The 71,045-nt window shown below is 33.0% G+C and overlaps 8 protein-coding genes across 18 annotated transcripts in view; 2 read left to right on the top strand and 6 right to left on the bottom strand.

The window, feature by feature from the left end:
• LOC118038255 (putative disease resistance protein At4g10780) overlaps positions 1 to 22,943 on the bottom strand; it is a 23,784-nt gene extending 841 nt beyond the window's left edge. The window contains exons 1-10 of one of the 11 annotated variants that reach the window (XM_073406981.1): positions 22,745 to 22,943; positions 21,723 to 22,043; positions 19,615 to 19,824; positions 19,450 to 19,535; positions 19,255 to 19,329; positions 19,076 to 19,162; positions 18,813 to 18,929; positions 18,526 to 18,646; positions 18,284 to 18,341; positions 14,913 to 18,205 (exon numbers count right to left, since the gene is read on the bottom strand). In XM_073406981.1, coding sequence (XP_073263082.1) covers positions 15,033 to 18,205; positions 18,284 to 18,341; positions 18,526 to 18,646; positions 18,813 to 18,929; positions 19,076 to 19,162; positions 19,255 to 19,329; positions 19,450 to 19,535; positions 19,615 to 19,824; positions 21,723 to 22,043 — 4,248 coding nt within the window. In that variant the 5' untranslated portion in view covers positions 22,745 to 22,943 and the 3' untranslated portion in view covers positions 14,913 to 15,032. Of the gene's footprint in view, positions 1 to 1,167; positions 4,612 to 4,774; positions 4,896 to 5,045; positions 5,157 to 5,293; positions 5,411 to 5,516; positions 5,541 to 5,612; positions 5,693 to 5,817; positions 5,894 to 6,003; positions 6,102 to 6,655; positions 6,918 to 14,912; positions 18,342 to 18,525; positions 18,647 to 18,812; positions 18,930 to 19,075; positions 19,163 to 19,254; positions 19,330 to 19,449; positions 19,536 to 19,614; positions 19,825 to 21,722; positions 22,083 to 22,744 lie in introns of those variants that run through there. The other 10 variants (XM_073406982.1, XR_012168914.1, XM_073406984.1 and 7 more) reach the window with 10 other exon arrangements.
• Positions 8,450 to 9,030, bottom strand: LOC118038265 (large ribosomal subunit protein eL34). The gene has a single exon (XM_035044578.2). It carries the CDS (start codon positions 8,978 to 8,980, stop codon positions 8,621 to 8,623), a length of 360 nt encoding a protein of 119 aa, XP_034900469.1. The 5' UTR covers positions 8,981 to 9,030; the 3' UTR covers positions 8,450 to 8,620.
• Positions 22,944 to 29,103: 6,160 nt separating the features above from the next.
• Positions 29,104 to 32,784, bottom strand: LOC118038259 (putative disease resistance protein At4g10780). The gene is made up of 2 exons (XM_073406815.1): positions 32,524 to 32,784; positions 29,104 to 32,183 (listed from the first exon to the last, which is right to left on the bottom strand). The coding sequence occupies exon 2, from the start codon at positions 32,175 to 32,177 to the stop codon at positions 30,099 to 30,101; it is 2,079 nt and encodes a 692-aa protein (XP_073262916.1). The 5' UTR covers positions 32,178 to 32,183; positions 32,524 to 32,784; the 3' UTR covers positions 29,104 to 30,098.
• A 1,737-nt stretch (positions 32,785 to 34,521) lies between these two features.
• On the top strand, positions 34,522 to 35,601 carry LOC140955027 (uncharacterized). Its single transcript, XM_073406552.1, has 3 exons — positions 34,522 to 34,689; positions 34,816 to 35,111; positions 35,343 to 35,601. Exons 1-3 carry the CDS (start codon positions 34,522 to 34,524, stop codon positions 35,599 to 35,601), a joined length of 723 nt encoding a protein of 240 aa, XP_073262653.1.
• A 5,431-nt stretch (positions 35,602 to 41,032) lies between these two features.
• On the top strand, positions 41,033 to 42,368 carry LOC118038267 (probable carboxylesterase 18). The gene has a single exon (XM_035044579.2). It carries the CDS (start codon positions 41,217 to 41,219, stop codon positions 42,213 to 42,215), a length of 999 nt encoding a protein of 332 aa, XP_034900470.1. The 5' UTR covers positions 41,033 to 41,216; the 3' UTR covers positions 42,216 to 42,368.
• Positions 42,369 to 44,375: 2,007 nt separating this feature from the next.
• LOC118038253 (protein EIN4) lies at positions 44,376 to 48,998 on the bottom strand. Its single transcript, XM_035044562.2, has 2 exons — positions 46,153 to 48,998; positions 44,376 to 45,200 (listed from the first exon to the last, which is right to left on the bottom strand). The coding sequence occupies exons 1-2, from the start codon at positions 47,899 to 47,901 to the stop codon at positions 44,658 to 44,660; spliced, it is 2,292 nt and encodes a 763-aa protein (XP_034900453.1). The 5' UTR covers positions 47,902 to 48,998; the 3' UTR covers positions 44,376 to 44,657.
• Positions 48,999 to 51,409: 2,411 nt separating this feature from the next.
• Positions 51,410 to 59,565, bottom strand: LOC118038261 (AT-hook motif nuclear-localized protein 14). The gene is made up of 6 exons (XM_035044573.2): positions 58,986 to 59,565; positions 55,722 to 55,774; positions 53,589 to 53,720; positions 52,389 to 52,541; positions 51,895 to 52,186; positions 51,410 to 51,814 (listed from the first exon to the last, which is right to left on the bottom strand). The coding sequence occupies exons 1-6, from the start codon at positions 59,398 to 59,400 to the stop codon at positions 51,762 to 51,764; spliced, it is 1,098 nt and encodes a 365-aa protein (XP_034900464.1). The 5' UTR covers positions 59,401 to 59,565; the 3' UTR covers positions 51,410 to 51,761.
• Positions 59,566 to 62,132: 2,567 nt separating this feature from the next.
• Positions 62,133 to 64,062, bottom strand: LOC118038263 (uncharacterized). Its single transcript, XM_035044574.2, has 5 exons — positions 63,924 to 64,062; positions 63,703 to 63,775; positions 63,560 to 63,608; positions 63,258 to 63,381; positions 62,133 to 62,437 (listed from the first exon to the last, which is right to left on the bottom strand). Exons 1-5 carry the CDS (start codon positions 63,939 to 63,941, stop codon positions 62,357 to 62,359), a joined length of 345 nt encoding a protein of 114 aa, XP_034900465.1. The 5' UTR covers positions 63,942 to 64,062; the 3' UTR covers positions 62,133 to 62,356.
• Positions 64,063 to 71,045: the final 6,983 nt, after the last annotated feature.

Here is a 71,045-nt window from a genome sequence, read left to right as displayed (position 1 = left end):
TTTCATGATTAAAAAAGTGTGTATTCGAGGTTAATATCATTGATTCATTGGAGGTTGAGGTCCAAGTAGCATCGCAGGTACTTGATGTGCAAAACTGATTTGGTTTGAGGAGGGGAAAGTCACGACAGTCATAAAAATTAAAAAAGAAAAAAGTAATTTTCTTGTAATTTTTCCTTATATATCTAGATTAACTTAGGTTGGGTTTGAGCTGACTTGAATTTAGATTTAAGCTAAAAGTTTGAGTCTTACAATTTTCATAATTCATATCGAATGTCGCACCCTCGCGGCGGAGCGTGGCGTCGCGGCGACCCTCGATTGATTTCTATTTTTTTTGTGTAAAGGAGTCGTCACCTAATATTTTGGTCACTAGGAACCCTAACTGGTCTTTCAGAGATTCTAAGGCAAGAGACTGGTTGAGTAAAGGAAAGGTATTAGCACTCCTAGTACGCCCTACCTAGGGTAAGCTACTTGGTTTTTGGTTTGCTTTTATAATTATTATGGTGTTAGTGTTTTCTAATCCCATCAGTTTTTCTAGGTTTGATTCAAACTAAATTTATTAGGATAGAAATCCAAGGAGATTTCATGTGTTTCGAAAGCTTATTTTACCAACTTAATCTAGTTGGTCAAAAAGGTTCTTCATTTGACAATGTTGAGCATCCAAATCTGACTAAGAATCTACTCTAAGAACAATGATCCCTGGGACCTAATAAAGGTGTACGTCAATTTTTCAACATGTAATGAGTGACAGAATATACCTAGAATTGTCAGATATCGTACGAAACCGAGTCAAAATTAGAGCCTAAGTTGGAACAAAAAATTACGACAGCAGCAGAATCATTTTTTAGTGCAAATTCTAAGGGATTTATTCAACCTTAAAGACCAGATAAAAAAAAAAAAATGAATTTAGCATTATGAAGACTCCTGATCAACCTAAAAAAACCTGATGATTTTGGTAACAAAGGGAAATGATAAAAAGAGCAGAAAACAACTCAAACAAGGTTTCGAAAAAAAATATTTCTTTATATGCTTTTATCAATCTTCTGGCGACTCCTACACTCTATTCAAAAGAGGCAAACACCGTCTCCAGCACGTGGGGTCAAAAATTGAATAACAACATCAAAAAATAATTATGTTTGCCCATGATTTTTTACAAAAAAAATATATATATATTGAAAGAATGATATATTATTGAATAAGAGCAAATTTAAGGTTACAATCAATTAGTATTCTTACAACAAAAGGATTAACAATACAGGAATGATGGCAAACTAAACATTATAAAGGGACGAAGGACATCCTTTACGTTAGGATGCTCCCACCATTTTCAAGCAACGGAAGACAAATTAAAATCCTCTTCAACTTCTCACAACGGCTTACACTAATATCTTTAAGAGAATTGCAAATCAATTTTACACTGCAAATGCTTTTCAGTTCTGGTAAATCACACAATTTCAGAATTATTAACTTTGGGAGTGTTAATTCCGTGATGGAATTGGAGGTGCTGCTTTCTTCTTCTGGTGCTCCTATTATCTCCTCCATTTTCTCACAATCACTAACATCAATCACTTCCAGGTTTACGAGGTTTAATAGCAACACAAGTGGGAACAGCTTCTTCATACTATTACATCCACCACAATAAAACTCTTTAAGACCAGAAAACATACCATTATATGATGGCAATGGTGGTGGAGCAGAGCATAACCAAGAAGATGAAACCAAGCTCTCCATGCTATAGCAATCCCAAATGCTAATTTCTTCCAGTTCAGCTGCATTCTCTAATGACAAAACATCACATAAACTTTTTGCATCGATGCATTTACAAACCAGTCCTTGAATGCCATTTAATAACTTTTCCTGAAAATCTCTATCTCTGTTGATACTCAAATTACTCAACCCAACTGTTTTACTTGGAAATTGAACAATGTATTCCCAAAAATCTTCATCCACCATTCCTACAAAAATTGTACATGTGCTTAATGATTGGGTCACATCCCGAGATCTGAGATACTCCACGAAGTCAGGGAGACCTTCGAAATGGCATTCCAAACATTCCAAATTTCTCAAGGATCCCACTTCATTTCCTTTAACTGTTATCGGAGCATATATTAAATCAATCGAAAATTCATGGAGTACAAAGACTTGCAGGTGAGAGAGTTTTGGTAATATTCCACTAGGAAACTCCTTTTCACCACATCCACTCATTCTAAGATACCTCAGGTTGGTTAAGCATTCCATTCCTTGCGGCATCTTTTCAAGTGGAGTGCAAAAGAGATCCAACCTCTTTAGTTCCCTGAGCTTCTTTAATGATGGAACATGTCTTAAGTTGTAACACTCAGTGAGCAATAATGCAGTGAGACTCACCAAATTAGAGACAGAATCTGGCAAATTTTGAATACTTGTGCGAGACAGATCAAGGACCATGAGCCCATGCAATTGCTTGAAAAATGAATCAGCAACAAATCCCAACCCTTTATTATCACATAGAAATAGAGTGGACAGATTTGGACATATTGGTGAATGGCTGGAAGGAATTCCTTTGATCTCGTTTCGCATTAGTGAGACTCTTGTTAGATTCTCTGTCCACTCCTCTGCATCTGGCAACTCTTTTAATTGCGCACCTGCTTTAACCATGCCTTGAGAGTTCTCTAGCAGTATTTGGATGGCCATGTCCCTAATCAAGTCATGCATCTTGACACCTCTACTATAACCATCCTCCATTTTAGCACTTTCCAATAGGCAGACATATTCAAGTCTATTAAGCATCGTGTGGCCCTCGTCAAATGCATCTCCCCTACTCCTCATTCCTTTAACTATTCCCTCATCGATCAAATAACCTATCAACTGCATCCTTTCAATCACATGATCTTCAGGAAATAATGCACAGTACAAGAGACATTGTTGTAGTGCTAAATCACTTAGCCGAGCATAACTAATCCTCAATACCTGGAATACCTTCTCATCCATGTCCTTGTATCCTGATTCTCTCAATTTCTTCAATGTATTCCTCCACTCATGTAGATCATCCACTCCCCTCAAGCTTCTTGCTAGTATAATAATTCCCAATGGCAAACCAGCACATTCCCTTGCAACAGCTTTTGCAATTCCTTCCACTTCTGGTGAAAGTGCTATGTCACGTCCAAGTTTCTCCATGAACAAAGTCCAAGCTTCTCCCGCATAAAGTGGCTTCACTTTGATTTTGTGGTGGTAAGTCATCCGATTACAAATTGTTTCTGATCGAGTTGCCAAAATCAGCTTGCATCCTTTCAATGAGACAGGAATTTCCACTTCGTCAAGCTCAAAATTGTTCCACAAATCATCTAAAATGAGAATCCATTTTTGTTTCTTCCTTAGTTCTTCTGACAATTTGGCAGCTCTGTGTCGATCATCATCTTCACTTGAAAGGTCTAAATGAAGACGTTTAGCAATAAGATTCTGCAATTTATTAATGTTGCAATCTTGAGACACGGTCACCCACCAAACATGATCACAAATGTCTGGTCTTTGTCGAAGCTCATTATAGATATGTAGTATTATTGTTGTTTTACCAACTCCCCCCATCCCGTAAATGCCAATGATTGAGACTTCATCATCCATTAACCAAGACCATATGACCTTCGTATTCTCTTCAAATGCTTGACCAACTTGCTTTGTAGAGCTAGTAGGTAATGGAACTCCTCTAGTCTTGTTGTATTTCAGACTTTCAGAAGATCTAGCTCCTGCACCAGCCTGCACTACTGATCTTCCACTATTCTCCACATCATCATCCTCCACTGATTCTGTCCTCACTCTAACCATGTCCAGCGCATCATGCCTATTTACATCATCGTTTACTGATGGAGCACAAGGTTGATCATCACATCTTCCAATGTCAAGACAAAATTGCGATGAATCTCCTTGAGGCTCCAGAAGCTGCACTTGCTCTGTTCTAAGTACATTCTCAATCTGCTGAAAAGATCCTTCACCAGTGTTTTCCATGCCATTTTCTGCTTGTAGATGCGACTGAATTCTATTTTCTCCTGGACCTTGTTCCATGCCCTGAACTCCCACTTGTATCCTTCCAGCACCCCATGCCAAATTGCCATGTACTGCATTGCTTTGTTCCAACACTCGATCCACTGGTTCTGTCCTCAGTCTGCTCTGGAGTGCCCCTTCGGAAACTCTATCTTCTTGTGCTCTCATTCCAGTCATGCGTACTTCGTTGTTTCCTGCTATTGCATGTGAAGAAATCCTTTCTTCCCCTACCCCGGGTTCTACAACCTGAAGTTCTCTTTGTACCCTTCCAATACCTCCTACCATGTTAATCTCAATGTTTTGTTCTTGTGGACAAGTTGAAATTCCACAATCATTAACATTGACTGAACTTGCTATGATTTTTTGTCTTTTGTTGCCACCACACATAGCTTGAAAGGCTGCTTCTTGAACTTCTTTAGTCACCCCACGACAAATGGCAACACCGTGCCCTCTCTCTCCTGATAGATGCCATTTGATCCTTGAAATGGAAGTTTTAATGGCATATGTATGTGGACAAAACATACACTTCATGCTACCACCATCATCAGCCCCATCTTCAACATAATTCCAAAACGGATCATTTGATCCAACCATTTCGACCTATAGAAGAAGAAAAAAGTCAAATATAGAATAAAAATCGGTCAAAATATGGAATAAAAATTAATGGATCAAGTTACCCTTATTTTGCTATTAAAATTGATAGTTATTTTATTGCACAATCATAGAGGAAAAAAGATGACGATAATTCAGTTAGACTTCTTACTTGTTGAGTATTTAAACCCCTAATTTGACTTTGTAGGGAAGTGTCAATGCCAGGATTTGAGGCATTTGGCCTAGCAGTCTGATTTTGCAATCCTCGGACTTGGAGGTTATCCATCAGTGCCCTATATAAAAATGAAGTGATCATGTTATAAAACCTTTCGATATTTGGTAGTCTCTCTTAAGCAGTAAAAATCAATGGTGTATCTAATTATCAAAAAGGTATTAATACTGTGTTAAAACACGACAGCATATTGCCAAGGTTTGATCAATACCTAGTAGAGTTGCCATAATTTTGAGGCACGAAGTTCTCTTGTTGCATATTGTCTATATTAGGAATTATAGCAGCTTGATCGACTTGTCCTTGATTAGAAAGAAATTGAAATCTGAATCCAAAATCATTCACAACCAATATGAAGCATTACAAACTTATGATTATCATGCTGGGTTCATGTTTTTACTTTCCTAATTGAAAAACTAATTGTTTTTTTACAGAAAATACTAAATATAAAAGATTGGATACCGGGGAGGAAGAAAAGAAGGTCCAGGTTGATTGAAGCCACCATGTTGTGAAGTGGTTGCGTTCGGTGTCATATAGCCATGTCCCGGATGAGGTTGATGAATATTGGAGTTATGATGCCTGAAAAATATTCAAATAGTTAAACTTAGAACTGTTATGCTCACTTGGTTGATTTTCTAGTTCCATTATGATCACACAAAAAAAAAGAGAGAGATAGAGAGCTCACAATAAATTAGGATTAGGCAGAAACCTATATTCAAACATAATGAATTCATTTAGTGTGAACAAGAAGAAAAGTTAAATAATGATGAATATAATGTACCTTGATGGAGTTTGAGGCCGATTTGGTTCATTTTGGTTGATCCATGACGATGATGTTCCATCTAAATCCCCCATTGTTGTCTGTTTGTTTAACAATAAACAATTTGAAGATGCTCGAGATAAGAACATAAAAACTTTTTGTATAATACAAACACTTGCTAATTCAATGGACATTGCAGCAAATTGGAGTAAGAATTAGTACTCACCATGGTCACATTGTTCTGTCCACCTTGATCATTGCATAATATGGAGCTTTGGTTGTCTGGAAACTCCGGTGGCAGCCTGCTTCCATGGACAGTGACATTATTCGTTTTTGTCAATAATAGGATAAACTGAAGTAACTAAATTGCAAGCAATCATCTTCTGATAAAATATGCTTAAGAATGACGTACGAGTGAAGCTCAAGCTCGGACAGTAGTGAATGAAGATCGAGCTCATCCGATATCATGTTGATATCCTCTTCTATAGAAGATGGTGGGAACCCTTCCATCTGACCAGAAAAGATTAGAAAAGAGAAAAGGAACTGAGGTTTAAAAAGAACAGAAAGCACAGATCAGAAAGGAATATATATATATATATATATATATGACTTTCTTGTTTGTTAAAGAAATTCGGATGAAAAATATGAAATATAAATTCTTTTTATGACACGAGATCCTAAAATTGTTGAAGAGCTGATTGTTTTGATGGGGTGAACAAACCTCTTTCAACAGGATAATAACAGGATATTGTTTTGTTCAAAAAGATTCAGGTAATTACTGATAAGTTAATTCATTGAATCATTGTAAGAAACAAAAGTTGAAAAATATTTAATAAAAATCAATTGCAGTCCCATTAATTGGAAAAGAAAAGGGTGAATCTAAAATAAGGAGTTAAAAACAGCAAAGAATCTTGAAAAGACGAAAACAATGAATTCAACGTTTAGGGTTAATTTAATCAGTATGAGCACCACAGGGCATGGATTATAAAATCTGAGAAAAAGATCTATCTATTTATCATGGATTACTTTAAAGATTCAGACAAGATGAATGACAAATAATTTACCTGGATTCAAGAAGTTCTTCAAGTGCTAGCTGGTTTGCTTGAGCAGTGATCAGCCAAAAGAAAAGGAAGAGAAATCACAGATCACAGAAGAATATATGGTTTAGAAAAATAATAAAGTTCGCATTGATCATGAGATGTGGAAAGGAAAATAGGGAATTCTATAATGAGATGAGATGTGGAAGAGAATGTTACAGCAGCAAGGTCGCCTCAATAATAATAATTAATTAACGTATTGTTTGATAGGAAGGAAGGAAGTTGCCAGGAAGCAACCCAAACATTACATTATAAGATAAAGACAGTTAACGTGTGGACCCGGCCCATGTATACACTTGAAATATAGTTTTTAAACTCGATCCGGGATTGATCTGATCAAGAGATTGAGTCCCAAATTTTATGGATCAATCTTAAAAAATATATTTAAAATTTTAATATTTTATATGATTTTAAAAAAAAAACAATGATGTAAATATAGATTATATATATTATATATAATAAAATTTTAAAAAAATATATATATATTTTTAATCAAATTCTTATATTTTACTCGTATTATTAATTTATAAATATAAAGGTGCCATGATCAACATCAACCTTTCCTAACAGTAATCCATTTCAGAAGTTTGGTGGCAAAAAAAGATGAAGGGCAAGATAGAAAATTCACCAATGCATAGCCAACATGTATATAAACAATCCTTTCAAAATCAAAGCCCTAATTTATCAAGCAGCGATACTTTAAGGAAAGTGGAAGCTTTTGCTTTGGCGGCGCATGGCAACTCCTCAACAACAACAAGAAAGCTCTGAAAATGACTTAGACCTCATCTAGATCCTTCTACCAGACAACAAAAATGGATTCTTTAAACTACTACGTGACACAGCAACATAGGAAGTAGTACTTAACAACCACAACTCTGGCCAGTAGCTCCAACTCTCTTCACTCTCCTTGACAACCACAACACCAGCCCTTTATCACCGATTCTTGATACAATATCCAATGGATCTTGTCCGGGTTTGGTCTTATCCGGGTTTGCTCGGGTCGTTCGGGTTATGGATCGACCTACCGGGTCGACCGGATTTTACCGGGCCAACTTCCAAACAGGTTTTTATCTTCATCCGAACCGGTCCAAGACCCGGGTTCCCAGTTGACCCATCGGGCCAGTCCGGATTTTAAAACTGTACTTCAAAAAAGCTGCCAAGAAAATGTAAACACATGAAATTTTCAAAAAAAATTGGTATATTTATGCATGCTGTAAATTTTTTTTAAAATAAATTTTTATTTAGAAATATATTAAAATAATATTTTTATTATTTTTATTTTTATATATAATATCAAAAATAATTAAAAAAAAATAAAAAACACAGTGCATATGATAGTGAGGCTCCAAATCTAATTACGTAGCAATTACTAATTGGGATAATTTTCCATTTTTTTTCGAGTTTTTCAGTGACTTTTTGTCAGTTAGAAATATAAAAAATTTTGTGGTGATTGTAGGCCAACTTTGGGGTATCGAGCATAGTTTTGAAACTCGACCCGGTCATTGACCCAGTCAAGTGATCGGGTCACAGGTCAGATGGGTTGACCCGGATCAAACCGGGTCAACTCAAAAAAAAAAAAAAAGGAAAAAACCATACAGTTTCTCTAACCAATAAGCTTAATACCATCATTTTCCTGCAGTTTCTTTGTTGTCATCATCAATTGCCATTGCCGTTCACTGATGGAGAAAAAATTATAGCAACTGTGATCAAATATATTCAAAGAGAGGTGGAAAGGGCATTTTTATTTGTTTTGCAAGGAAATTGGCAATCTATCCAAATATAGGCAAGGAAATCAAATTGACAAAAGGTGAAATAACACATCCAAGTCATCAGAGAATCAAAAACACTAACAAACAACTCCACATTTGACTGTCATTAATCATAACAAAATTTTGCTCAAACACATCCTCTAACTCAAAAGACTTCACTTCATCATTTTGAGGCCTGTTTTTGCTTGGCCTTCTGAATCTTCAAAACCTTCTTCACAATCTTTTGCTTCTCCACCAAGAAAGCCCGGATAATTCTCTCCCTAACAGCACTTCCAGACAAGACTCCACCATAGGCACGGTTCACAGTCTTGTGATTCCTTGACAGTCTAGACCTCTTGTATTCAGCAGGTCTCAAGTGAGGGATCCCTTGAATCCTCTTGCCAGTAACTGGGCACTTAGGTCCGCTAGCCCTCTTCTTGGTGGTTTGGTAAACCAATTTCCCACCAGGGGTTTTGACCACACGGTATTGGTTAGATTTTGTGGCGTAGCTGTGACGCTTCCAGTAAGTCAGACGCTGCACCATTTTCAGATCACCAGCTCTTAAGTCTCTGGGTGGTGTATGGTGGGCAGACAAAGGAGGGCATTTTCATTTGTTGCTTATGTGCTCATGGCAAGGAGCCTATGGTGAATCACGTGCAGCTGTACATGCTTGGTTGGCAGAGCTTATGGGGTGGACCAGAAGTTGGGACCCTCTTGCTGAAACAGGCTCTCGTGATTGTGATGGAGGATAAAACCTGAGAAGCAGAAGCCCTTGATTAGTTGGGTTTCAAAGAGTAACATTAATTAGGTTAGTGATTTTGCTCCGCTCTTCTTCACTCTTCAGTGTTTTAGCATTTTAAAAAAATAAACTCTTCAGTGTTTTAGCATTTTAAAAAAATAAAAACAACGTAGTTTAATGACAGTTAAAATAATAAAAAAATTGATCGGGTCTCACTTGGGTTTGACCGGGTGAACCGGATCCCTAGTCGACCGAGTTTTTCTAGGCCAATTCTTGAGCGGGTTTTTGTCTTTACCCAGAGCGGTTCCAGGCCCAGGTTAGTCGGGTTCCGAGTCGACCCGCCGGGCCGGTACAGTTTTAAAACATTGGTATCAAGCCTCCACAGAGACAAATTAAAAAAATAGAAAAAAATTACTATTTTAAGTGCGTCCAGGCTGGTTCAAAGTGAATTTCACGACTCCTGGGCCTTGACTTTTCTGTGAGAGCTTCAACTCTTAACATTGAAATGTTTTTTCTTAAACTGTGAGAGGCTCGTAATAAGCATAATGAGGGAATTTTTACTAAACTATTAAATCTTAACATAAAAGAGAATTTTTACTATATATCCACGAATGATACAAAAATCTATACTTTTTTTTAAAATGAATTCCTGAACCTAGTCTACCGAACGCAATCAAGCATTGGCTTCAAACTAAAAAGAGGGAGCTTCAGTGCAGTAGGAAACTTCAACATCTACCGGTTCTTGCACCGCGTTACATTAAATTTTAAAAATTTTAAAAATAAAAATTATTTTTTTTTAATTTTTTTATATTGTTTTAATGTGCTGATATCAAAAATAATTTTTTTAAAATAAAAATATTATTTTAAAACATTTATAAACAAAAAAATACTTTAAATCACAATCACTATTATAATCTTAAACATACCCTTCTGATTTGCTATCCAATCTGCATACCAATTCTCCATTAATACAAAGATATATTTTTTTGGTTGTACGGAAATTATCAACCAATAACTTTCTATTTTTTTTCAAGTTTTTCGGTGATTTTTTTAATTTTATATTCATGAACTAAAAAGTAAATAAAATAAAAATTTTAGATAAAAATTAAAAATCAAAATCAAAATGCAAAATGTGAAAACTTTATGGATCAAAATTTTAAAAAACACACCTAGGCTACTTTCTGGTTTCAATATCATATTTGATCTTGGAAGTTTCAATTATTTTTAATGAATTAAATTGAACAAAATTTTGCCAAATCAAAAGGTAGCAGCGTGAAGCCTAGGAAATTCTACTACTTCTCGAGATAATAGTGACTTTGATGACAATTTTGTAGCTAGGCCATGAAATGTACATGTGCTAGTGATTCGTGTTAGTCCAAATCCGTGCCAAGACATTTCCAGTCTACGAGAATATCATCAGTGGCGATTTGTGTTATCCTAGTGGGTAAAGCTCCTAAATTAATACATCATTCTATGACAATCCTCAATTTAGTCCTTTCATGTAAGATTGTTACAAACTTTTAAAACATGTCCAGTTCTCTTTTTATATATATATATAAAAAAAAACAGCTTTTAAATAGAAATCATCGACGGATTTGAATACGGGGCAAAACTAAGAATGTTTTATGCATTAAAGACGTCACTAAAGAAAACAATAAGGACCCAATCGAGAATTGGTTATAAGTTGGGGGCTTGTACGAAGCTAGCCCTTATCCCAAACCAATGAAGCAAGTGGTAGCCCTCATCCAAACCAATTTGCTAAAGTGGTGGGTGCCTATGTAGTGCTACGCTGTATTTTGATTTTTTGTTTTTTTTAATATAACAAAGATATCCTAATAATAATAGCTTTTAAAAGCAATAATAAAAATTTGAAATTTAGGTTATTAATTTGAATGGATTCAATAAACTCGATTAATTTATTAATAATATTATATATATAAACAAATGATAAAAAAACAACAATGATTAATAATAAAAAAATTAAATACTTGTTAATATTATAAAAAGATACCTTCTCACTATTTTTAAAAAAAATCTTAACGATTTTATTTTATTACATCATAAAAATTCAATAAAAATAAGATAATCTCATGAAAAAAAAAAATAATATATAACGTTCAATTACCAGCACAACAAAAGTTGGAAAATAAACTGCAAAAAAAAACATTTATTTTAAAAAATAATAAAAAACACGACTTGAATTAGAATGTCAAATCACGACCAGGATAAGCTAGCATATAAAAAATCGAATAAAACAATGAAGGTCAACTCTCAAGTAAACTAAATGATAAAAGGTAAAACTGAAAAAAAATAATCCAAATAAAATAACAATTAAAATAATTAAATGAGAGAAAATAATGAAGGATTAAATCAGAAAATAAAATAAATAAAAAACAATCAAAAGAATAAGGATTAAATTGAATAAAACATTAAATAAAATAAAAAAAATGAGAGATATAATTGAAAAATCAAGAAAATAAAAAACAAAACTATAAAATAACAATAAAAAAATTAAAAAATTAAAAATAAATTGGATGGTACCATAATTAATGAAAAAAAGAGAGAGGATAAAAACCCTGGTTCATATTTGAAGCTCACAAGTCATTAAGGTAGGCTGGTGTCCGTCCCTTTACATCAATGGGACCATAATTAATGGGTAAGTGTAAAGTTGTCATCTCTTATGCAAGTGGCTAAGAGATCGAACTGACTCTGTCTAGCCAAAAAGGTCGTTCTTTAATCTATCCATTTCATCAAGTGGCGAAGAAATGCTTCTTAAATTAAATAAAATGGAGAAGAAAACTCAGGTAATAAATTAATGTTTAATTCACTTTCAAGCTGACAATAAAAAATGAAAGCATTTCTATTCAATAATATTAATTTATTGCTAGTTAATGATATAAGATGATTTGTACTAATGACTAAATCTATTATTTTATTAGTTTACTTTAATAATAAATCAATATAGTATTTTTTTTTTTTGGGATTTTCTGGAGAAACTCAATAAGATGAAAATATAATATTAATCAAACTTTAAATTATAATTATTTATTTATCGAGTTAAAAAAATATATGACAATACAATAGTCTTAAAAAGATAATGAAATAAAAAAAATGAAAAATGTTATTTATATAATTGTATGCACATTATATAAAAAAAAGAAGTATTTCATATTAATAAACGCTCTTTCTTTCTATGAATTCATGTTAGGCTAACCATGTGGCTAATTTGTAGCCCTGCAAGATACTTTTCCAACGCGTCAAGAATCACAGCAATCCGATACGTGAGTGGAAAGTTGCGATTAAAATACTAAAGTGTGTGCAGCCTGGTTCAAAGTGAAATTTCACGACTGCTGAGCCTTGACTTGTCTGTTTAATTTTTATTATTTTTATTCACATTTTAGCATTTTATTCCAATGATAGAATAGAATGCACTTTCATAGACTCATCAAAACCACAGGAATGCAATCAAGCTTTAGCTTCAAACAACCAGAGGGAGATTCAGTGCAGTGGAAAACTTCAACATCTACTATGAAGCTTGATTTGCTATCCAATCTTCACATCAGTTTTCCATTGATACAAAGATACTGTATGTGTTTTTGTTGCCAGAAAGTTGTTCGATCAATAACTTTTTATCCTTTTCCAAGTTTTTGTTGTGTGATTGTTTTTTCCTTTCATCTCAAACTCATGAACTAAAAGTTAAACAAAATAAAATTTTAAATCAAAATAAAAAATAAAAAAATATAAGTACTTTTCAGTTCCGGTAAATCAAACAATTTCAGAATTTTCCAAGATAAACAGATTTTTAAATGCACTCAAACATAATTTTAAATATAAAAACAAATTATGTTTTTTTTATTGCGGCATAACAATGTTGGCAGTACCGTTGTTGTTTGGACTTTGAGCAGCAGTAGATATCTCCAGCGTACTGTTACCTGCCGGCTAGAAAATGTATGTTTATAAAAGTTGTGTTTGGTAACAGATTTTTAAATGCAATCAAACATAATTCTGAGTACAAAAACAAATTACATTTTGATTGCGAGCATAACAATCTTGGCAGTAAGTACCATGATTCTTTCCAATTGAGTTAATTTTAAGATTTTTTTTGGCACCCACGTACATGCTTTAGGAGTTCTTTTTATTAAATCAATATTAAAGTAAACAAATTTAAATCAATACAGATAAATAAATGAACTAAATATAATCAAACAATTAATCCATTTAACAGAAAAAACATTACTGAATCCATAAACTACATTAATCTCTTTTCTTTTCTTGTTTTTTTTTTTTTCTCTCTGGTGGAATTCCCACACGTCTTCTTTATGGGCAGCCCCACTTTTAAACCCTCTTTTTCATCACGTCCCCATGGTCCCCGTGTCCCACACGTTTTCATCAAAAACCTAAATTTTAGGACTTCTTTGGCAGCCATCTAACAATATATAAAAATAGTATTTTTTATTTTTAAAAAATTATTTTTAACATCAATACATTAAAATAATTTAAAAATATAAAAAAATTATTTAAAAAAAATCAAAATTTTTAAAAACATAAGCATTCCCAAACAAGGTAACGCGTCAAGAATCACATCAATATAACATGTGAGTGGAAAGTTGTGATTAAAAAACATTATTACTTTTAGAGTGATTTTGACAGCGTAGCAGGAAATGTCATTATTGTTATTTTTAAAATAGTTTTTTTATTTATAAATATATTAAAATGAAAGTTGTTAATTTCGTTTCGTTTTATTTGTAATGACTTCATACCAATTCAAAAAAAAAAAAACAAAATAATTTTCATCTCATTTCAAATCTCGATCCCTTCTAAATTTTTTGGCTAAATTCCGTTCAGAATGTTCCGGTTTCATTCTACATGTTCTGTTCCGGTCTTAAAAAGCCATTGAATCAAAGTATAAAAAGCTCTTTTTCATTACTATTTTCATTAACTATGATATTAATTTTTTAAAATTTGATTTATCACTAATATATATGGTTTATATTCATGTTGTTTTTTTTTCAAGTTTATACTTTGTAGGAATTTAAGCAAAAAAATAAATGTTTTAGATCTCATTAGCTTTAATAACATTGATCTCGCTTTATATTTAAAATATTAGTGTTAAAATATTTTAATTTTATAATATTTGATATTTTATTGAAGCTGAATTGTTTTAAGTTAAAAAATTATTTAATCTTAACTATTTAAAAATATTTTAAATTTTTAAAATTATATTTCATCACGTCTCTATGATCCCCGTTGTGTCAAAAAACAAATTGCCTAAATTTTAGGCTTTAGCAGTTCCTTTTTTGAAATCCTCATCAGTGAAATTTCACGACTCCAGCTGGGCCTTGACTTGTCTGTTTAATTTCTATTATTTTTATTCCATTTTAGCATTTCATACTCATCAAAACCACTGGAACGCAATCAAGATTTAGCTTCAAACAACCAGAGGGAGATTTTCTAGGGATAAAATTTTAAAAATCACGCCTATACTACTTTCTAATTTTAGTATTAATTTAGTATTTAAAAAAATGTGTTTAGAAACCAAAACTGCCACATTCATACTCTCTCTTAGACATTTTAAAAATGGTGTAGAAGAATACTTTCAGTGATGATTTATAATAGTGAATAGATTTATTATTTTATTAGGTTACTTTAATGATAAATCAATATAGTATTTTTTTTATTTTTTTGGATTTTCATCTTGGGGAAACTCAATAGGATGAAAATAAAATATTAATCAAACTTAAAATTATAATTCTTTATCTATCGAATTAAAAAAATATATGACAATTCAGTGGCCTTTAATGAAATAAAAAAAATGAAAAATGTTATTTATGTAATTGTAAGCACACTACACACTATATTATATTACTTCACAAAAGGAACGAAGGACATCCTTTGCATTAGGATGCTCCCACTGCACTACTGTCTCCCACCATTCTTCTGGAAATGCCACGATTTTTTTAAGAGAAGGGGGAGGAGATGGCTGGCCATTTTCAAGCAAGGGAAGACAAATTGGTATCCTCTTCAGCTTCTCACAAAACGTTACACTAATATCTTCAAGAGAATTGCAAATCAGTTTTCTACTGCAAATGCTTTTCAGTTCTGGTAAACTAAATAATTTTAGAATTCTTAACTTTGGGAGAATGACTTCCGTGATGGAATTGGAGGTGCTGCTTTCTTCATCTGTTGTTCCTATTATCTCCTCCATTTTCTCACAGAAACTCACTTCAATCATTTCTAGGTTTACGAGGTTTGGCAGCAACACAAACGGGAACAACTTCTTCATACTATTACAGCCAAAACAAACAAACACTTTAAGACCAGAAAACGTACCGTTACATGATGGCAATCGTGGTGGAGCAGAGCAGAACCAAGAAGATGAAACCAAGCTCTCCATGTTATCGCATACCCGAATGAGGATGCGCTCCAGTTCAGTTGCATTCTCTAATGACAAAACATCACATAAACTTCTTGCATCGATGCGTTGACAAATCAGTCCTTGAATGCCATTTAAGAACTTGACCTGAAAATCTCTATCTCCGTTGATACTCAAATTACCCAACCCAACTGTTTTACTTGGAAAATATTCAATGTATCTACCCACCTCTCCTACTGAAATTGTATATGTGCTTAATGATTGGATCCCATCCCGAGATCTGAGATACTCCACGAAGTCAGAAAAACCTTCGAAATGGCATTCCAAAGTTTCCAACTTTCTCAAGGATCCTACTTCCTTTCCTTTAACTGCTATAGGAGCATATCTTCGATCAATTAACCTTTCCTCTAGTACAAAGACTTGCAGGTGAGAGAGTTTTGGTAATATCCCACAAGGAAACTCCTTTTCACCACATGCATTCATTCTAAGATACCTCAGGTTGGTTAGGCATTCCATTCCTTGCGGTATCTTTTCAAGTGCAGTATGAGAGAGACTCAACCTCTTCAGTTCCTGGAGCTTCTCTAATGATGGAACACGTCTTAATTTCTTACAATCATTGAGCAATAATGCTGTGAGACTCACCAAATCAGAGACAGAGTCTGGCAAATTTCCAATATCTGTCCAAGACAGATCGAGGACCTTAAGCCCATGCAATTGCTTGAAAAATGAATCCGCAATAAATCCCAACCAACGATTTTCACATAGCAATAGAGTTGATAGATAGGGACACCTAGGTGAATGGCTGGAAGGAATTTCTTCGATCATGTTTCTCATTAGTGAAACTCTCGTCAGATTCTCCGTCCACTCCTCTGCATCTGGCAACTCTTTTAATTGCGCACCTGCTTTAACCATGTATTGAGGGCTCTCTAGCAGTATATGGATGGCCATGTCCCTAATCAAGTCATGCATCTTGACAAATCTACTACCACCATACATGAATTTATCACCTTCCAATAGGCAGACATTTTCAAGTCTATTAAGCATCGTGTGGCCCTCATCAAATGCATCTCCCCTGCTCCTCTTTCCTTTAATTATTCCCTCGTCGATCAAATAATCTATCAACCCCTCCCTTTCAATATAAACATCTTCAGGAAATAATGCACAGTACAAGAGACATTGTTGTAGTGCTAAATCACCTAACCGATCATAACTAAACCTCAATAACTTGAATACCTTCTCATCCATGTCCCTAAATTCTGATTCTCTCAATCTCTTCAATGTATTCCTCCACTCATGTAGATCATCCACTCCGCTCAAGCTTCTTGCCACTGTAATAATTCCTAGTGGCAAACCAGCACATTCCCTTGCAACAGCTTCCGCAATTCCTTCCACTTCTGGTGAAAGTGCTACATCACGTCCAAGTTTCTCCATGAACAAAGTCCAAGCTTCTTCCTTAGAAAGTGGCTTCACTTTGATTTTGTGCTGGCAAGCCATCCTATGACAAACCGTTTTTGATCGAGTTGTCAAAATCAGCTTGCATCCTTCCAATTTTTCAGGAATTCCCACTTCGTGTAGCTCAAAATTATTCCACAAATCATCTAAAATAAGAACCCATTTTTGTTTCTTCGTTAGTTTTTTTGACAATTTAGTAGCTCTATGCAAATCATCATCTTTGCTTGAAAGGTTTAGATGAAGACGTTTAGCAATAAAATTCTGCAATCTATTAATGCTGAAATCTTGAGACACAGTCACCCACCAAACATGATCACAAATATCTGGTCTTCGTAGAAGCTCATTATGGATATGTTGCAGTATTGTGGATTTACCAACTCCCCCCATCCCATAAATGCCAATGGTTGAGACTTCCCCATCCGTTAACAAAGACCATATCACCTTTGTATTCTCTTCGAATGCTCGACCCACTGGCTTTGTTGAGCTAGTAGGTAATGGAACTCCTCTAGTCTTGTTGTATTTCAGACTTTCAGAAGATCTAGCTCCTGCGCCAGCCTCCTCCATTGGTTCTGTCCTCACTCTAACCATGTCCAGCGCATCATGCCTATTTACATCATTGTTTACTGATGGAGCACAAGGTTGATCATAAAATCTTCCAATGTCAAGACAAAATTGGGATGAATCTCCTCGAGGCTCCAGAAGCTGAACTTGCTCTGTTCTTGGTATAGTCTCAAATGCATCATGCTGAAAAGATCCTTCATCAGTGTTTTCCATGTCATTTTCTGCTTGTAAATGCGACTGAATTCTCTCTTCTCCGGGACCTTGTTCCACGCCTTGAACTCCCAGTTGTACTGCTTTGCTCTGTTCCAACACTCGATCCACTGGTTCTGTCCTCGTTCTGCTCTCGAGTGCCCCTTCGGAAACTCTATCTTCTTGTGCTCTCATTCCGGTCATGCTTACTACGTCGTTTCCTGCTATTGCATGAGAAGAAATCCTCTCTTCCCCTACCCCGAGTTCTACAACCTGAACTTCTCTTTGTACCCTTCCAATACCTCCTACCATTGTTGAAATTCCACAATCATTAACACTGATTGAACTTGCTGTGATTTTATGTCTTTTGTTGCCACCACGCATAGCTAGAAAGGCTGCTTCTTGAACTTCTTTAGGCACCCCAAGACAAATGGCAACATTATGCCCTTCCTCTCCTGATAAATGCCATTTGATCCTTGAAATGGAGGTTTTATTGGCAAATGTACGTCGACAAAACTTACACTTCATCCTACCCTCATCACTTTCTTCAACATGATTCCAAAACGGATCATTTGATCCAACCTTTTCGACCTATAGAAAAAAGAAGTCAAAGTATAGAACAAAAATCAGTCAAAATATGGAATAAAAATTGACGGATCAAGTTACAGAACAGAAGTTTCCGGATTGAGAAACTATTTTGCTATCAAAATTGATAGTTAGTTTATAGCACAATCATAGGGGAAAAAGACTACGATAATTCAGTTAGACTTCTTACTTGTTGAGTATTTAAACCCCTATTTTGACTTTGGAAGGAAGTGTCAGGGCCAGGATTAGAGGCATTTGGCATAGCAGTTTGATTTTGCAATCCTCCGACTTGGAAGTTATCCATCTGTGACCTATATATAAATGAAATGATCATATTATAAAAATTTTCGATAATTGGTAGTCTCTCTTAAGCACTAAAAATCAATGGTGTATCTAATTATCGAAAAGGTATTAATACTATGCAGAAAAACTAATTGTTTTTTTTACAGAAAATACTAAAAATGAAAAATTGGATACCGGGGAGCAGGAGAAGAAGGTCCAGGTTGATTGAAGCCACCATGTTGAGAAGTGGTTGCGTTCGGTGTCATATAGCCATGTCCCGGCTGAGGTTGATGAATAAAGGAGTTCTGATGCCTGAATAATATTCAAATAGTTAAACATAGAACTGTTATTCTCACAAAAAAGAGAGATAGAGAGCTCAAAAAGACTTGAAAGATCCACGTCAATTTTGGTCAAGTTCATTGTTTTCATGATTAAAAAAGTATATTCGAGGTTAATACCTTTGATTCATTGGAGGTTGAGGTCCAGGTAGCATCGCAGTCACTTGATTGCTCATTGGTAACTGATAATCAGTCCATTGTTGGTCCCTAAATGAGCAACATTTGTTGGTGATTTCTTTATACATATGCATAATTCTTTGCTATTAATCCACTAAGCATTTGATATCATTTTAGCTTACCTCAAAGGCATTGATGGTCCAGGTACCATGGGATTGGCACATTGAGGATCAAATAAATTAGGATTAGGCTGATACCTATATTCAAACATAATGAATTCACTGATAAGTACAACAACAAGAGGAAGAAGAAGAAGTTAAATAATGATTGAAAAACTTTTTTTTTTCAGAAAATACTAAATATGAAAAATTGGATACCAGGGAGCAGGAGAAGAAGGTCCAGATTGATTGAATTCACCATGTTGTGATGTGGTTGCGTTCGGTGTCATATAGCGATGTCCCGTCTGAGGTTGATGAATAAAGGAATAATGATGCCTAATTCAATGGACATTGTAGCAAATTGGAGTAAGCATGAGTACTCACCATGGTTTCAGGAAATGAAGTTGGAAACTGAGTTGTTTGTTGAATACTATCGTTGATCACAATATTCTGTCCACCTTGATCATTGCATAATATGGAGCCTTGGTTGACTGGAACCTCCGGTGCCGGCCTGCTTCCATGGAATAATAGGAGAAGTGGTGATTGAAGATCGAAAAGATCATCATCCATAGAAGATGGTGGGACATCTTCCATCTGACCAAAAGTACAAGATGATTAGTACATGCTGAGGTGAAAAAAGAACAGAAAGGACGTGAAACTCAATTCCCATTAATTGGAAAAGAAAAGGGTGAATCTAAAATAAGGAGTTAAAAACACTACTTTACCTACCCAATTATAAAGCTTAGAAGAAGATGCCTAGAAAATGTAAACACATGAATATGAGAAACAATAATATACTTTTCTTTTAAAAAAAAAAAAGGAAAGGAAAGGAAAAAAAAATAGAAAAAGCAAAACACTATTGATTACTATTGTAATCCATAATGAAATGAGTATGAGTAAAATAATGATTCTCTTATACTTTTTAGGTTTTTTTTTAATTAATAAACAAAAAAAATATTCCACCAAACCTAAAAACTAGTATAATTTGGATTACGTACTATTGTAATTTACAATGAAATAGGTGTGGATATATAGTGATTCTCCCAAGTCTCTTAGCTTTTCTTTTAATGAAAATTAATAACCGTTACTTTCTTGTGGATGCTCTATCGTTGCTAAATTAAAACATCTTCTTATTTTTTTATCTACATCTATGTGAAACTTTTTTAAAATAAAAATATTTAAAAAGATAATGTTAAAATAAAACATTGTTATTTTAGATTTTTTTTTTAACAAATACCATCATAATATGATGTGGTTTTCTTTTTTACTCAGGTTATTCAGTTAATATGTGAGTCAACCAGTAAACTAAACTTTGGAATATGGTTTTTTAACCATTCGTAAGCTTCCTATTTATTCATAGTAATCAAAATATTTTTTTATTTTTAATATTAATATATTAAAAAATATTAATTTAATTTTTTTTTTAAAATAACCAGATTTTTTAATAAACATATCTCTTGAGTACAAAACCAAATTATATTTTAGATTGCGGGCATAAGCATAACAATCTTGACAGTACCGTTGTTGTTTGGACTTTGAGAATGATAAAACAAAAGAGTTAGAATAAATTTAAAATAAAAAATTAATTTTTTAAAAATACTTTTAAAATACAAAAACAAACTAATAATAAAATAGACTTTCATACACTTATTAAAATCACAGGAACGCAACAATCAGGCATTAGCTTCAAGCAACCCGAGGATATTTAGAACATAGCTTGATTTGTTGTCCAATCTGCACACCAGTTGGATAGCAATTTCTTTTCATAACATTTACCTTTGTAAAAACTTTCTACTTATTTTTAGTTTTAATATCAGATTCAGTCTTTAATATTTATCTTCAAAATTTTAATATAAAATTTGACGGTCAAAATTTCACTTATTTTTAATCAATTAAATTGAACAAAATCTTGTGTTAAGTCAAACATCAACTCTACATTGAATTGTTTTTTTCTTCTTAGACCACAAGAGCTTCATAACAAGTTTATTGAAATAAATTATCAAATGAAATTAAAAACAAAAATGCTTTATAAAAAAAAAAAAAAAAAAAAACAGAGAGACATCTACCTTGTTTTCTCTATTGGTACATGGTAAGAGTCTGAGCATATTTATTTATTTTTATTTTAATAATAGTCCTGTTATTTCTACCGTCAAGAAATCAAGAACGATTCTAAAGTCTATATTTAGATAATTTCGGTTGATTGAAGCCACCATGTTGTGAAGTGGTTGCGTTCGGTGTCATATAGCCATGTTCCGGCTGAGGTTGATGAATAAAGGAATTATGATGCCTTGATGGAGTTTGAGGCCAATTTTATATAAAACTTAATGATAAAAAAATATCATAAAAAATGTCTAAATCTCCCAATTGCTGTCTGTTTGTTTAACAGTAAACAATTTGAAGATGCTCGAGATCGATACACTAAACATAAAACTTTTTGCATAATACAAACACTTGCTAATTCAATGGACATTGTAGCAAATTGGAGCACTCACCATTGTTTCAGGAAAGGACGTTGGCAACGGAGTTGTTTGTTGAATACTATTGTTGATCACATTGTTCTGTCCACCTTGATCATTGCATGATATGGAGCTGTGGTTGACTGGAACCTCCGGTGGCGGCCTGCTTCCATGGACAGTGACGACATTATATTGTTCTTTGGCAATAATAGGATAAACCGAAGAATAACTAAATTGCAAGCAATCATCTTCTGATAAAATATGCTTAAAAATGACGTACGAGAGAAACTCAAGCTCAGACAGTAGTGATTCAAAGTTGTCAACCTCCTCCATAAAAGATGGTTGGAACCCTTCCATCTGACCAGAAAAGATCAGAAAAGACAAAAAAACTGAGGTCTAAAAAGAACAGAAAGCACAGATCAGAAAAGAATATATATATATATGTGAATGACTTTCTTGTTTGTTAAAGAAATTCGGATGAAAAATATGAAATATAAATGTTGTTGTTAATGATTTAATCCTTTGTCTTTTAAGATAAATTATCATACTCAAATTCTTTTTATGATAGATAGAAAGATGCAGGATAACTGTTGAAGGTAGAAGAGCTGATTGTTTTGACGGGGTGAACAAAAACCTCTTTCAACTCCTATTTATTCATAATTTGGGGAGCAAAACAAATGCAGGATTCATTGTTTACTGTTAAACGAACCTCTTTCAACTCCTATTTGTTCTTTTTTAATTATTCTTATTTTGTTTATTGAAAGGTAATTACCGATCAAGTTAATTCATTGAATCATTGTAAGAAACAAAAGTTGAAAAATATTGAATAAAAATGAATGGCAGTCCCATTAATTGGAAAAGAAAAGGGTGAATCTAAAATAAAGAGTTAAGAACAGCAAAGAATCTTGGAAAGACGAAAACAATGAATTCAACGTTTAGGGTTAATTTAATCAGTATGAACACCACAGGGCATGGATTACAAAATCTGAGAAAAAGATCTATCTATTTATCATGGATTACTTTAAAGATTCAGACAAGATGAATGACAAATAATTTACCTGGATTCAAGATGTTCTTCAAGTGCTAGCTGGTTTGCTTGAGCAGTGATCAGCCAAAAGAAAAGGAAGAGAAATCACAGATTAGAAAAGAATATATGGCTTAGAAAAATAATAAAGTTGCAGCTTACATAAATCTAGTTCGCACTGATCATGAGATGTGGAAAGGAAAATAGGGAAGAGAACGTTACAGCCGCTAGCTCTTTTACATAATATTATTTATTAGTAAGGTCGCCTCAATAATAATAATTAATTAACGTATTGTTTGATAGGAAGGAAGTTGCCAGGAAGCAACCCAGACATTACATTATAAGATAAATATCATTTTTATCTTTTTTTATTAATCTGGCCAGATGTGCACTAGATTGGTTTGATTGAATCAATTAAATTTCACTGAATGAATGTTTTATTTTTTTCCGAGTCAAATAAAATAAAATTGTAGATCAAAACTAAAACTAAAAATCAAAATGCAAAATGCAAAAACTTTAGGGATAAAATTTTTAAAAAACACACCTAGGCTACTTTCTGGTTTCAATATCATATTTGATCTTGGAAGTTTCAATTATTTTTAAAGAATTAAATTGAACGAAATTTTGCCAAATCAAAAGGTAGCAGCGTGAAGCCTAGGAAATTCTGCTACTTCTCGAGATAATAGTGACTTTGATGACAATATTTTTTAGCTAGGCCATGAAAATTATACGTAGACTTAGCTTTTTGATGATTAAGTCTCCCCGTTGTGTGTTTCACGAAGGCTTTGGATGAGATTATAGAGAGAAAAATATCGAGCATTCCTTGGAAATTTCAGTGGTTATTGAATTAATGGGACCATTGAACTGGTGTTGATGAAGAATAAGCCAAAAGTCCAAGATTAATCTAGTGGCCAAGAGAGAAATTTATGTGATTTTGTTTTGCTTTTTCTTTAGCCAAAATCCAGGAATATTAAATGGCCAAGAGAGAAATTTTTGTAATTTTTGTTGCTTGTGTAAACAAGTCGTGTTTTCATAGGCATTCTTTTTTGTTTTTGTTATCTAAAAGTGTTTTTGAAAAAAATTAATTTTTTTTTATTTTTTTCTTTGTTTTAAATAAAAAATATTTAATATTTTTAGATCATTTTAAAGTGCTGATATCAAAAATAATTTTTAAAAAATAAAATTTATATTATTTTGATATAATTCTAAATAAAAAATACTTTAAAAAATAACTATTACTACACTTCCAAACATGCATGTACATATGCCATGGGATTCATCATTGGCAATCTGTGTTTTCCTAGTGGGTAAAGCTCTTAAATTAATACATCATTCTATGACAATCCTCAATTAGTCCTTTCATGTAAGATTGTTACAAACTTTTAAAAGATGTCCAGTTCTATCTTTTTATTTTTTCTTTTTTTTTTAAGAAAAAAAACAGCTTTTAAATAGAAATCATCGACGGATTTGAATACGGGGCAAAGCTAAGAATGCTTTATGCATTAAAGACGTCACTAAAGAAAACAATAAGGACGCAATCGAGAATTGGTTATAAGTTGGGGGCCTGTACGAAGCTAGCCCTTATCAAAACCAATGAAGCAAGTTGTATAATCCAATTTGCTAAAGTGGTGGGTGCCTATGTAGTGCTACGCTGTATTTTGAATTTTTTTTTTTAATATAAAAAAGTTTGTTTTTGAATATATATTCTATCCTTACTAAATTATTAGGAAGTAACATTATAACATTTTTAAGTCTGCTTAATTTATTTGGTTTAAGATAATATTTTAATATAGTATTAGATATTTAATAACTTACGAGTTACTTATTTATTAATTATTTTTATTAAAATAATATTATTTCATTTTTTTCTATTAACATTGCTAGATATGAAGTAGTTTGTTTTGATTAGATGAATAAAATTTCACTGAATCAATATCTTATTTGATTCAATTACAAATCCAATCTAAATTAAGTTTAAAATTTTGAGTTTTTTAAAATAAATCATCAAACTAGACAGTAACAACTAATATATATATATATTATTCGACCAAATATGTGGCGAGCTTCCTAGTATTAATTAAAAATCTTAGATTATCAAATAATTAAACGTTTATTCAAACCAATAAACTTTTTGTGTCTATTTTAAATTTTGGTTTTAAAAAAGAAAAATCGAAATGACATATCAAACAATATGTGTGGAAGGTTATGATTAAAATACTTTAAGTTTATCCAAACTGCTGCTTAAAATAATTCATGTTAACCAACCGGTAATTCTATACTAACTTGTAATTTTATACCAACCAACCGGTAATTCCATACTAACTAGTAATTCATACCAACCAATCGGTAATTCTATACCAACCAGTAATTATATACCAACCAACCGGTAATTCCATACTAATCGGTAATTCATACTAATCAACTGATAATTCCATACCAACCACCCGACATCCCCATTATAATACCAACAATTTCTTCTACTTCTTCCATATCAACATATCATAAACAACTCATAACTAATAATGAAACTTTGAATTAAAAAAAAAAAAGGGATGAATCACTTATCATCTACTCATGATGGGCCAACTCCTCCTGCTTGATGCCCTGCTCCCGAAACAACTCCTGAATAAATCAAATTGTACTACATTATTAATCCATTATTATTTCTCCTACGTGCCTAAATTTGAAGCACGTGATATTTTTTTTATTTAATTGGGGTTTACATCAAAATTTTCTTTCATTTATCACTTCATTTTCAACATATAGTTTTAATCAATTTTCTTCTTTTAATTCACTTAAAGAATTCTCCCATGAACTATTCCACCATTTATTTATTCATTCTTTTCATATTCTCATGATGTTTCTTCACTTGTTCATATCTAGAATACTTCAAATAAGATAAATAACATCATTTCTCAAACATAAAACAATCAAAACCTCATCCTTATATTTCCTCATCCTTAATTACAAGTTCTTTTCTTCAAAATTATTCAATTTCTTTCTTAATTGCTACTTACATTCACTATTTCTATACTATTCTACCTCAATTCCATCATGTTTACTACTTTTCTCAAAACCCCCAAATTCTCATAAGAACCCTAATTCAACAAAAATCAAGAATATAAGAAATTAAATTTAATTTAATTGTCATTGTTTGATAACTTACTCAAATAAACCCAAAAACACTTCATTCAAGTAAGAATCTAAATTTTTCATGCTTACCAATCTAAGTTCTCCCAACTTTTCTTCTCCTCCTAGTGTGGCTAGCCCTCCTCACCTTTCTTATATCTTTCTTCACTTGATTCTTCCTTAATTTAATGCTCTAAGTCTTTCAATCTTATAAGTTTCAAAGCTCTCTCTCACTTTTTCTTGTTTTTCTCTTGATTTCTCACGTTCTTCTCTTATTATTTTTTTTCACATTTGTTACTGCCCAGTCGGCAGTTCATAACATAAAAGGGCTGCCTTGTTTTATTTGTAATGGAAAATTACCATTTTACCCTTAATGAATCTCTTTGCTTCCATTTGACGGTTCTTATTCTTTGCTAGCACTATCGAGCTCCGTTCATCCTAAAAATTTAATCAGATTTATTCAATATATTTTAAGATTCCTCATAAAATTTCAACTCAATCTGATGGCCAGATTTAAAATTATGCTCAATAACGTAATACTAGTCAAATTGTGATTTTTCATTAAATTTTCTGAATTTCTCTAAAAATTATGAAATTTTAACCCAAGTTAAAACATTATATTAGAAGGCTCCACGCAAAGTTTCATGTAAAACAACAAGAAAAATTCGTAATTCTCGATTTGGTTATCAGAAAATTCTGAAAATTTGCGTGGAGCCTTCTAATATAATGTTTTAACTTGGGTTAAATTTTCTGAATTTTTCTAAAAATTCTGAAATTTTAACCCAAGTTAAAACATTATATTATAAGGCTCCACGCAAAGTTTCAGAATTTTCTGATAACCCAATCGAGAATTACGAATTTTTCTTGTTGTTTTACATGAAACTAGTCAATCTATAATTTTTCACCTAGAGGTATTACAAGTTACAAGCAATAGTAGCAGAGAATATAAAGAGCATTATTGTAGCAGAAAAATGTGATATAATTACCAGAAAAGCTCATCCTAACTTCCCTGGCTAGTGCTTACGATGGCAGTTTCAGGTTTAGAAACCAAAACTCATCCAACAAAAATGTATGTTCAGTTCATGCTCTCTCAGAGGCATTTAATACAGAATCTTAGCCTTCCTCATATGATCTTCTCAATGCTGTGGTGGAAGAATACTTCTGACATGTTTACGATGTTTGTTGTGATTTGAATTGACCAGAATTCAAGAATGTTCGAAGAGATGAATTCATTGGCTATGAAATACCTTACTTTTATTGATTTAATTTTCTATTTCCTGTATTCTGCTATGGAGATGAATTAATCTTCATTGTGAAAATGTTCCTAAATTCTTACATTTTTATTAACAATAAGAGATGAAGAGGAGGTGAAGGTATAATGCAACCAACAAATGATACAGAATAAGCTCAGACCAAGAGAACAATCGATGCAATTGTCCCTTCCACTTTTTGTCTCTCTTCCTTGAACTCATAACTTAAGCATCCATCCCTTTTACTCAGACAAAACCACCGGTCACTAGTAAAAAACTTCATTTTGATATATATATTTTTTAAAATTGATAGAAAAAACCACTTTATATTGTTCATAAAGACGGAAAAAACTTAAAAATACAAATTAAAAAATCTTGAGGAATTCATTAACCAATCCTTTTAGTTTTTTTTATGTTGTCTATAAAGTCAGAAAAAACTTAAAAAATACAGATTAAAAAATCCTGAAGAATATAGAAAAATAGGATGAATTTTTGTACGAGGAAAATAGATAGAGGTATGGAATTTTATTCTAAATATATATCCTTATAAAAATTTCAAAATTCCAAGTCATGTAATTCGATTATCATTCTTTTTTTAAATTGTCTTCTCTCTTTTGTTTTTCTTGTATATATATTTTAAAAGAATAATTTATTGCTAGTTAATGATATAAGATGATTTGTACTAATGAATAGATCTATTATTTTATTACGTTACTTCAATGATAAATCAATATAGTGTTTTTTTTTTGTATTTTTTTGGATTTTTATCTTGGAGAAACTCAATAGGATGAAAATATAATATTAATCAAACTTCAAATTATAATTATTTATCTATCGAGTTAAAAAAAAAAATATGACAATTCAATAGTCTTAAAAAGATAATGAAATAAATAAATGAATGAAAAATATTATTTATGTAATTGTAAGACCACAATATAAAAAAGAAATATTTCATATTAATAAACGCTCTTTCTATGAATTCATGTTAGGCTTCGATTTTTCTTTGAAATATGGAATTGGCAATACAATTTCAAACCGACCCAAATCCAACCATTGAGCATCTTTAATCCAAAAGCATCATGCAAGTAATTTTAATATTAATTAATAAAAATATCCTTGTTGATTTAAAGGACTATTTTCATCATTCATAAAAAAAAATTAAAAAGAAAAAAATTCAAAGTTTTTGAAAAACGTGTGCTTTAACAATGTTTTTAAATATTAAATATGTGATTAATTAAGAGCAGGTGATTGCTTTTGTTTTTAGTTGTTTTTTTAAAAGATAAATAGATTTTTTTAATGTTTTTTTATAATTTAAATATATTGATATTAAAAATAAAATAAATAAATTTTAAAAAATAAAAAACAATTATTGAACATGAAGCGAATCTGATTACGTAACAATTACTAATAGGAAAAAAAAAATTAGAAGACAAATTAAATGTTTTCAATCGTTGCCGTTACCAATCTGTTGCTGATTAGAGGCACACGGAGTCAAAGACTCCATCCTTACTTTTAATGAACAAAACCTAGTGCTAGTTTTGGCGGCTAGTGTTTTTCTGTGCTGGATTAATTTTTTAAAAATATTAAACCAGTAAATTAATATACTTTAGTTATTATAAGAAACCTGTAAATTACATTAATTTTATAAGAAACCATAATAAAAATAAATAAATTACAAAGTTGAATTTTAAATCAGCCCACTAATGAAATAAACAAAAATAAAAGAAAAAAAAAACAAAAACACATTGAATTACTTATTATAATTTACAATGAAATAGGTGTGAATAAATAGTAGTTCTCCCAAGTCTCTTAGCTATTCTTTTAATGAAAATTAATAACTGTATAATATCTTCCTTGTGGATGCTCTATCGTTGCTAAATTAAAACATTTTTTTTTTATCTACAACTATGTGAATCTTTTTTAAAATAAAAATATTTAAAAAGATAATATTTAAAAAAACATTGTTATTTTAGTTTTCTTTTTAAAATAAATACCATAGTTTTAGTTTTTATAAATAAATAATATGAGGTTTGGCTGCTTTCTTCATTTGTTGTTCCTATTATCTCCTCCATTTTGTCACATTCACTAACACAAATCCTTTCCAGGTTTACGAGGTTTGGCAGCAGCACAAGTGGGAACAGCTTCTTCATACTCTTACATCCACCACAATAAAACTCTTTAAGACCAGAAAACATACCATTATATGATGGCAATGGTGGCGGAGGAGAGTAGAACCAAGAAGATGAAACCAAGCTCTCCATGCTATTGCAATGCCATATGCTGATGTGCTCCAGTTCAGTTGCATTCTCTAATGACAAAACATCACATAAACTTCTTGCATCGATGGAATCACAAACCAGTCCTTGAATGCCATTTGAGAACTTGACCTGAAAATCTCTCTCTCTATTGAAACTCATATGACTCAATCCAACTGTTTTACTTGGACAATTACTAATGCCTTCCCAAAACTCACTTCTATGCACAAATCCTACTGAAATTTTGTATGTGCTTAATGATTGAATCGTATCCCGAGATCTGAGAAACTCCACAAAGTCAGAGAGACCTTCGAATCGGCATTCCAAAGTTTCCAAATTTCTCAAGGATACGACTTCCTTTACTTTAACTGTTGTCAGAGCATCACCTCGCGTCATAGACTGTTTAAGTACAAAGACTTGCAGGTGAGAGAGTTTTGGTAATATCCCACAAGGAAACTCCTTTTCACCACATCCATTCATTCTAAGATACCTCAGGTTGGTTAGGCATTCCATTCCTTGCGGCATCTTTTCAAGCGGAGTCCAAAAGAGATCCAACCTCTTCAGTGCCCTGAGCTTTTTCAATGATGGAACTTGTTTTAATTCATCACAATAACTGAGCAATAATGCAGTGAGAGTCACCAAATCAGAGATAGAGTCTGGCAAATTTTCAATACCTGTCCCAGACAGATCAAGGACCTTGAGCCCATGAAATTGCTTGAAAAATGAATCCGAAACAAATCCCAACCCGTCATTATCACGTAGAAATAGAGTTGATAGATAGGGACACCTTGGTGAATAGTGAGACTCTTGTGAGATTCTCTGTCCACTCCTCTACATCTGGCAACTCTTTTAATTGCGCACCTGCTTTAACCATGACTTGAGAGTTATCTTGTAGTATATGGATGGCCATGTCCCTAATCAAGTCATGCATCTTGACACCATACTTCATTTTAGCATTTTCCAATAGGCAGACATTTACAAGTCTATTAAGCATCGTGTGGCCCTCGTCAAATGCATCTCCCCTGCTCCTATTTCCTTTAATTATTCCCTCATCGATCAAATAACCCATCAACTCCTCCCTTTCAATCTCATCATCTTCAGGAAATAATGCACAGTACAAGAGACATTGCTTTAGTGCTAAATCACCTAACCGATCATAACTAAACCTTAATAACTTGAATACCTTCTCATCCATGTCCCTAAATTCTGATTCTCTCAATTTCTTCAATGTATTTCTCCACTCATGTAGGTTATCCACTCCCCTCAAGCTTCCTGCCACTGTAATAATTCCCAATGGCAAACCAGCACAGTCCTTTGCAACAGCTTTCGCAATTCGTTCCACTTCTGGTGAAAGTGCTATGTCACGTCCAAGATTCTCCATGAACAAAGTCCAAGCTTCTCCCTCGGAAAGTGGCTTCACTTTGATTTTGGGGTGGCAAGCCATCCGATGACAAACTATTTTTGATCGAGTTGTCATAATCAGCTTGCATCCTTTCAACTTCTCAGGAATTCCCACTTCCTCAAGCTCAAAATTATTCCACAAATCATCTAAAATGAGAATCCATTTTCGTTTCTTCCTTAGTTTTTCTGACAATTTAGCAGCTCTATGCAGATCATCATCTTCGCTTGAAAGGTCTAGATGAAGACGTTTAGCAATAAGATTCTGCAATCTATTAATGCTGAAATCTTGAGATACAATCACCCACCAAACATGATCACAAATATCTCGTCTTTGTAGAAGCTCATTATGAACATGTTTTAGTATTGTTGTTTTACCAACTCCTCCCATTCCATAAATGCCAACGGTTGAGACTTCATCATCCATTAACAAAGACCATATCACCTTTGTATTCTCTTCAAATGCTTGACCCACTGGCTTTGTAGAGCTAGTAGGTAATGGAACTCCTCTAGTCTCACTTGTGTTGTATTTAAGGCTTATAGAAGATCTAGCTCCTGCGCCAGCCTGCACTAATCTTCCACTATTCTCCATATCCTCCTCCACTGGTTCTGTCCTCACTCTAACCATGTTCTGCACATCATTCATAATGACATCATTGTTTATTGATGGAGCAAATAGGTGGTCGTAATATCTTCCATGATCAAGACACAATGGATCCGTTGGTTGGGATGAATCTCCTCGAGGCTCATTAGCTTGATTAATTGATGGCCTCTCACAAGAGCCACCTCTCTCCAGATGCTGCACTTGTTCTGTTCTCGGTACAGTTTCAAATGCATCATGCAGACGCTCCACATCCTCGTCTTCCTGCATTAAATAGGTAGAGATTTCATTCAGCTTCGCCTTTGAAAGGGCAGAGTGTATCTGAACCCAAGTACCATCAGCAAATTGATCCACTAAATCTGTTCTTTGCGTTGCTTCTCCTCTATTCTCATGAGCATCAACTCTGAGTCTCCAAGGAGAGACACTTCTGTCAACATGCTGAAAAGATCCTTCACCAGTGTATTCCATACCATTTGCCGCTTCTAAACGCGAATGAATTCTCTCACGCCCAACACCTTGTGCCAAATTAACAAGTACTGCATTGTCTTGTTCTTGTGGACAGGTGGAAATGGCATAATCATTAACATTGCTTGAACTTGCTATGCCTCTATGTCTTTTGTAGCCACCACGCATAGCTAGAAAGGCTGCTTCTTGAACTTCGTTAGGCACCTGACCACAAATGCCAACACCATGCCCTCTCTCTCCCGAAAAATGCCATTTGATCCTCGAAATGGAAGTACCATTGGCAAATAAATGCCCACAAAACTTACACTTCATGCTTCCATCATTCATATCTTCAACTTCCTTCCAAAACGGATCATCTGATCTAACCATTTTGACCTACAGATAAAAAGGGTCAAAATATTGAATAAAAATTAATGGAAGTACATTAATTGGAAAAGGAAGGTTGAAACTAAAATAATAAGTTACAAACAGCGAAGAAACTAATAAGAAAAAACAATGAATTCAAGGTTAACTTGGGGTCCATTTAGTATGAACTGCACAAGGCATGGATTGTTACAACTGAGAAAGATCAAATTATTTATTTTTGGAAACTGTTGATGATCCTATCTCCAAAGTTTCTCATTATAATTTCTACAACTTGTGTTTTCCTTGAAAGATTCAAACCAGAGTTACATGTGAAAAACAAAATGAAGAAGATGGATTATAAATAATTTACCTGGATTCAATTGTGCTTCAAGTGCTGGTTTGCTTAAGCAGTATTCAGCAAAAAAAGACAAGAACAGAGAAGAATATACGGTTTAAAAATAAGAAGGAAGTTGCAAGATGTCGAGCTCCAGATGATTCGATTCAATCAGAAAAGGAAGCACTGATCATCAGAAAGGTTTAAGAAATTTGATGTGGGAAATTGGGAAATCAATGGTATAATGAGATGAGATTTGGAAGAGAATGTTACAGTAGCAAGGACTATTGTAATTGTTTGACAAGAAGGAAGTTGGTAGGAAGGAAGCCACAAAATTTCACCTACCAGAGATTATATTATAAGATATGGCAAGTTACTGTACACCTCAAATTTTCTTTTCTTTTGTCTAGCGCTGCATATAATTGAAAACTTCAACAAAAGAATCAGAAGCTAATTGCTGTCTGAGTTAACTGTGGACCCACCCCATTGTTGATACTTTGGAAAAAGCTGGCCTGAAAATGTAAGAGCCTGAAGCTTAGCTTCAAGAGCTGTAGCAAATTATTGACCGTCATTAGCTGATCCACTCCAACTTCCATTCCCTAAAAATTTAACGAAGAACAACATTAGCACAAAAAAAAAAAAATCTTGCTTAGGGGTACTGAAACTACCGTTTTATATATAACTAAAGAAATTTTACTTATGATTACCTACTTAGTTCACACCTTGAGCTTGAGAGATCAGGCAGAAACACAAGTTTGATCGCTCCCATAAAGGTTCAAAAACTGTTTTTCCTAGTTAGCATTTCCATGAGCAGTAAGCGTCCTATCCGTTTTGGATTTACAACTAGTTTCGTTGCCCACGCTTAGTTTCGAGGTGTCAGCAACGTTCTTCTGAGCATAAATTCTTCTTTAAAACAAAAGGCGTATATGGTATTGTATGGCATAATCCTGCAAAGTGTGAGTGCTTATTTGCCTCTATGACATGGATATGGCTTAGAAATTATAGAGAATCTCTGAGTTCCAGTTTTGTATATATCTTGGCATGCTTCTCATTAGTGAAAAAGCTAAATGCAATTTATTGCACGCTGCTAGTTGGGATATACAGAACTCAGTTCAACCCAGCAAGTCGCTGCATCAGAGTTAAAACTCCATAGCAGTCAGCACAATCTATGATGATAAAATTGAAAACAAAACAATCAACGACTAAAATTAAAAAAATGCATCTAAGGCTTAGAAAAAACTGAGATAAAACACTATTTTTCTCTCTTCATACATGGTAGAAGCCTGAGCATATTTATTTATTTTTAATTTTAATTTTAATAATAGTTGTGTTCTTTCTACCCCAAGAAATCAAGAACGCTAATTTCATTAAACAAGATTCTAAAGCCCATATTTAGATAAATTAGAAGAAAGGACTCCAACCCTAGCGCAAAAGACCTATAAACTAGCCTAACAAATCATACCCAGAGAAGCAATATGTTTATTGACATAAATAATTCTAAATTTAATAAGTCTATTTAATAAATAAATAAAAATGAGCTAGCTTGTTTCTAGCTTTTTCTTCTCTATTGACATAAATAATTCTAAATTTAATAAGTCTATTTAATAAAAAAAAATTGAGCTAGCTTGTTTCTGGCTTTTGCTTCTCTGGATATGATTTGTTAGGCTAGTTTATGTTGAAGTTTTAGAATTCCCAGTTAGTTATTTGTTATGTTAATAATGTCCTAGTTTATAGGACAATTTGTTGTTATTTGATTCAGTTTTATATTCACTTACACGTTCTTAGGAGTGGGATATGTGGAGTTGGTTTTTCTGTTATATTTCTTTTTCCTGTAACAGGCTATAAAGCCATTGCTTATGCAATCAATAATATTATCTTTTTCAGTCATCAAAACCTGTAACTTTATTCTGAGATCTAACATTTGATATCAGAGCTTCATCATAGAGGCCTAATTGAGTTATTTTAAGAAACTGCAGTTTCTTGAGGAAGAAGCAAGAGTAAGAGCTTAGCAACAGCAAGAAGTATCAGAAACTCATGGCAACAGAGAACAACAGCAGCTTTGTTCAGCCAGCAATACCAAGATTCGATGGTCATTATGACCATTGGGCCATGCTTATGGAAAACTTTCTTAGATCAAAGGAATACTGGGAATTGATAGAGAATGGGATTCCTGCAACAGTGGATGGGATAGAGCTAACAGAGGCACAATGAAAGAGTACTGATGACCAGAAATTGAAAGATTTGAAAGTCAAGAACTATCTATTCCAAGCTATAGATAGGACTATTATTGAGACCATACTCAATAAGGAAACTGCAAAGGCTATCTAGGATTCAATGCGACTGAAGTATCAAGGCTCTACCAAGGTTAAACGTGCTCAGCTACAAGCTTTGAGGAGAGAGTTTGAAATCCTTGGCATGAAGGAAGGTGAAAAAATTGATGAGTATTTTACCAGGACATTGACTATTGCAAACAAGATGAAGGCGCATGGAGAAAGGATGGAGCAAACCATAATCATTGAAAAAATCTTAAGATCAATGACTCTCAAGTTCAATTATGTCGTCTGTTCCATAGAAGAGTCCAATGACCTCTCTATCATGACCATAGATGAGCTTCAAAGTAGCTTGTTAGTTCATGAACAGAGGATGCAAGGCTAAAAGGAAGAAGAACATGCTTTAAACATCACCAATTCAGAAAGGAGTGGAGGAAGATACAAACACAAAGTTGAAGGGAGAAGAAGATCTCGTGGAGATTTCAGAGGCAGAGGCCTGGGCAGGGGTAGGCAATCCTTCAACAAAGCCTTGGTTCAGTGTTATAATTGCCAGAAACTAGGACATTTCCAATATGAATGTCCTAGTGGGGAGAAAGGTGCAAATTACGCTGAATTAGATGAAGAAGAAGAGATGCTTCTTATGGCATATGTGGAGGAAAACCAATCAACGAGAGAGAATGTATGGTTTCTTGACTCAGGCTGCAGCAACCACATGTGTGGAATCAAGGATTGGTTTTTTGATCTTGATGAAACGTTCAGACAATCGGTGAATCTTGGAGATAATTCAAGAATGTTGGCTATGGGAAAAGGACATGCCAAGCTTCATATAAATGGATTAACTTAGGTGATAACCGAAGTCTATTTTATACCTGAGTTAAGAAATAATCTCTTAAGCATTGGTCAGCTTCAAGAAAAGAACTTATCTATTCTCATCCAGCATGGCATGTGTAATATTTATCATCCTAGAAGAGGCTTAATTATACAAACACAGATGTCAGCCAACAGAATGTTTGTCGTACTTGCTTCTATAATCTCTCCAACTTCAACCTGTCTTCAAATCACATCTGAAGATAACACACAATTGTGGCACTGTCGGTATGGACACTTAAATTTCAAGGGACTGAGAACTTTGCACTATAAGGAGATGGTCAGAGGCTTGCCAATGCTCAAAGCTTCATCGAAAGTGTGTGATGATTGTATGATTGGGAAGCAACATCGAGAAGCAATACCAAAGAAAAGCTTGTGGAGGGCATCTAAGCAGCTTCAACTGGTCCATGCAAATATTTGTGGACCTATCTTACCGAAATCAAACAGTGGCAAAAGGTATATAATCACTTTTATTGATGATTACAGTAGAAAGACTTGGACATATTTTATGTCTGAAAAATCTGAAGCATTAGCCATGTTTAAGAAGTATAAGTTATTTGTGGACAAGGACATTGGGAATGATATTTACTGCTTAAGAACCGATAGAGGTGGAGAGTTTACTTCACTTGAATTCAACAACTTCTGCAGCCTACATGGAGTTAACAGACAACTTACCACGGCTTACACCCCACAGCAGAATGGAGTTGTCGAAAGAAAGAATCGTACCATAATGAACATGGTACGCAGCATGCTATCAGGAAAAGAAGTACCAAAAGAATTCTAGCCAGAAGCTGTAAAATGGTCTGTTTATATGCTGAATCGGAGTCCCACTCTAGCTGTCAAAGATAAAACTCCTGAAGAAGCCTGGAGTGGAATAAAGCCTTGTGTTGATCATTTTTATGTATTTGGATGTGTGGCTCATGTTCATGTGCCTGACAGTCAAAGAAAGAAGCTGGATAATAAGAGTGTCAAATGTGTTCTTTTGGGTGTAAGTGAGGAATCAAAAGCATACAGGCTTTATGATCCCATTTCAAAGAAGATAGTGATCAGCAGAGATATAGTGTGTGTTGAGGATGAGAAGTGGAATTGGGGTAGAAGTGCAGAAGAAATGAAACATGATATGTTAGAATGTGAAGGTGATAATGAAGATGTTGTTGTTAATGAGGACAAAGAAGGTTTGGAAGATGAGCAGACTGAATAAAATGAAGACACAGATAACTTATCACAAACTGAGTTATCTAAGGAAACACCACTGAGTTCCAATCAAGGAAGGAGTCGAAGGCAACCAACACCAACTGAATTATCTGAGGAAACACCACTGAGTTCAAGTCAAGGAAGGAGTCGAAGGCAGCCAGCATGGCTGAAAGATTATATAACCAGTAAGAATTTATCTGATGAAGATGAGAGGCACAGTCTGGTAATGTTTACTTCAGCTGAAGATCCAGACACATTTGAAGAAGCATACAAGAGCATTAAATGGAGAGAGGCAATGAATATGGAGATATGAGCTATTAACAAAAATGAGACATGGGAATTAACTGAATTACCGGCTGGAGCTAAAAGAATAGGAGTGAAATGGGTGTTTAAGACAAAGTTTAATGAAAGAGGAGATGTGGACAAGCATAAAGCCCGACTTGTAGCAAAGGGATACTCTCAACGATAGGGAATTGATTACAATGAAGTTTTTGCACCGGTGGCTCTGTGGGATACAATTAGAACAATTTTAGCTCTTGCAGCTCACAAAGGCTGGTGTGTTTTTTAGCTGGACGTAAAAAGCGTATTTTTGCATGGGGAATTAACTGAGGCAGTGTTCATTGATCAACCTCAAGGTTATGAAAAGACAGGAGAGGAGCACAAGGTTTATAGGCTAAAGAAGGCATTACACGGGCTTAAGCAAGCTCCTCGTGCTTGGTACAGCAAAATTGAGGCATACTTTGCCAAAGAAGGGTTTGAAAAATGTTTCTGTGAGCACATATTATTTATAAAGTACTGTGACAAAGGGAAGTTGTTGATTGTGAGTCTCTATGTAGATGATCTTATTTTTACAGGAAATGATGAGGAGATGTTCAGGAATTTCAAGGAGTCAATGAAGAAGGAGTTCGATATGTCTGATCTTGGTAAGATGAAGTATTTTTTGGGTGTAGAGGTGGTACAAAATTTAGATGGGATCTTCATATGTCAACATAAGTATGCTAAAGAGGTGCTTGAAAGGTTTGGCATGGAAATGAGCAATCCTGTGAAGAATCCAATTGTTCCAGGATGTAAGCTGTCAAAGCATGAAGGTAGTGCAGTGAACATGGATGCTACAGAGTACAAGAAATTGGTTGGAAGCTTGTTGTATTTGACAGCCACAAGACCTAATCTCATGTATGTTGTTGGACTGATTAGTAGATACATGGAGAAACCAACCGAAATACATTTGCAAGCTGGCAAGAGAATACTACAATACTTAAAGGGCACTATGGAGCTTGGAATTGGTTACAGAAAAGGTGGTGATGGAAGCTTAATAGCCTTTGCAGATAGTGACTATGTAGGAGACGTTGATGATCGAAAAAGTACATCTGGGTATGTGTCTATGCTAGGAACAGGAGTTGTTTCATGGTCTTCAAGAAAGTAGTCGAGCCGGTGGTGACTTTATCTACAACAAAGGCAGAGTTCATAGCAGCAGCTTCGTGTGCATGTCAAGGGGTCTGGTTACGAAGAATTCTTGAAAAACTTTGTCACGTTCAAAGTATGTGCATTACTATCTATTGTGACAATAGCTCTGCCATTAAACATTCAAGGAATCTAGTGTTGCATGGGCGAAGTAAACATATCGATGTGAGGTTTCATTTCTTACGTGATCTTACAAGAGATGGGGTGGTGGAATTAGTGCATTGCAGTACACAAGAGCAGGTATCTGATATCATGACTAAACCTCTCAAACTAGAGGTTTTTCTGAAGCTGAGAGACAAGCTTGGCATGTGTCTAATGCCTTGAGTAAACTGAATGCACTGATGCAGTTTAGTTTACGGGAGGATGTTGAAGTTTTAGAATTCCCAATTAGTTATTTGTTCTGTTAATAATGTCCTAGTTTATAGGACAATTTGTTGTTATTTGATTCAGTCTTATATTCACTTACACGTTCTTAGGAGTGGGATACGTGGAGTTGGTTTTTCTGTTATATTTCATTTTCCTGTAACAGGCTATAAAGCCATTGCTTATGCAATCAATAATATTATCTTTTTTAGTCATCAAAACCTGTAACTTTATTATGAGATCTAACAGTTTATACTTTGTAGGTCTTTTGCGCTAGGGTTGGAGTCCTTTCTTCTAATATTTTTTAAAAAATATTGACTTTTAGCTAAACACATTGACTTTTAGCTACCCAATTTTGTGAGCTTTATTTATTTTTTTGTTTTAAAAATATTTTTAAAAAATTTTAAAAAAATTTTATTTTAAATTTTTTTTTTTGTATTTTCAGATCATTTTAATGTACTGATATCAAAAATAATTTTTAAAAAATCAAAAATATTATTTTAATATTTTTTCAAATAAAAAATACTTTAAAAAACAATCATAATATATTTCCAAACAACTCTTTTTAACCCAAAGGTCAAGTAACTGTCCCAAATGCCAACAACCGAGCATAAAAAGGTTTCAAACCCATGGTGCCTTTTCCTTATTATAAATATAGAATAAAAATTAAGTCAAGGAGGTCCAGTCTTAAATGCTCCAAACATTATCCATGTCTCAAGCTTATGTATGATCCAAGAATTCATATTTATTACAAAATTATAATTTTATATGAGTTTTTATCTTTATGATTCAAGAAGTTTATATTGTAAATTCAAGAATTTTAAGTTTATAGTCAATTTTATAATTCATAAAATTATTTGATCCCTGAATTAGTTTTCTAATTGTGTTCTTAATCCCTGAATTAGTTTTCTAATTGTTTTGCATAAATTCTTAAGAATAAAAATATTTTAACAATAGTTTTTGTGCTAAAAATGCTACTCTATTCGACTTTTAATTCAAATTGTATTTATATAGTTAAATGTTTTTCCCTTTAATAAATCAATTATTGGATTTGAAATTTATAACTTATTTTATAATTCAAAATGGAGATTTGGTTTGTTTTTGAAGTTTCTTATTTTTGTAAAACTAATTAAAAAAATAAAAAATTACATCAAGTCATGTTGGCTTAACTTAAATCGGCAATATCAAAGACACGAGTGAATAATAAATTTTAATATTCATAGTTGAAGACCGGTGGAGTAAAATCCGACTCGAACCTAGAGCGCTGCACTGCATTCCTTTAAAATTTGATATTGTTTTTGTTTAAAATTAATTTTTTTATGTTTTTAAATTATTTTGATGTGCTGATATTAAAAATAATTTTTAAAAAATAAAAAAAATATTATTTTAATATATTTTTAAATAAAAAATATTTTAAATCATAACTGTTATTATATTACCCAACACCCTCCCCGTTACTTTGTAAAGACCTCTTAATTTCCAAGAGAACCTTAGCCATTCCTTTATGCAAGTGCACGCTTTGCCAAACAATCCTTTAGGATAATGAGTTGCCCTCCGACGACTTGCCATAACAGGCCAGGACTAATTTCGACTCTTCGTTGGCGATAACAGTGATGTGAATGAAGACACTTCTCTGCATCCTTGACCATTTCAATTCCGAGAACTCCCCCACCATCCCATAAAAAAGTAGTCCTTCTTCTTTGAATAATTTTCCCAATTAGTCCTTATATTTTAGATATGGTCTTCAACATGCTTTTACAAGTTTAATTACTCTTAAATTGCCCTTTAGACATTTTCTAATCTATCCTTTTAATAAGTATCTTTGTTTAAGCTAATAAAGATAAAATTATTAATTACTTTAAAAAACTCAATCCTACCTAATTTATTATAAAAAAAATAATTAAAATGTTTTTTTATGTTAATTTTTTCTCATGGTTATCTGTAAAGAAGAAACTGTATCTAACCATTAACATAATAATTAATTAAATTTCAAATCTTTTGTTTTATTAATTTTGACTTAAACTAATAAAATCAACCCATGACACTATCGATTTTATTATTAATTAATTTTTCCTAAACAATATTATTTTAATTTTTTTAAAAAAAAATTCAAAATTCTTGAAAGGAAAATATATTGAATTGATCTATATTGGTTTGGGTTAATTTATCAAACTCATAAATCAGTCATGTAACAAACTATTTTTATAAACTTAATCACATGTAAATAAAGTTTAATAAGTCTAGAGACACTATTGAGTAATTTGGGACCAAAGTCTAGGACTTCGATAATACTTAAATAATAGTAATGTTCCTACAATAACAATGACGTTACCTAACTTAAAGAATTGTTTTTTTTTTTTGGGATGTACAAAGCACAAATAATAATAATTCTGGATGCAAAACACAGGCTGCAACGCAGATGGAGCAAGAAATTCCACCCCAAGAAAAATCCAAATCAATGAGAGGCGAAGAGTTCTTGGTGTTTCTGCCATTATCAATTTTATTTTATTTTTTACTCTCTTCATGTGAGTATATAAACTATCTTAACATTTACAATTCAAGCCAAAATTGATAATGGCAGAAACACCAAGAACTCTTCGCCTCTCATTGAAGACCAGGTTCCTCCTCGCCGCCCACTCCTTTGGGATTCGCGCCGCCAGCCGTTCCGACCACACCGTAAACCGCAGCGTATTGAACATGTTCGACCCCAAGGCCGCTGCTTCCGCCAAACCAATCGATGGGGTCTCCTCTTTCGACAACACTATTGACCCTACCCGCAACCTGTGGTTCCGCCTCTACGCCCCCACATCAACTGCCACTACCGATTCTCTGCCTGTGATTATATTCTTTCATGGTGGGGGCTTCGCATTCATGGCGGCTAACTCAAAATCTTTTGACGTACTCTGCCGGCGACTTGCCCGTGAAATTAATGCAGTTGTTATCTCTATAAACTATCGGCTTGCTCCTGAGTACAAGTACCCATGCCAGTACGAAGATGGCTTTGACGCGTTGAAATACATCGATGGCATGGCCTTTGAGAATTTCCCAGCAAAGTTGGATCTTGGAAGGTGTTTTATTGCCGGTGATAGTGCAGGAGGTAACTTGGCTCATCACGTCGTGCTCAAAGCTTGTGAACACACATTTTCTAACATAAAGATCAAGGGACTCGTAGCAATGCAGCCATTTTTCGGAGGGGAAGAAAGGACAGAATCAGAAATCAAGCTGGTTGGGGTTCCTTTAATATCAGTGGAACGTACAGACTGGATGTGGAAGGCGTTTCTTCCTGAGGGATTGGACCGAAACCACTCGGTGATTAATGTTTTCGGACCAAATGCGGTGGATATTTCAGGCGTGAAGTTCCCTGCGACGTTACTCTTCGTCGGAGGGTTCGATCCCTTGCAAGATTGGCAGAAGAGGTACCATGAGGGGCTGAAGAAATCTGGGAAAGAAGTACATTTGGTAGAGTATCCAAATGCTTTTCATGGGTTTTATTGCCTGCCTGAATCGCCTGAATTTTCTTTGTTGATCAGTGAGGTGAAGAGTTTTGTGCAAAAGCAGTCATCTCTTACATAGGGTGAGGAGACGACGATCTCTATTTTATTATTATATCTTATTTTATTCACATTCAATAATTAAATCGTATTTAAATTGCAATGATTTTATTTACTATTGAAGATAGACTATTATATGTGTATTGAATTGTTCAATTATTTGATGTATTAGATTTGACTTTTAAGGGAACGCTAATTTGTTTTAAATTCTGGAAGTACGTCTGGTTAGAAAAATATTAAATTAATATTGTTTTTAGATGTTTTTTAATATATTAAGATAAAAAATATATTTTTAATTAAATAACAAATTAAAAAAAATATTTTGCTTTCCATTACCATTCACATTAAAATAATGTTGTGTTGCACTTGAGGTCTTGACCTAATAGTGGAAGGGACTTGTTCTCTTTTTTTCTTCCTCTGAATCAGAGTTCAAACCTCAATGTGCATATCTGTCATCTCCGCGGTGCTTTACATGCTCGCTGGTTTGCAGGATGTTCAGTAGGCCGTGAGATTAGTCGTGTAATGCGCGCAAGCTGCCCAAACATCCACATAAATCAAAATAAAAAAAAAATTAATAATAATGTTGTGTCCTTTGAGCCATTTGGTGAGGAATGGTGATGGTGGTTTTTTTTTTTTTTTTCGTTTATACTAATTCATAAGTTGTGGGGTTGCCATGTTAAATTTTTATTTTTAATTGAATAATATTATTTTAAAGAAAAAACTTAAACAACATTTTTTTAAATAGAAAAAAATCTTTGGAGTTGACACTACTAAATTTCACAATAGTTTATTTAAATTAATCGAGTCATAAGTTAATCTGTTAATTACTTTGAGGACGAATTGATTTGTTAAGTTATTTAAATTTAATAAAATTAATTTTTTATCTAGATGAAAAGCAAACTCGGTTTGAATTAAATTTTAAATCAGTAACGTCACCGAGTTGACCCAGCTAGCTGGTTTTTGCAGGCTTGTTTTTTGTACATGTGGAGGGGAAGGGAAATAATGTATAATGAAATGTGCATGACAACTAGGTTGATGGTTGATAGTATGACACAGTTCATTTTTCATTGTATATGGGAGAGAAGCAATGAAGAAGAGAAGAGGACAAGATGCCAAGAAATAAAACGACGACTTATTGGATGTTTGGTCTTATTAGCATAGCCAGTTGGAAGTGTACTGTTTCATGTGGCTTATCACTATCAAAACTTTGGGTTTGTTTGTAATTATAGAGGGATTATAATTTAAAATGTTTTTTTGTTTATAAATATATTAAAATAATATTTTTTTTATTTTTAAAAAATTATTTTCAAGATAAACAAATTAAAACAATTTAAAAATATAAAAAAATAATTTTTAGCAAAAAAATAATTGAAATTTGAGGGAATACGGTTTCAACCGCGTTTCCAAACGCTCTCTTCATGTTTTTTCAATCACAATGTTACTATAAAAATGCATGTGTGTTTGGTATTATAGTATAAAGTATTTTTTGCTTGAAAATATATAAAAATAATTTTTTTTTTTATATCAACATATTAAAATTATTGAAAAATATTAAAAAAAATCATCAATTTAATGTTATTTTAAATCAAACACATTTTTAAAACATACTTAAATGCATTTTCAAACCCAAAAGTAAATGATATCTTTTTTATAATTATAGTCCAGAAAACAATCTCCTACATCTAAGCACAAAAAGGTTTCGAAGTTAAAAGTAATCTTGTAGTAGCATGTGTATTGCCTTAACATGTAATTTAAAATCAGATTCGGGTTAAGTTTTAAATTATACTTAGTTTTGGTTAAGTTTTAATTTATATTAATTTTGATTAATATGGTTAATCCCAAATAATCTTCCTACAATCCAATTTACTCTTGTTAAAAATTAACCAAATCAAAACTAGGAAATATCTTTCCTTCTAAAAAAAGAAGGTTTTGAAAATCCAGATTGATCCTCTAACTCATAAATTAACCAAGTGAGCTCTTTTCGAGATTTCAAGATCAGATCCCAGGCCAGTTCTGACTACTATAAGCTCAAGTGACTGACCCAATTCAAAATCATGTTTTTGACGTTTCTCGTTGGATCAAAGTGAGCTACCCTTTGTTCCTGAATGCTGAAAGTTTACTATTTTTCACAGAGATGAAAGCAATTAGTAAAAGCATCTGAGCCAAGAAACATCCAACTAGCTTGAGCACATCTGGAAGATTTAGTCTCTGTATTATTTCACTTCTCTGAATAATTTTTCAGGCTCCTTTTGCTGTTATATAAAAATTGCTCTCTCTCATAAGTCAATATCCATTCTATGAAATTCTAGAGTTAGAGAGAGGTAAAAGTTTACACTTTGTATACCATGAAGTATAACGCTAAGAGTTAAACATCTACATGCTGGATTTGTTTGATTTAATAGCAGTGATGACCCTTGAAAGATTGCTCTATAAAACAATGTCCGGTCATCCTTACAACTTACTTTCACAATCCTTCGCCGGCCCGCTGAAGAACTCTTTGAAGCTCATCTGCCATCCCTTGTAAGAGAACTGGTTTTCGGATCATTCCATTCATTCCCATCTGCAGGCATCTCTCCCAAACATTATCCTCAGCACTGGAAGTCACAGCTATAATCAATGGCCAACTACGACTTCGGATCTTCCGGATTCGCGTTGCCACTTCGAACCCATCCATTTCTGGCATTTGAATATCTAAGACAACTAGTCTGAAAGAATTTTCAGCAGAGCTAAGAACACCAAGGCATTCAAACCCGGATGAAACAGCAGTCACTTCACAACCTAACTTCTCAAGCAACTTCTTGGTAACGGTTCTGTTTAAAGCATCATCATCAGCAAGTATAACACGAAGGCCTCTGAACTGAGGAATGGAACTTGGTTGTTCTGAGGAGAGTCCCGAGGCAAATGTGGCTCTTCCATAAGATGGTCGGATTTGAAACCGAAGAACCAGAGTCATGCTTTGTGCAAAACCCAGAGGGTTCAAAGATATCCAGATATTACCTTGCATCATCTGCAAATACACTTCTTCTTAATATAGTTTCATATGTTCATGCATCTTAAATCTGCTACAGGAAGATAAATTGGAAAAAGAAAACAAAGCTCTTTATTTCAAGTATGCTTTCATAAAAGCCACAGCTCAAACAAAGGCATGATATAGCACCAAATCATTTATAACCTAACCCCCCCTAAAAAATAAAAATTAAAAGCTTTTGAGTCCTATATGGAGGTGGCACCAACTGAAAAACAAATGAGATATGGATGAAGAGTCCATTTGGTATGACTTATAGAGAATCTTTTTTTACTTCGAGTCATAATTCTAAAGTTAATTGTCATGAATGACTTCTGACAAAAATAATTTAAGTTGGAAATATCTTTGGGAGGCATTGGCTGAGAACAATTTCTTTTAAGAATGGAGATGGTACAAGTTAGAATCAATGGGTTACAAGTTAGAAATTTCAACTTTTAACTTGATTTTAGAAATAAGTTTTTGATTCAAGAACGTTATTTCAAACCAAACATATGGTTTTTCTTTGAGTAAAAAAAAAAAAACTTAAATAATTTGCAAAAGTCATGCCAAACGAAATCTAAGTTGAGTAATATTTAGTGAGGTTATTTGGAAGCGGAAGTGAGTTATAATTTCCAGAAATGGAACTAGCTAAGAGAGATTGCCCATGGAACAAGGTCATATTGAAACATTCTGCAAGGGGAGAATGCCTCAAATCTCATCAGATGCATTTACAAGAAGTTGTAAGCTTAGAAAAGAAAGTTTTCTTTCATAAATTTTACTAGCAATTCTCTCTGTGCAATGCATTTTCATCTCTAGATTTAGGTGCATAAAATGGCATCATTTCACCTCACAGGGTGTCTGCTGCCATTGCCTCTATTGCACAATAATGCAGCAATAATTATCAACTACTGGCATGTGTAGTCCACGTAGATAAAAATAATATTTGATGCCTCACCTGTACAAGCCTTTTGCACATGATGAAGCCCAGACCCTCAGCTTCAGCACTGTTTTGCCTCCTACCAGAAGAATTTGTGGATGAGCTAGCTCCATCTGATAGAGAACTTCCTTCTCTGATCTCCATGTCAAACTTTATACATACAAACTCATCAGGAGCATTTGATTTCCACATCCCCAACATTCTATCTGTCTTGCCCACGCTATCACTCTCTGAAAAAACTCGAAATATGACATTCCCCCCTCCATCATAGATATTTAAAAGATATCCGACCATGTGTAAAATAACTTGAAAGGCCCTTCTTTCATCTCCTATCACTAGATCAGGCAAAGAACTTTGAACATCAAGTTCAAAATCAAAACCTTTATACACACACAAGCACTTAGCAAGGCAACAAGCTTCTTTGATCATGGAGCGTAGACGAAAGGGCCTCATCCCTAAAGGGAACCTTCCGGTGTTATCTTCTGTTGAAATATCCATCACATCGTTAATCAAAGTTGAAAGCACATTGCTGGTTTTCACCAATGTGTCAATAACAATCCTTTGCTCGACGCCCATATTATCATTTTGGAACATAGAAAGCAATCCCAGGATTGAGTGCATTGGTCGCCTCATCCCATGGCTCGTCACTTTTTGAAAGGAATTCTTTGTCTGGCTTGCCATCATTGCATTATTCCTTGCCTGTTGCAGAGCACGATTTTGCTCACTCAGTTTCTCTCTCATAACTTTTGATTCTTCAAGAACTGCCGCATGAGACAAAGCCACAGCTACTTGATCAGCAACTACTTCCACTATTTCCAATTCCTCAGGGCTCCAGCCTCTACAACTCATGCTTGGAAGAACCAAAACCAGTATAGCATAACAAGTATCCACTAATTCAGGTGTCCCCCCTTTGAAATTTGAAACCTGTAGCATTGGCATCCGGATTGCTGCCACAGCACCAGACTCCTCCAACTCTCTACCACTTGAAGCACCAAGAGCTGAATCAGGCCTCAAAACCTTGACCCCCTTGCTACCTTGTATTTCTAACACATCTGGATCATTTACCGGGATAGAACGGCGATAAATTTTAGAATTGCCTTTCAACTCATGGGTGAGATGGAACTCCGTTCTATTCTCATTAGGCATCCATACAGCACAATTATGCAAATCTAAAGTCTTAGAAAGCTCAACCAGAGTGGTATACAATATTGTATGCTTATCAAGTGACTTCCTGATTTCTTGCGTTAGCATCCTAACATGCCAACTAGCTTCCTTTTGCTTCTTCATCATCCCCACCTCTTGGTCTAATTCCAACACATTTTGCTTTAAGAAAAGCTCCCTCACCTTCCATTTGAGAAGAAGAGGAATCAGAGTTAAAAGGGTTATGGCAGTTGCACAAGAGACCAAGGCCGTGAGGAATTTGGCAATGGTGAGGGACATTATCAGCTGGAATGAGTGTGGTCCATAATAAGTCCATGCATTGATCAAATGTGTCAGTCCACAAAGGACTATGAATGCTATAAACTGAACAAGGACCCATTTGAAAGGAAAGTTGGAGCAGCTAATAAACCAAAGAAGCTCAATTGGTATCGAAAAATACGCTATTGCAATAAAAACATCACTCACTCTCTGAGCTTCCATAATGTTGTGTACGCTCCAAAAACCCTCATCATCGCAATTACAATTCGCAAAGTCATTGTCACTTGCAGTGACCAAGATCGCTAGATATGAAATCAGCAAGAATCGAGAAGCTAATGCTCTTAACATTGCGCACCCAAGTGAACACTTGCCTAATGCATTCTTGTCACACGTTCCTAAATCTTACAAATCCCTAGTATATCAGAATCCAAAAAACAAAATATGAAAGACAACTACTTGAACTGTGTCTCTAGAACCCCAAGTATGAATATACATTCCCTGGTCTGAACTCTTCAAACACACAAACACAGACACACACAAGCTCGCCAATTATAACAAAGCCATTTCTAACACTCCAAGATCTAAAATACCAACTTGAATTTCACACTAAAAATCAACAACACGACACCATCAACCAAATTTCAAGATCTTCCAGACCCATAAAAAAAATAGACCACTGTGATTTTCTTTCCACAACCAGTAATCTGTGACACGTTTCCCCACCACTGCTCATCTTATTATTTTGATAGCCATACAAGAAGAAGAAAACCCAAAATTCTAAATTGAAAACAAGTAGCTATCTATCATTTTGGAAAACAAAATGAGAAATCAGAAATGAAGAGTGGACCAAATAAAAGAAGCTAGAAAGAACACACCTTTTGCCTCTCCTGAGTCAAAACCACCTAACCAAGCCAAAACCAATTACTTTATGCTATATTTTGAATAAAACCCAAGTCAAGATGCATCAACTTGCTCGCTCTAAAAAATGAAGAGAAGGGAGGAAGGGGGTTTTCCTCTCTTGCCTAGTAAAAGTGGAATTGTTGCTCTTTGAGCTATCAATCACTCTCACAAAGAAGAAAGATTTATATACCTCTTCAACAAAAGATCTTTCCGCTTTTCTTTTCTCTTTTTTCTTCCTAGCTTAGCCTAAATCACCTCTCCCCTCTCTAATAAAGTTTAAAGAGAGAATCTGGTGCCGTGAACTTGAGATGTGATGGGAGAAAGAAACAGTGAAAGAAAACACAGAATAGGGTTTAAGAAGTGGGGTCCTCACTTCTCCACACATACTGAATGTGAAGAGAACCTAGACACCCTCTTCTTCTTCTCTCTCTCTCTGTCCCATCACCCCATCAAGAATATGGTTTTCTATTCTTCCCTTCCTTTAGGGAACCTTTTGGCTCATCAAGAAAGTTTTGGCATTTGCTCCATTTTCTTATTGTTAGCTAGGATTTCCTTGAATTGGTTTGCTTGTTTTTGTTTATAATATCATACGTGTGGTAACTTTTGTTTTAGAAAAATTACTTTAATTAATTAAATATTTTTTGTTTTTTTTATTTAATTTTATTTTTATAAAAGCTAAAATAATCTACTTTTTATTTATTTTACATGTATTAAAATCTATCTTATTTGACCAAATACATATTTTTTTAAAACTACAATTAAAATATTTTTTTAAATTATAATCACAAAAACTATTAATATAATTAGAATATGTTTGATAGTTTTCTCTTTTAGATGTTTTTTAAAAGTATATTTAAAAAATAATTATTAAATTTATTTTTTTATAATACTATATTAAAAATATTAAAAAAAATATATTTTTAATATATTTTTATACCAAAAATATTCTACACATTTGATAGATAGAGAGAGACTTTCTTTTAAATGGCTAAATTATACCTAATCCTTCTAAATTACTTTTCAAGTGCTACTTATGTCTGGGTAAAAAATTCTATATCCATCTGATATTTTAAATTATCATTGACCAATTATTACATGACATGTGTTATAATATGGTACATGAATTTATTTATTTTAAATAAAACAATATACACACACACGTGTTACACATAAATTAAATTAAGTAACACTATCCTTATTGACCTGATATAATACATTTGGATTAATTAATGATTTAGTTAAAATTTAATTTGATATTTTTTATTAAAAAATATTAAAATTATATCATTTTAATTTTTTTAAAAAATATAGAAATAACGTTCATCTGGATTTATCTAAATTAACCCACTCCATCAGGAATATTAATTTGAATTAACAAATAAATTAAATGAAATGAAACAATTTATTGGTAGATCAATGATGTGGAATTTTCCACACATGCTCACCGTTGGATGGCGCAATGAACTGGCGAAGATCTCAAGGTTCTGAGCGCGTACGAAGGCAGCTGCTTACGTGGTGATTTTAACCGTTTCAACTACTAGTCCACGACGGTTACAAAGTATGGCTCTTTTTTAAGGCTAGGGGGAGTGCTCCTCTGCTTCGCGAACCAAAATATGTAAGCACCTGTCACGTGTAGCACGTGCTGACTACAGGTAGAAAAAGGGGCCACCAAGCACTGATTCGATTAACTAATTAATTAATTTTGTCACTCCGTGACTCTATCGTGTCACGGGATGAGAATGTTGATCCTTTAATTTTTTTAAAAAGAAATAAATTAAAACATTATTTTTTTTAACTAACTTTTCTTATAAAAAAAACCTCAAAATTTTTAATTAGATAAGCTAGGTTTTTTCCTTCTTCTATTTATTTTAAATCTTTTTTTTTAATTTTTGTATGAGTTATTTATTTTAATTTTAATTGTTTTATAATGAAACTACTTTTGTCTTTTTTTAGTAGTTAAATAGATGTATGTTTATAGACGGTAATGAGAACAGAGTTCAACCTATGTTTCCAAAATAAAAAAAGCTTTTGTGGCCTCTTATTTTTAAAAATAAAAATTATATTGTATTTTCAAATAAATGTTTTTAATCTAACTTTATCGGGCATCATTTTTTTATATTTGAAATTTCATTTAAATATATTTTAAAAATATGTTTAGCTTAAAAAATATCAAATTAATATATTTTTAAATAGTTTTTGATAATTTTAATATACTAATATTAAAAATAAAAAAAAATCATTTTAATATATTTTCAAACAAAATAAAAACCTATATCTAAATACCAAAACACATTCTAGAATCAATATTCAAGTAAGATCACCTCATTGTAGTAATTTTTTTAAAAATGTTTGTAGTCATTATTCAAAGGGTTTATTTAAGTATAATGATTGAATAAACTCACGGAGACAATCTTAATAACTTGTAAGAAAAGATAACCATGAATTGTGTGTCCTAAGGAGTGAAGACATATTCCTATTAAAGTATAATATTGTAGCAAGAAAGGAGACGTGGGCTTCAATATACAATTAGGTTTCCCCAGTATTCTTGCTAAAGCCAGCACAAGTCCCTCCAACTGGGACCAGAGACTTCTCATGTATTCACCCTTGACCGTGCTTAAATATTAAATTAACATTTTTTTATAGTTTTAATATTCTAATATTAAAAATATAATTTTTTTAAATATATTTTCAAATAAAAAATACTTTCAAAAATCAAACTGTAAACGGCTACTGTCTCCATCTATTTGACCAGGCAAAACATTGCAAGTTGCAGATTGTACCTCCACTTGTTGAAAAGAAACAGAATTCTATCTTACAAATGCTTGGAGTTCGCAAGGGAATCTACCCACAAACGATATGAATTATATGCCAAAAGATGCAGAAGACAGGTAGGTTCTCAGAATAACACATTCTATTATCCCGGGAGGACACCGGAATAGATCCAGAACGAGTATAATTATCTCAATTGGAGGAACTTTTGTCATTTGATGCCAGGTTCTTGGTTGAATCTTAATTCAATGTTAACAGTAATCAGCCAGTAACTCCAGTATGCGAACAAGAAAAGAAAAGAAAAGAAAAAAAGAGTTGCAACTGAGTGCATGAACATAAAACTAAGGCTAACACTTCTAATTTTGGATCACGAGCTAGCAAGGAGTATAGAGAGTGTGGCTAAACTGTACAGAATATCATCCGGCACTCCACAAAGGTTGCAAAAGGTTGTGCATGCATTTTCTCTGGTCAATGTACCTGGGATTGAAGATAGACGACAAAACAGTGCTTCAAAAGTCAACCAATCTGTAATCTGGAAGTCAATCATAGCCACCGTTTACCGGAGATTGGGATCCTCCATGACCTGTTCTTCCTGAAAAATGAAAAACAACCCATGTCAGTTGGTGAGTCCGTGAGCGGGAGAGGACAGAGGGGGGAGTCTTATATATTTACCTGTAAAATCATAACCTGCAGATGTTCTGACATCTGGACTGCTCCTCCAATCCATGGTTCTTGCAGATAATAAATGCATAGTGGAAGGTTGCATTGTAAATGGATTGCCTCCACCCACGGTAAGAAGGTCATCATTTCCCCTCGCTGGATTCCTCACAGAAGATTCAACTGGTAAGTGGAAGCCAAAACTTGGTACTGATGCCTTAACTGGTGATGGAAGCTTGCTGCCAGATGCATCACCTTTTCCACTACCATCCTTCTTGTTGTCAAGCACAAAAGTACCGACAATGACCTGTGCACAAACAACTATAAATCATAAATATTAAGGACATAATCACGCAAACATTTTAAATGTGGAACAGGATTTCTACGATCCGGACCCTCTTTTGCATGCATGTATGTGCTTTCAAATGAAAAGAGTGGTCCTCAGCCATAGTTTGCTCCCTATTTCATCCATCACATATTTTAGAGAAATTGTATATTTTAAGCAATACCTGCACAGGGCCAGCAGCCTTTAGAGGTCCACCAACTCCTCCTCCAATGATCTGGCCATTTGAATCAGAAAGGCATACACTGAGGCCACCTGCTCTTCCCCCCATGTCAGTACGTATATAAGATCCAGACAGAGAAATGATCTCAAATCGGCCCTGATGTTAAAAGAGTACACAGGAATGAAGAATTCATTTCTGATCACCTCAGAATATCATTTTTACAACTTTAGCTAGCACTTCAAATTGTCAAGCTATTTCTCAGAATATAAAATTTTATCAGATGTAGTATCAATTTTTTAAGCAAATAGCAAGCTAATATTTAACCCAGACACTATCAGAGAATTCTTTGGCCACACATGAAAATAATACAAATGCTTCCAGTTCTCAGAAGCTAGAAAGCAACACAGTATACCATTTGATTTTCAAGAAATACATTAAGTGAGATGTGGATTTTTCTCAAAGATACTGCTGTCTGTATCATCCACAGGGAAGTCAAGATATACTATATCAACTAGTCTGTCCAGGCAACAAGAACAGAACCGTGATATCATGGAAATGTACTAAAAATGGTGCTCTCAGTTATCTTTCATATTTCCCTGACATTCAGATTTGTGTAGTAGTAGAACTAGACCACCTAAGTGAAGGTTCCTTTACATGTCTGGCCTTGAATTTTCAAAAAATACTCTATGCCAAACCCCATACTATTGACACATCCTTTCCAGCCTGCCCAACCACCCAGGAGATGAGTCTTATTTTCCGAAGTGCAGCAGTTGAAAGTTTGACACTATAACACCACAGAAGTCAATTCTCAAAACCAGTGGGGTGCTGGGACCATTATGAGGCTGCTACTTTGCAGTTGTAATGTCGTTCTTTCTTTCTTATCATATAGCCTTGAAGGGAACAACTTTTTTGTTCCCTTCTTAGATTTTGTTCTTTATGTCGTCTTTCAGAAGTACCCTTCTTCCAGTCAAATACAGAATCATAATATTGAAAAAGATATCGGGAGGCCATATCAAAGAAGCATAAGCTGGCATGCTTCTCAAAGCATGAAAGTTGGCATGCTTAACAAAAGAGGGTAAGTTTTGAATCTTTTTATCATCATTAATTTCCTCTCATTTTACAATATGATATCCATCTGAAGATTCAAGGAAAAGAAAACAGAGTTCTAGAATTCAAAAAAGTTACATGCTCATAAACAATTACCTCATATGAAATGTTGCCTCCTGAATTGGCTGGTTGGCGAAGAGATACATTCATGACTGAACCAGATGCAGATAGAATACACATTTCACGCGTGCTTTGTTGCAGGAATTGAATGATTTTCTGGCCAACATCCTGTAAGGAATTTATTTTACTGAGGAATAAACAGAGTCTCATGCATCTACAAAAACCACTATTGGCATCCCAACTACCCTCTTGTTGCAGCAACTAATTCTGAATAGATACAAGAAGACTTCAAAACTACATTAATCGTGATCTATCCCGCCCCAATCACATCCCAAATCCTTATGCTTGAGTGCCCCCATGACACTTGAGTATACAACTCAACCACATAATGTTGTTCATCAGAATAAAGACCAAGAATGAAGGGAACTCTTAACTGACAGTTTAGGAACAGAAATATTCACACTATCACCTGCGCATGACATTTAAAGGAATAGCTTTCCAGCACGTATGTGCAAATGACATACCACAAAGATCCAATCATCTTGTTAAACATTTAAAATAACAAGTAAATAATCATAGATTTTCTAGACACTTGGAAAAATCACAGAAGGAACCAAGACAAACCAGAGATCAAAAATGAAAAACACATGCAGTTTCTTACCTTGACTGACTAATATCTGGACATCTACATGAAGAAATTCATTAGAAAACTTTATCATTTCAAAAGGAACAGGAATGGAATGTAGCCGAAGTTTTAAAAAAAAAGGGTAAAAAAAGAACCAACAGTCAATGACCATGATAAAGAAAGATTGCAACACGTGGCAAAAGGAACCTAGGAAATTTTAACAGCCCAAAAAGGCAAACTTTTAACATTCAATCTGCCATCACAATCAAAAGAGTCTCCATTATCAGATAAATAATGTGTCTGGAATTCACAGACACCATATATATAGATTCTTCCATTGTCAACTCTATTCTTTGACTTCCAATTATTTTTCCTTTCCTGTATGGAAACCACTAGTATTGTGCATAAGAACTTGGCCAATGAAGAATTTTAGATTAGTCTTTTTTATTTTTTTCACTTTCATATTTAAAACTTCATTATGCATGTCAATGAACACTTTCTCACTTTTTTTTTCCACAACAACAAAAGGTAAACCATAAGCTATAAAACAATAAAAATTTAATCCACTTCTCGTTTATCACATATCTGGTAGTGGCCAGCATAAATATTTGTTTTAGGATGCGATCAGTAACCTTCCACCACATGCATCTCTGATAATAGTCCAGCACACAGTACATGCATCTCAAAACTCCCTTAAATATTGACGTCATAATCATCCACAGCTAAAGGAACTGAACCATGTCCTAAACAGATCTCCTCAAGTATTTGCAAACATAAACCGACCATACAATTACATGTTCTTTAACAATTAAAAACACCATGTGTCTAGAACATTGAGCGAAGTCACCAAGAACATTAGCTATCTCCCAGCAAAGAAAACAAGAAAAAGTTAACAATTTCAGCATATGCATACCAAAACTGAGCAGCAAGATTACACAAAAGCAAAGGAAAACACCCCTCCATGTCACAGCTAAGGCTATGAATAATTCAGTTTTACTATCAAAAGTCAAAGGAAAACCAATTAAAGTCAACTTAAACTTTTCCTTTTCCCCGTATGTTTTCAGAAAGGAAAACACAGCGCGCTGCAATGAATTTTAATTAACAGCGTAGCATCGCATTTTAATTCACTGCTACAGTATTAATGCAATGCTACTGTAGCAGCGACTTATAATTCACTGCTGTAGCATGAATTGAATTAAATTTCAAAAAAAAAAAATTTAATTAAATCTTAAAAAATCAGGAAGTAAATGAAAAATCCCATGTTTTTAAAAGACATGAGTGGGTTGATTGATGGTTTTCCAACCCTTTTAAAGCCAGTCACTAAAAGAGCAACTCCATCAAAAGCAACACAGTGCTTGAATATGTATTATACACAAAATTAAAAACAAACAAATAGAAGACAGAGCTAAGGAAATTTTCATTAACAAAGATTTTCCTGTATGCTTCTTAGCATGTGAAAGATAATAACCAGATAAATGCATTTATAGGCTACCAACTCATCACTGATAACAGTACTGTAATCCAAGTCTCGGGAGTTTCCATACCTCACCCGCAGCTACAGTAATAACATGTGGTGTAAAACCATGCCCAGCAGTGCCTGCAATAAAGAATAAAACACGCAAGATGGACAAGTGTTTAAGCTGTGTAATAAAATCAACGAGAACAGTGATAATTAATATAATTTGAGTAAAGAAATAACTCAGTAGGAATGCAAGTTTACCATTTACAAAAAGATGGTGTAATGAAATGACATTCACGTATGGACGGTCTCAGAAACAGAACAACAAATATCAGTCTCATAACATACAAAGTTCTTAACCAACAAATGACATTATAGGGAATGAGTGTCAGTAGCAACTCCAAAACTAATTGAAGAAGGTATTCCCAATTCCAATGAGCAAATTGGGATCATATTTGAGGTTAATAAATTCAATAATCTCTTCTTATTTGACTAGAAAAGACTCCCAATCAATTATACTCTGAAACAATTTCCTAGTAGCACATACAGTAACCACCTAAAAATTGCACGCTTTTCTCAAATGCAAGTCAGACAAATTCAATTACATCAAAAAACTTTCTCTACACATTATCAAATGCAAACTATAGTTTTTTACAGAAAATAAAATGCATTAATAGTGAAAGAGAAGTACAATCACAAAAAGGAGGATAAGTCAGCCTCCACTCTATGGGCACAGCATACTAACAAACTATAAATTTAAAAACTAAAGCAACCCAATCTTGCTGAGTATCAGCTACGTTGAGCTGCTGCTTAAATTGGTGAGTTGGTTTCGGTTAGACTGGTAATTGCATGTGGACACAATATGTTTAGGAAAAGGACTTTATTGTTGAAGTTCGACTAGAAGAAGTTTTCCTAATGAAGGACCTTGTTGCTTGTATAAATAGCATGTGTAGTGACTACATTGTGTGTGCCTCCAATATCGATGATGTGTGGTGGCAACCAAAAGTAGTGCAGTAGCCAAAACCTTTAGCCAAAAGAATTAGTGCGGTATTTTTCATGAGTGATTTTCTTGGGTATAATTTTGGGTTTTGGGTGGTGAGGTATTTGTGCAGTGTTTAATTAGTGGGTGTAATCTGCAATATTTGATAGTGAAATTTTGTGGAGAACAAGAATGGTCATAAGGCCTAATATTCACTGAGAAACAGAACATCCAACAAGCACAAGACTGGCAGAATGATCAAGCTCGAAACTGAGATGGGAGTTAAGAATGATATGGTCTTATAGCATTTAGAACTAGCAAAACAATATAAAGAACAAGGAATGCTTGGCGTAGCAGAAAGACAAGATCATGTAACCATATCAAAGAGGCATGCAGTTAATGGGGCCACCAATGAATTGTTTGGAGGAAAGAGAATGCGACAGAAAATAACTGGTGTTGATGAAAATGAAGCCTCGTTAGAAAACCTTATATGCAAAATATTGCCTAGATTTCTTTTCCATTCTTTGGATCAAATAATCAAAATACTTGATGATGAATCCACAAACCAAAATGAACATACACATTGCAAAGTAAAAATAATCGCAGCCTCCATGACAAATTATATGACCCCAACAGGGTCAATAGACTAGTACTTGAGCTACGAGGATTGCAAGGGCCCATAAAGACAGCTACAACCATTGAACATCTACAATGGCAAGCCCAACAATATTAATAAAGTAGCTGCTTTCTGATTCCTTTCAACTATATACTAATAGAAATTAAGAAATCTTAATATCAGCAATATTGATCAACCAGCACCTCTTGCACTATTCTGCTATACCTAATATGCTTTATTGCTAAAGGATGTTCAGAGAAAACCCCATGTGTTAGGATAAGCACAATTAAATACTGTTAGCTCAATTTTCCCAACAAATGATAACTTACATAAATGTCTAATACTAGAATAAATCAGAAACTAATGTAAATAAAGAATTTCAAGAATCATAACATGAAAATCTAGAACAAAGAATAGTCGACTTGTTTGATAATAAAGAAACCAATGAATATGACCCAACGAAAAAAATAAGCAGTGGAGAATACAGAAACCAATGAATATAACCCAATGAAAAAAAAGATGGATTATGCAATGTAAGTACTCACAAAAACAAAATGTAAACCCTCATTGATTCAAGAAATACAAATTCAACATAACAAAAGACAAGATGTCACTAAGAGATAATGTGCAATAACCTCCCACTAAGAGAAGTGTTGCTAGAAACCATCATAGATACAAATAGCTTGTAGAACTCATCAGATCAAGCACAAAACAAAATTTTCAAAATTAATAGTTACCAAATACAAACTTTCACAGAAAATGCAAATTTCTAAACACTTGTCAATTGCCTACCACAAAAAGAGAGAAGCTTTTCAAGGAACCAGGGTGTTTGGAGTATGGTAGTAGTTATTTTTCAAAGTTCTCATTAAAATAATATTTAAAAAAAAAATTTATTTTTGACATTAGCACATTAAAATCATTTGAAAACATCAAAAAAATATTAATTTAAAACAAAGAAAAAAATAAAAAAAATTCAAATGTTTTCAAAAAGGCTTTTTGAAATGCAATGCCAAACACTACTGATGCAGCAAAATTATATTTTTTTAAACAATCGCTCTATAATACTTGAGCAGCTGTTCAAAGAAATAACATTGTAGAATTAGTTAATTCGCTACACTCCACATCAAACCATAAAAAATAAAAAATAAAGACATTTGGAGTCACACCCACCCATTGTCAATTTTTAAGATTTCGGGGGGGGGGGGGAACTTAAGACAGACTCATGCAATGCCTCGTACACAATTGAAAATTTCAACTAACTCAAAATTTTCAATTTAAACCATCAAAGATGAAACCTTTTAGGCAATTAAACAACATCTCAGAAACAAAACCACCCAAAGAACAAAAAAGAACCGATGAATTTCACATTCAACCACTGAAAGATTTAGTGAGAGAGAAAAAATCACATTTTCACAACCAAAGACCAAAAAACATCTGACAGACAAAGCCACCAGAAAACCAAAACCATATAAATGAAAAATTGCACATCTTGTCACGGTAAAATGTTAAACAAATACATGCAAGTATCATACAACATGCAAAACTTCAACTAATTGGAAAATTTGACATGTAAACCTTCAAAGGCCAAACCTTTCAAGCAAATACACGTCATTTCACAACCACGAACACCAAAAAAAACAGCTTACAAATTCAACAATTTACACCACTAAAGACAAAACCCTTCAAGGAGTTAAACCACATTTTAAGATTCAACAATTCGCAAACAAACCATAAAAGGGTTAAAAATCCTTTACCAAGAACATGTTGAGATTTCTTGGAAGAAGAGCCTGAAAAAGAGGAGGTAGTAGAAGAAAAACCAGCTTGGTGTTGTTCCTTCCTTTCTCTGGACGCAGCAACAGAAGCAGATGTAGCCGTTTTCTTGGCAGCCAAAGCCAGCTCAGGAGTCCCATACTTTCTGGGCCTCCCTCTCTTTCTCTTTGCTGATGTTGCCTCCACTGGTGCTCCTCCTCCTGTCACTGTAGCCGTGGTTGAGGGTCCCATTGAATGAGGGTAGAGCAAGTGGGACCCGGTAGGGGTGGTTGAGTCTGTGGGGTGATGAGGTGGCAGGAGGCCATTGGGGGGTGATGGGGTGTTGGTGGTGGTGGGAGTGGAGGAGAAGTAAGAGGTGAAGTGGTGTTGCTGCTGCTGGCGTGGGTCGTTGAGTTCCATTTTGTTTTCTTTTTTTTTTTTTTAGAGAGAGAGATTTTTTAAAAAAAAATTGATTTTGAAGGAATTGATTTTTTTTTATTTGGATTCGAGAGTATTTTAGGGTTTTTATTTAAGGAGTGAGAGAAAAAGGAATTTTCAGATTTCTTGATTTTTTGGGGGGGGAGAGAGAGTGATTTATAGCCGATGGATTACTTACTTGATTGGCTTGGATTTTATGATGATGCATATCTTTGTTTTCTTAGCATATCTAGATAAACCATTTATACTATATTAACTCTTTTAATGTTAATTTTAAATATTTTAAATTAATTGATTAAAATATTTATAATATTTAAGCAGTAATTATTAATATTTACTTGATAGTTGAATTATAAATATAAATAGAAGAAAAAATTATATATAATTTTGTTAAAAAAATAAAAATATTTTTACTTATTAAATACTTATTTCTTTAATTTTCAATATTTATTTAACATGAGCGATATAGATATTTATAATAAGAAAATTCATATACCGTTCCACTAAAATTTATTATCTATTTCAAAATTATATATTTAATTTTCTCTTTTTTTTTAATTCTTTTATTAAATAAGTATGGATAGTTATATCCAATGTTTTTAAACTTGACCCGGTCCAAGACCCGGGTCACCCGGGTCAACTCTAATTATTTTTTATAAATTAAAATAATATCGTTTTGATAAAAAAAATTAGTCAATGAATTATAATCGAGTTTTTGACTGGATTACCTGAGTTTTTAATTGCTTTTATTTTTTAAAAAATCTTGGTTTGATTGCAATCTTAGATCAGCCGAGTCCTAAATCAACCCGCCCAACTAAACTAGATTTCAAGACTATGGTTATAGCTTCTATATTATAAACTTTCTTAGAAATATGTATTTAAAAATAAAAGTTAATTTTAATTAACATATAAATTAGTCTTAAAATATCAAATAAAAACTCATATAGTTTGTCACCAATAAAAAGACTAAGACTAAGGGAATAAATTTAGCAATTAAATTTGTAAAAATCTCAAAAATTCACTATTAATTATTATTAACAAAAATTAAAAAGAAAAAAGATATTTTTAATGTAAAATATCTCATAAAACACTATTTATTATAATAATTTTTTTATTATTTAAATTTTATCATTTAATATTTGATTTATTAAAAATAAATTTTATTTCTTGTTGCAATTTACTTTTAGTATGTTTATTTAAGTCTCATTATTCGTATAATGGATTTAATGGAATAATCTTATTTGCTTTAGTTTTTTTTTTTAATTTTATATTTTAACATCTTCAACATTAGTTAACTAGTAATTAGGTTTTGTTATTTATTTCAGTTTGTTTTATATGAAGTTATCTCAATTTCATAATTCAGGTCACAAACTTTGTAAGTTAACCTATGTAGACTCGAGTTATTTTATTGTATATATTTTTTAGACTTCAATTTCATCATTTAACAATGAGTTTATTAAAAATTAAACTTCATGATTTATTCGACTTGCTTTTTATAAGGTTATCTTAGTCTCATAACCTAGATCGTGGGCTTAATAGATTTACCTGGATTAACTCGGTTCATTTGTTTGGTTCATTTTCTATGAGATTATTACGGTCTCATGACTTGGACCATAAATTTAGTGGGTTAACTTGGATTAAGTTGCATCATTTTTATGCCTTTTTTTATTTTTTATTTTTTTTAATTTCATCATTTGATATTAGAATTGATTTGGAATTGAGTTTCATAATTTTTTTTGATTTACTTTATATGATATTATGTTTGTCTCATAACCCGGGTCGAGGATTTGAAAAATTAACTCGGATTGATTTAAGTTTTTTTTTCGAGTCCCTTTTTTAATTATATTATTTTTCAATTTCATCATGCAACATTAGGTTAAGCGGTAATTAAGTTTCATAATTTGTTTCGATTTGCTTTATTTGCGATTATTATGGTCTCATGACCCAGGACGTAAATTTAATATATTCTTGTGTGTGTATATATATTATTTATTTATTTAAAAGAAAACCTTATTTTTATTTTTTTTTTTAAGTCAAACTATAATTTTATCTATTGTCCAAATTAATTTTGAATTAATCAAATCAACCTTGTTATATCAAATTAATTTATATTTATTTTAAAGTTTTTTTATACTAAAAAAAAAATATTACCTACACCTAAATATATATTTTGTTTTAAATTATAATCCCAATCTAATCGGGTCTACTCAACAAGCAAGTTATTCATCGTTTCAATCTTAAAAAAAAAAAGAAAAGATGATTCATTATTCATTATTTTATTTTAATTTTTTGTTAATGGACGAAATAACTTGTTTTTCTCACCGTTGGCATGACCCATGGTGCAAGCCTTTCCAGGAGACCTGTGCTCAAGAGGAAAGAACATACCCTTCTTAAATAAGTTACTATTTTTGAGACAGAGCATAATGGGGTCTTAAGGATCACACAACAATACCTGATAACAGTATCTTAAGCATCATGGAGAACTTTTTACAACTTCTGAACACAACACTTCCATTCCTTGGCAGGAGACAGAAGCATAGCTCATCTTGCTCGCTGTTATGAGAGTTCTCAGGGTTATATTTGGCCTAAAACTTGCAGTAAATGCACTGGTTTTGTTTTTCAGGAAAGGATCCACCAAAGTCGTACCATCCTCTACCTCATCTTTCCTCCTGGATTACAGCTATCGGCAAAAACATTAGTGATGACACAGGTGAGAGTACTGAGGATCAGATTTTGTTTATATTGAAAGAGAATCAAGAAATGTTTTCACAAAAATTAACCAGTAATAGAGATACACACAAAAAAAATCCTGCTATACACTACATTCCAAGGATACAACAAGTTAAGAACATAGAACAATGGTTTCTCATAATCACTTGATATTGTTCGAATAAATATTTATTCAGCATGGTGGCGCTCCAATTTTTCCTCAGGATATTCAAGGCTCGTCCTTCGTTGCCTCCCCATCTGTGGTGTCTGTAGCAGATGCAACATTATGTGAGTTCTTAAGTTCCTCCAGCTGCAACGAACCATTAAAACAAAGAATAAGGGTCAGATGGGGAACATTTAACAATGGGAAAACATATTGAAAACATGCAGTTACTGCAATCAGACTTTTGTCATGGTTTCTTGCCTGGAAAATATAGCTGGTTAAGATTTTATTAACATGATTACTTTCAATTAAGTATTCATTGGTCGCAATCAGAATGGATGAAAATGGACAGGAACAAACTTAAATTTTTAAGCAGACAAACCTAAAGTAGTTGCATTTTCAGCTCATTCTCTTCACCTGGTCACCTGATTTCTGGTTTTAAATAGAGTAAATAATATGACTGGCACAGCAAATTGTCATGGAAGATTCATATGCATGTAGATGCATCTACTGCCACCTAGCTGTCTGAATTCGGCAATCATGTATCTCTCTCTATCCGGGCGTGTGCCTATCAAGTCCTACACATAAGCATGCTCGAATTGGCGTTTTCCCATCATTTGTGAGTTTAGATTTCTCATCAGTCCATTATACAAATGGATACACATCTTGAGAGAGATATTCCAAAGCCAGTGCCACACAGCTGAACAACAAACTGTTCTCTAGGAATACTTCTATTTGAGCGTCACAAAACCAGGAAAAATACAGCAGCATTCAGCTGTTAAGTCCACAGTGTCCATGGTCTTTGAAGCATGTCAAACCTATCTCTACGACCATTGGTCACGAGTCATGATTACTTAGCATTTAACTTATAATCCACAAATTAGGGTTTACTAACTCAAAAAAGAAAAAAAACAATAATTTCTCACATTTAAGATCAAAATGCCTTAATATAGCATAAAAGCCTCACCTCTTTGCAAGTTTCTTGATGGGTTCCCAACAGATCACCATACTTATTTTGCAACTCTGACATTTCAGCTTGCAGCTTTTCATATTCAGACAAACTTGGGCCACCTAATTTTTGTTGAATGAATCTATAAAAACAAATTAAAACTTCTTTATTTAAATAATTTACTGGATGCATTTTTACAAGAAAATAAATTGTACCAAAAATAAAATAAAAAAGAAAAAAAAAACATTGTTTTAGTGTGCAAGTCTATTTATTTATTAGAGTTTGCTATATTTAACAAATACAGAGAAATCAAAACTTACTCAAGGGCAGATGAAGGTTTGTCATTTTGCTCATACAATGCAACCAAGACTACACACACAAAAAAAAAATCATGAATAAATAAGAAAATTCACAGTAAAAGTTAAAAACTGGGGAAGAAAAAAATGAAGCAGAAAGAAGAAACCTTTGGTGAGAGCATCAAGAACTCCACTACTCTCAAGATATTTCCTGAAAGCTTCCTTCTTTGCTTCTTTTTCCTGTATACAAAACGTGGGGAAATGAAAAAATGTACAAAAATTAAGATCTTGACATTGAAAAGACACCAAAAAATCCAATCTTTGCATAAAAAGAATGAAACCCATTAAAATAAGAATGCAGATTTGTAGAGAGAGAGAGAGTGATTACATCTTTGTATCGCATCATGATCCGTTTGCTCTGATTTCTAGCTCTGCTTCTTTACTTTAGATGGGGATTTTGCTCTCTTTAATCGTCTTCTTAAGAAAGTAACAATATTGATGGTGCAGCCATCGGTGGGCCTTCCTGATGTAGACACTGTTCGCTTTTTTTAATTTTTTTTTTTAAGTTTTAAATCATTAGTCTTTTAATTTTTTTTATTGCTTTTAAATATTTATCTTTAAAATAATAAAAAATTATTATTTTAATATAATTTTAAATAAAATAATTTTAAAAAATACTTTTCATGTACTAGTTTATTTTATGGAATGATATTATAAACATGTTAAATATAGTTACAATTATTTTTTAAAAATATTTTTTAGTTAAAAAATATATCAAAATAATATATATTTTTTAAAAATTATTTTTGATATTAACTATTGAAATGATTTAAAAATATTAAAAAAAATATTAATTTAAAATAAAAAAATAAAACATTTTTAAATTTTTTTAAAAAACTTTTTTGAAACATAAAAACAAACAAGATCTATTTTTTAACCCAAACCAACAAATCATTTTTTTAATAGAGAGATACAAACTATAAAATATTATTTTTTGGATTTCATATTTTATTTTCAATTAATTTATTAATATTAAAATAAAAAAACCTTTGAATGCATGCGGGTGAATAATGATTTCTTATATAATTTGGATATAATAAAAATAATATTTTTTTTAATAAAATATAAAATTATGGGGAAGATTTTTTAATTAAGTTACAACACAATATGTTGAAATTAAGTAAAAAATATTGTTTTAGCATCCTGTCAAAGCATGGGTGAATTATAAATTAATTATTTTATTAAAATAATTTTTTTATATAAAAAAGAAATTCCTAAAATTAACCAAGCTGGATTTAAACTGGTTATTAAAAATTTATTCAGATAAATAAAATCTTTTCGAGTCAATTTTTTTTTTTATATATTCAACTTAAAACCCATCTTGATTTAGGTTTTAAACCCTATGTTTTTCAAATTATGTTAGAGCTGCTATATTGAAGTTGCTGGATTGAAGAGCTAGATTGTGTGGGAAATAATGAAGCTGAAGAAGAACATTTAGCCAGCAGCAAAATGGAGGGGAAAATCAGTTAGCTAGCAGTTAGAATTACTTACAACAGAGTTAATACAATCATGTGTTAAACAAGCAATTACAGTTAGTTGCTATGAAGAAGTTAATTAGGTAATCTGATATGAATAAGAACTCTGTATTGAACAAGGAATCAATGAATAAAACAATATATTTTTTTATTACAAACAAAATTCTTCTCTCTCTTGAACTCTTCTCTAATTCTCAATCTCTTTCTCTTATTGTTAATAGTGATCTTAATAATCTGGTATTAGAGCTCTTTTACAGGAGTAATATTGAGCATAACAATGGTAGAAAGCAATAAAATGAAGGCCTTGGAAGAACATGGAAGGCAGGTAGATGAGAGGATACAAGTTCTTCACTGAGAATTGCAAAAACAACTAGTGGAGAATAAAAAATAATGGCAAGAACAAAATAAATGGAATGGACAGTTTAACACACAGATGGAGACTTTGATGGCTACAATTAAACATTTATTAGAGAACATGATGCATATAAGAAAACAAGAAGCAAATCTAGCTCAAAAAAGGTAATTTGAATGCATCAACACCAGCATCATAACCAAGAAAAGCAAAGAATTAGCCAAGAAGGTCACAAGAATATATATATATATATATATATAATGGAACTTTTTCTAAGATTTAACTGACTACATTCTATGAGGAAAAACCAAGAGGTTATATTAGATAATGTAGGAAATTCTTTAAACTACATTTTGTTCTAGTTCATCAATGGTATGGAGGATTCTTATATAGTGACCATGATTTAACCAATAAGAAAGAATTTGTGAAGGTTATTTGCATGTGATTTGGTAGTAGAAAAGATGTGGTAGAGGAATTCAACAAATTGACATAAGAAAAAAGCATGGAAGAGTATGTTGAGAAATTTGAGGAGCTCAAGTCCTTAATGAGCATCTTGAATTTTTCATTGCCAGAATCATATTATGTTTCAAGTTTTATTAGTGGCCTTAAGAATGATAACAGGCCAACACTGAAAATATTAAGACTCACAACTATAATACATACATTTGATCAAGCAAGGTGACATGAGGGATCAAGTCTGGAAATAACAAGCAAGAACATATTCATATCAAGAATACCTTTCTCTTTCAATGATAGCAGACCACCAAGTAACTCTTTCTTTAAAACTTCACATATAAAGAATGGTTTACTAGTGGGGAAAAAAAATAACATTTGCTTAAAACAATCTATAAATAAAGGAGAAGACTAGGCTAGTGTTATAGATGTGGAGAAAAATTACATTATAGCATTAATGTAATAAAAGAAATATGAATATGATGAGTGGTGAGAAAAAAAAAAAGAATTTTTAGAAGTAGAAGAAGAAGAAGGAGATATCAATGCAATAATGACAGGAAAAAAACAGATAGAAGAATATGAATTCTCTCCAAATGTATTGGCTAATAGTTATGCTCATAATATGATTAAAATTACAGGAAATTATCAAGATAAAGACCTTATAACTCTGATTAGCAGTGAGAGTACACAGTTTTATTGATGAACAAGTAGTTAAGAAGATTATAACCATCATTAAAGAACTATTATATTGGCAGTAACAATAACTAATAGGAGTATCATAAAGTGTAATGTATATAGCCCATGGTTTGTTTGGAGGATGTAAGGACACAAATTCTAAGCTAACCTAGGAATTCTGAAACTTGAAAGGTGTGATATGATGTTAAGAGTAGATTGGTTAAGAATCTATTTATCAATATTATTTGATTTCATTAAGATAAAGTTATCTTTTGAAATAGATAAAAGGATGATTGAGTTGAAGGACATTATAAAGAAGAAGCTCAATTATAATTCATCTATGTTTCCAAGGTACAGAAGAATCTTAAAGAGGCTGTATGTGGCTTAGTAGGGCAATTCTTCTCATTAGATACTAATAAGGAAACAAGGTAGAAGATAATAAATGAAAAAGGTTAAGGCATTATTGGAAGAATATACAATAGTCTTTGATGAGCCTACATAATTGCCATATGATAGAGTTTTGGATCATAAAATTCCCTTGGTTCCAGGAGCCAAATCAGTCGATATCAAACCATATAAAAGATCTTTTGTGCATAAGGATGAAAAAGAGAGGTTGAAGAAAGAAATGTTAGCAAAATAGGGTGATACAACCAAGTACTAATTCATTAACCTCTCTAATATTACTAGTTAAAAAGAAAGATAATAATTGGAGATTTTGTGTGGATTACAGACAATTGAATGAGTTAATAATTAAGAACAAATTTTCAATATCTCTCATTAATGACCTTATGGATAAGTTACATGGGTCACAATACTTTTTTAAATTGGATCTAACGACTAACTATCATAAGACTTAAATGCATGAAAGTGACATTGAGAAAATAACATTTCATACTTATCATAGGCATTATAAATTTCAGGTCATGCCTTTGGCCTTACAAATGCCCCAGCAACATTTCAGGCCCTAATAAATTATGTGTTAAAACCTTTTCTTAGGAAATCTATGCTTATTTTTTTATTATATGATATTATGGTATATAGCTCAAGCATGGAATTGCACATCAATCACTTAAAAAATGTCTTAGAAACACTGACGAATCATCTTTTATTTCCCAGGAAATCTAAGTGGTCTCTTATCATGTCAGCTAAAAGGATAGCCACAAATCTAAAAAAAACTACAACAATAAAAGATTGGCCTACCTAAAAAATAGTAAAGTAACTTAGAGGTTTCTTAGGATTAACAGGTTACTATAGGAAGTTTATAAGGGGATTTGGTACCACAAGTAAACCATTAACTGAACTGTTAAAAAAACATAGTTTTAGTTGGAATGGTACTACTCAAAATGCATTTGAAGACCTAAAGGTGACCTTGTGTAAAACTCCAATTCTTGCAGAGCCAAAATTCACTAAACTTTTTATTTTTAAAACTAATGCTTATGTGATATAATTAAGGGCGTTACCCAATCAAGAGGCTAGGCCATTAGCCCTCCTTAGTAAGGCTTTATGTGCTTAACACCTTGGGTTGCCTATATATGAAAATGAGTATTTGACAATCTTAATGATTATGGAGAGATGGAGACACTATTTTAAACATAGTCACTTTATCATTAAGATTGATCATAAGAGCGTTAAATATTTGTTATAACAAAATATTTATTCATCCATTCAAAGAAAAGGTTTAATTAAATTGCTGAGATTAAAGTACCATATCCATTATAGAATAGAAAAGGAAAATAAAGCTACCGATTCATTGTTTAGAAGAGTAGCAACTGCTAGAGACACAAATATAGACAGTCTTAAAGATTGAAATGCTATATTAGTAGTATTATCATCATGATATCAAGAAGTTTTTTATATTTACATCCAGGATCCTTAATTGCAATAAGTTATAATTAGAAAGATGATTAATATTCACATCTAGCTTAATACAACTTAGTGAATGATTTACTAAATTATAAGGACATAATTGTTATTGGAGCTCAAGGTGATTTCAAGAAGAAATTGATAAGTGTAGCTCATGATTTTTATATAAGAGGCCATGTTGGTATTCAAAATTCTTATAGAAGGTTAAAGACTTTATTAAATTGGCCTTTCATGTAGAAGATGGTGAAACAAATAGTGAATAGATGTGATATCTGCAAGCAAGCCAAGTTAGAAAATATTATAAATCATGGACTATTATAACCACTGCCAGTTTTAAATGGAGTTTGGAGAGACATTACAATGAACTTTATTGAAGGCTTGTTAAGATCTGAAGGCAATGACACTATCCTAGTTATTGTGGATTAACTCACCAAGTATAACCATTTCACTGCCTTATCTTATCCATTCATTGCCAAGTTTGTTGTTGAGATCTTCTTGAATCATTTTCTATAAGTTTCATGGCTTGCCTTCTACAATTATGTCAGTAAGAGATAAGGTTTTTACAAGTGTATTTTGACTGCATTATTCAAGTTATTGGGAATTAAAACTTTGCATAAGTACAACATATCACCCTCAATCTGATGGTCAATAAAAATGGGTTAATCAATGCTTATAAAATAGGGGTGAGCAAAAAAACTGAAAAACCGATTAAACCGAGAAAACCATAAAAAAAATAACCGAAAAAACCGAACTGTAAAAAAAAACTGATTAAACTAATTAGAATTTTTAAAAAACCGACCGGTTCGGTTCGGTTTTGGTTTGATAAGTCTGAAACCGAACCGAACCGGTTTAGTTTTTTTTTTTTTAAATACTATAAAAGCCCTTTCTAAATTTTTAACCCTAACACTCCCCCTCCTTCTGCATCCAGCAGCCGCCCCTCAAAGCCCTCACAAGCCACAACTCTCAAATCTCAATCTCCCACACTCTCGTCCATCACTTTACAAAACTTCATGGCTAGATCTAGACTTCTAGTCATCTAACAAAACTTCAACAAGGCTTCAATCTTCATCTTCAAATCTAACAACCCAGGGACTGGTTTAGTGTATGCTTCAAATCTTCATCTTCAAGGCTTCAATGTTTGTTTCCTCTCATCGCAGTTTTGTGTCCTTTTTTTTTTTAAAGGTTGACGCAACTCCTGCTGTAATTCCTGCTAAGGCTTAGAAGAAAGATTAAAGCTTTGTACATCATGGGTTATTGCGCTCCGTTGTTTACATAGAGCTTTTTACTTTAAAAGTCTGTTTTTTTGTTTAACTTTTATATTGGTCGTATGTTAGATGGGCAGGGTTCAAGCACATTTATTTTGACACCCCATGGTCCTTCATATCAGCTTTAGCTGCAGTTGTTCTACTCATCCTCACTATGATACATGCCTTTTTTGCTTTCTATGGATATTACCGTCCTCCTAAGCAATAATCATATCATGTTGTTCTAACTTGTAAATTGTATCACTGAGCCATGAAAAGCCATTCTCCTTGCAACTCTTTGCTGTCTTGCCAAAACTCTGTAGTCTGCAGTTCCATAATAGTTTTCATGAAGCTTATGATGACAAATTTGTTGTTTGTTGAGTAATTGGGCTTTTGAAATTGTGGGGTTTGTAGGGAAGAACAAGAGGGAAGCTGGAGAAGCTATAGAGGATTGTTAAAAAAACTCGGTCGGTTTGATATAGGTTTTTTTGATTTTTATGTTAAAAAACCGAACCAGACCGAACTGAAACCGGTCGGCTTGAACCGATCCCGGTTCAATTCTGGTTCAAATTTTTCAGTTTTTCAAAATTTTATTTTGGTTATTTTTTTAGATAAAAACCGAACTGAACTGAAAATGATCACTCTTATTAGAAAACCTACCAAAGGTGCATGACTGTACATTCCCTAAAATAGTGGCATCTATGGTTAACAAGAGCTCAAAGGTGGTATAATACAAATTATCACTCTGCCATTCAAATGAGTCATTTTCAATAAATTATTTGCTCTAAGATTGCTTATGTGTCTGATGTGGAAGACATGTTTAATACATAAAAGAAGTTGGATCATAGCTTATAAGACAGTTGGTTATGGCTAAAAACAAAATGAAGCAAATGACTAACGAGGGCATATTAGAGAGGGAATTTTAGGTGGGGGATTGGGTCTTTCTTAAGCTACACCTATATAGACAAGTTATTGTTATTCTTAGAAAAAAAAAATATAAAGTTGAATCCAAGGTATTTTGGTCCCTATAAGATAATACAATGAATGAGGACAGTGACATACAACCTGTTGTTACCCAAAAAAAAAAAAAACAAAAGTTCAAATTCATCTTATATTCCAAATATCCATGTTAAAAAAAAATTCATCATATGTAATTTCTTCTCTCACCCTTGATTGTTTAACGTTTTCAAACATTATTAAAGAGATGTTTAAGAATATGGTAGCAATTTCTTTTTAAAATATTAATTTGAAATATTAAAATGATATGAAAACATAAAAAAATATTAATTTAAAATAAAAAAAATAAAATATTTTTAATTTTCTTCAAAAATATTTTTAAAACACAAAAATAAAGAAAAACCCAAATAAGTTTCTCAATTAAGGTAGGT

This window comes from Populus alba, chromosome 19 (assembly GCF_005239225.2).
Source record: "Populus alba chromosome 19, ASM523922v2, whole genome shotgun sequence".
NCBI classification, from domain to species: Eukaryota; Viridiplantae; Streptophyta; class Magnoliopsida; order Malpighiales; family Salicaceae; genus Populus; species Populus alba.
The sequence above is the reverse complement of the archived record's forward strand: the minus strand, read 5'-3'. Positions and strand labels throughout refer to the sequence as shown.

Coding starts and splice junctions, on each gene's coding strand:
- LOC118038265 (XM_035044578.2), bottom strand. CDS start 8,980: ATGGTGCAGCGTCTGACTTACTGGAAGCGTCACAGCTACGCCACAAAA.
- LOC118038259 (XM_073406815.1), bottom strand. CDS start 32,177: ATGGTTAGATCAGATGATCCGTTTTGGAAGGAAGTTGAAGATATGAAT.
- LOC140955027 (XM_073406552.1), top strand. CDS start 34,522: ATGGCAACAGAGAACAACAGCAGCTTTGTTCAGCCAGCAATACCAAGA. Junction 34,690..34,815: donor ATGGGATAGAGCTAACAGAG/GCACAATGAAAG, acceptor AAGGCTATCTAG/GATTCAATGCGACTGAAGTA. Junction 35,112..35,342: donor GATGAGCTTCAAAGTAGCTT/GTTAGTTCATGA, acceptor TGAATGTCCTAG/TGGGGAGAAAGGTGCAAATT.
- LOC118038267 (XM_035044579.2), top strand. CDS start 41,217: ATGGCAGAAACACCAAGAACTCTTCGCCTCTCATTGAAGACCAGGTTC.
- LOC118038253 (XM_035044562.2), bottom strand. CDS start 47,901: ATGTTAAGAGCATTAGCTTCTCGATTCTTGCTGATTTCATATCTAGCG. Junction 45,201..46,152: donor TGTGCAAAAGGCTTGTACAG/GTGAGGCATCAA, acceptor GTGTATTTGCAG/ATGATGCAAGGTAATATCTG.
- LOC118038261 (XM_035044573.2), bottom strand. CDS start 59,400: ATGGAACTCAACGACCCACGCCAGCAGCAGCAACACCACTTCACCTCT. Junction 52,542..53,588: donor GAGGCAACATTTCATATGAG/GTAATTGTTTAT, acceptor TTTTAACATCAG/GGCCGATTTGAGATCATTTC. Junction 52,187..52,388: donor AGGCTGCTGGCCCTGTGCAG/GTATTGCTTAAA, acceptor GTTTGTGCACAG/GTCATTGTCGGTACTTTTGT.
- LOC118038263 (XM_035044574.2), bottom strand. Junction 63,609..63,702: donor TCTTGATGCTCTCACCAAAG/GTTTCTTCTTTC, acceptor TTGTGTGTGTAG/TCTTGGTTGCATTGTATGAG. Junction 63,382..63,559: donor AAACCTTCATCTGCCCTTGA/GTAAGTTTTGAT, acceptor TTGTTTTTATAG/ATTCATTCAACAAAAATTAG.